General features: G+C 41.9%; 1 protein-coding gene across 1 annotated transcript; it reads right to left on the reverse strand.

The window, feature by feature from the left end:
- Positions 1-16674: 16674 nt before the first annotated feature.
- Positions 16675-35316, reverse strand: LOC148519965 (uncharacterized). Its single transcript, XM_088475934.1, has 7 exons — positions 35214-35316; positions 33385-33529; positions 31708-31821; positions 29630-29774; positions 24871-25019; positions 24144-24283; positions 16675-16865 (listed from the first exon to the last, which is right to left on the reverse strand). Exons 1-7 carry the CDS (start codon positions 35314-35316, stop codon positions 16675-16677), a joined length of 987 nt encoding a protein of 328 aa, XP_088332060.1.
- Between the last annotated feature and the right edge of the window lie 36773 nt (positions 35317-72089).

Consider the following 72089-nt stretch of genomic DNA (forward strand, 5'->3'; position numbering starts at 1 on the left):
TGTCGACATCCTTCCTAAATGTTTTGGTGAGAATATTACCATTCTGTATGTAGAGGGTGATATCGAGGAAAGAAATACTAGGAGGGTGATGAGTGCTAGTGAAAGTCAGATTAAAATTGTTTGATTTTAACTGCAATAAAAAGTAAAAGTGAGTTTGCATCACCATCCCATATAAAGAATAAATCATCTATATAATGCCTGTAGAGCACGAGGTTCACACCAAGATCCCCACCTCACACATGTGCCTCCTCAAAAGCACCCATGTAGATGTTGGCAAAACTCGGTGAGAGCCTCCCAAGTATCTGCAGATCCAAGTATCTGCATATAAAACACATTGAGAGGACTATATGGGTATAGGCGCCAGAATATTTTTCTTTTATTCTAATAATGGGGTTTGACTTTCTTGATTAGAAGACCCTCCCAGAATTACAGTGCCACTTGACTTATACATTATACTAGCCTTGTACCTTATACCATCACTGTTTTTTTCTCTGAGATTCAGCTTTCAAATGTCTCAGAGAGACAAGGAGGTAGGAGAAAGAATAGAAAATACAAGAAAGGAGAAAAGCGCTTTGTGGTAAAGGGATATATAGATGTAAGAATGTGTAAAGGATTTGGGGTCTGGGTATTGTGATCTTAATGGCTGTAGTGTTTGGTGTGAGTGGAGGATCTGAATATTATGGTGAATATATATAAATATATATATACACACACATGTGTATACACTTATATATGTATATATATATGATTCTCTTTGAAGATACATGTATGACGTCAGGTAGGCAATAACTTGAGGCTGGTAGTTGATAAATAATTTGGAATTTTGGCCATTGATTATTGTGAATGATGTTTTAATAATTAAAGCAATCAGTCTCTCTGCTTCTGGCAGGTGGACAACAACTGTAGGCTGGGTGTTGTGAATTGGAAGATGATATGATGTAATACAGGCCTTATAGATTGCCAGAGAATAGGACCAACTGTCCTTATGTAATTGGTATATAAAACACTGTCAATCTATCTGGCTATGCAGGTAGACAAAAACTGTAGGCTGGATGTTGCAATAAGAACTCTGTTTTATGATGAAAGCTGTATGCTGTGGATACCACCTCCTCTGTAGTCAACACCACCTCAAAGATAGGAAACGCAGTATCAGGATGTCTTGTGACACTATAATTGCAGTGTTAGGTAAGTGAGACCTACTTACCCTTGGTGGATGTCTGCTGGTCTGACTCCTCCTTGCGTCCAGGTGGGCTAGGTGCATGTGATCGAGGGATCCAACGCGTTTCATCCCTAATCTGGGACTTCTTCTTTGCCCTTGAAGAAGTCCCAGATTAGGGATGAAACGCGTTGGGACATTATCTGACATTTGATGACTTTTTATGATTGCAATACCATACGGTGTATGGTCAATTTGTTCAACTCTATTTTCAATAAATTAGTTTTAGTCAATTACTGGCTTATCTGTATGCTACCAAATTATGGATCCCTCGATCATATGCACCAAGCCCACCTGGACGCAAGGAGGAGTCAGACCAGCAGACATCCACGAAGGGTAAGTAGGTCTCACTTACTTAACACTGCAATTATAGTGTCACAAGACATCCTGATACTGCGTTTCCTATCTTTGAGGTGGTGTTGACTACAGAGGAGGTGGTATCCACAGCATACAGCTTTCATCATAAAACAGAGTTCTTATTGCAACATCCAGCCTACAGTTTTTGTCTACCTGCATAGCCAGATAGATTGACAGTGTTTTATATACCAATTACATAAGGACAGTTGGTCCTATTCTCTGGCAATCTATAAGGCCTGTATTACATCATATCATCTTCCAATTCACAACACCCAGCCTACAGTTGTTGCCCACCTGCCAGAGGCAGAGAGACTGATTGCTTTAATTATTAAAACATCATTCACAATAATCATTGGACAAAATTCCGAATTATTTATCAACTACCAGCCTCAAGTTATTGCCTACCTGACGTCATACATCTATCTTCAAAGAGAATCATATATATATATATATATATATACATATATAAGTGTATACACATGTGTGTGTGTATATATATATATATTTATATATATTCACCATAATATTCAGATCCTCCACTCACACCAAACACTACAGCCATTAAGATCACAATACCCAGACCCCAAATCCTTTACACATTCTTACATCTATATATCCCTTTACCACAGAGCGCTTTTCTCCTTTCTTGTATTTTCTGCTTTTGGGAGAGTTTAGGACACCTTCCGGAGAAGCAGCTAGTGGTAACAACTGTCCCTTGCATGTGAGCGCTGACTGCTTTTTCTCTGTGTTATTTAGGAGAAAGAATAGAGTCTTTCCCTCTGTATTAGAACAGTAAGCTACAGTCCTTTCACATCATACGATCAGGAACCTCCAGCTAATTACCCATAACACATCTAGCAATATAATAACAAAATGCCTATCATGAATAATACAAAGAGGAATATATATTAACAGGGAGACAGGTTACATCACACTATTTTCTCACTTTAAGAAAGGATTGGACACAAAGGGGACATTTAAGAATTCTTTGTTATAACAGTATTGGTTATAATAATAAAACCTAGCATATGTTGTACATACGATAAAGCTAAGCATAATTGATTATACCATAATACTGTAGTTCAACTCAACTGTCAAGACAGGTGGTAAAAAGTCCCTGATTTTGTGAAAAAGAGGTTCAGGCTGGTAAAGGTGAAATTAACCCCTTGTCAGGTAACTCCTCCTCTGTATTGACTATAGGGGACCAGAAATCAAGAATAAATATTAACTACTCATTATATTGGAACTTTCTAACTGTATCAGCTGTAATTTTTACTAGGTAGGACCCCAATGGAGCAAATAATACAACCTGTGGAAAACTAATTTACAAGAAACATTATATTTTACATAATTCCATATTTACATGTGCTTTATAATGAATACAGTTCATGAAATTCAATATGGCCTTTGCACAGCCATTTTGCTTTGTACACAGTTGTACAGATTACTTTAAGGACTGCTCCCTATGAAAATGTTTATCTGAAGAACGGTACAATAACTTGACCATTTATGTATCATTTTGGGCAAGAGAAATTCACGCAACCAAATATAGTGATGCAGAACGATGAGCATCTCATAAAGGAATCTTTTTCTATTTGACTGCTAAGCAAGGAAAGAGACCATAAAAACAAACTTTGTCTATCTGATGATGTCAGTGGGTGTACAGGGGGCGTATTACGTGAAGACTGTAATAAGGTATAAAACCTTGGTAATGTAATCAATCGTTGTTATTCTTGCATTATAACCCTGGGGGATATGTGCTCCCAGTTAAGGGCTAGATCTATTTATTTAATTAATTAATAAAATGACAAATTCCTAAGTATACTGGATTGGAATCTATTACTTTTATGCAACAATGAAACACCTGGTAAAAGTTATGATTAGACAAACCTTATACGTATTTAAGCCAGAAATGAATGGAAGAAAATCATTAATACATGGGATGGGCTGGGCATGATGAGACCATTGGGATACTGTTCAGGATGAGTAATGCTTCAGCAGTAGCTCATCTCTTTGGTTAAGTTTTCAGATACATCCTGTACAAATTTAAAATGATCTATATAGATGATATGTTTATCTTTTCACAGTCCCTTAATTGGAATTATTTCTAAGGCACCACAAGAGGAATCATATAAAAAAAAGTGCTTTCTAATTTTTGAGAGAATCATTGGTTTTGCAAGTTTGAAAAATATATGTTTCAACAGATTATTACAGGCCATTTATTATGGGTTAATTCACCTTAGTAGCAAACAATGACGTCTCTCACTTGCAGGTCTGGAGATCCTAAGTGGTTCCAGAGGCAAATGAGACATTTAATCATCTTAAAAAGGTATTTTTGTCAGTACCCATTCTCGACCAACCAAACTCTGTGCAAGCTTTTTTTATGGAAGTGTATACTTCATTGTTTGGTGTAGGGGCTATGTTATCTCAATCTCGTCTCTAGAATGTCTCCAAAAAGCTTTCCGCAGCAGAAAACGATGGTCTTGGAGAGGAGTTGTTGGAAATAAAACTTGCCTTGGAGAAATGGAGGCATCTCTGAGAAGGAGCATATTTCCCTAGTACTATATAGACCACAAAACTTTGCTTTACCTACAAACTACCCACTGTCTGAATTCACTCCAGATGAGGGCACCTTTTCTTCTCATTGTTCAATTTGATAATCACCTATTGCCATGAATTTTACAATATCAAATGCTCTTTCATATTTCTTCAAGTCTTCCGGTTTTGAAACTCCTTAGGAAACACAAAATAAGTATATATATATATATATATATATATATATATATATATATATACATTAAAATAAGTGGCACTCAGTGGTCTTAATCATAAAATAAAGACACTTCACAGGTCCTTCAGGCATCTGTAGACGGTTACTAATGACCTACTTTACCTCGCTAGGTATAATTTGTCAGCCTGCTCAGTGTGCATGGAAAACAAATCTTCAGTTGCAGGTCCGCTTTGGACATGTATATCAATGAGTTTTTATCCGAGATCTTCCACTCTAAAGGTAGAAACACCATCTGGGTTGTAGTTGACCACTTTACTAAAATGTTACATTCCATGCCCTTCAAGGATCTACCTGTAGCCTCTGTATTAGCTACAACTTCCAGTAAAGATATCTTCCATCTCCATGGTTGTCCTCAGGAAATCATGAACCAATCTTCTGAGGAAAATGGTTTGTGATCATGATGAAAAGCGTTAGGTTATTTTGCAAGTGAGATAGGGATCTTTCTGTACAGATGTTACTGCTCTTATTGTTTGTATTTGCACTATCCCTTTCATGTGGATTCAGATGGTGTTACAACATATCTAATTTTTTTATTGAGATTTGTTTTGCTGTGTTACCATTGCAATCTCACATGCGGTCATAATCATAGATCATTTTATGAAAGCTTATACAGTAGATGCTCAAAGAAATAAAATGTATTTATTGCATCATATGTTTTTATCTTTGCATTTATTAATAAAATGATCTGTAATAAGACTCTTTAGATTACACAAATTAAGTTAATGATTAGTTAGAATACAATGCTCTATTTGGTGTGCTTTTTTGCTACCTTTTATTGTTTGGTGAGTCTGGTATACAGAACCTGTAAGTGTATTTATTAAATATTGGTTATCCATCTGAATGTATGCTTATAGATGTCACCCTAGATATTAGCTGCACATAGGATCTCTGAATACATAAGTATTTGTTATTGCGTATCTCCTATTTTTGTACTCTTTCTGTATGGTTTTATATTTAGCTATATTACAGATTTACAATTGAAAGAAAATTAATAAAAGTTATGTTTAATCATTTAGGTGTTAATTAGTGCATCTTCTCCTTTTTTGTACCTTTAAAGCTATTTGATCCTCATGTAGTTTTTGTTGCACTTCCTCACTCTCTCTAAACCAGAGGTTCCCAAACGCGGTCCTCAAGGCTCCCCAACAGTTCACGTTTTAGAGATATCCATGGTTGAACACATGTGGTTAAATTAAATTGCCTGAGTTACCAATTACATCTATTATTGTTGGTAAAAATATTGGATAGTAGGCTGAGGTATGTTTTGCTATAATTAAGATACGTACTGTATAATGTTATCTATACACCAAGCTGGTCGTTTGTTTAGCAGTACAAACGAGATGTTTAGGCTAGAATTTTTATCATATGTTATCTATTACTTGCACATATGTTTTGTGCAGTATACAGGAAATGTTCCTTCCACCAGAATTAGAGGGTGTTTGATATGAAGGATTGCCCTGTAATAATATGTATTTTGAAATGATACCAGGAATAGGCATACCGGATCTGCAGGGAACATAAAAGGAAGGGGCAGTTTTCAAGTCAGCTGTGCCTTGACAAAGACCCGTGGAGGGTGGAAACACGTCGGCTGCAGCTGACTTGAACGGTGACTGTATACAATTTCTTTTTATACCGCATTACACCGCATGATTACCATCTGAGATAAGTGGAAGGAAGGGCAGAACTGACAGGTGGCACTGTCTGGGGAGAGTCGGAGCGCTAAGGACCTTCATATGAATTGTTGCACATGGAGCAGGAGCTCCAGAAAACGTCAACCGTGGGTGAGAGCTGAGTGCGCGTCTGGGTGAGTGCTAGCTGTGACAGGCAGGTCCCAGGTGAGAGCTGAGACCAATAGAACATCCACTGTCCAGGCGAAATACCATCCTGGTCACCACCGGGTATCATAGGATTTCTCTTGGAATAAGCACTTATATCACCAGACGAAATTGACTGTGCCATAAATGTCGGGTCCCCACAGGTCCGGTAAGCCTTTTCCTTTCACGCAAAGATTCTCATTCTTTTGGATATAATAGAAGAATTGTTTTTAAGAAGATTGCATTTTTTTGTTTGTTTTATTAAAGACTTTTCAATAAAAAATAATATCACTTTGAAGTTTTCTGGTTTTTGCTTATACAGTTATTGGATATTTAGACATATTGGTGCCATAATTCTCTACAGTTTTATCTGCTCAGGAGAAATATTATCCCGTATACATTTAATACTACTTAAGACTATTTTGGACATTATGATCTCAGCGCTGCATGACTGACACAGTGTACATACACTTTTTGTTTTTCCAATTTAAGCACCTGGCTGACTGGTGCAGGTGTCAGGAGCAGCAGCAGTGATTCAGGAGCGCTCTGTTGAAAGCCTTATAATATACTAATTAAAGTCACCTGTGCTCAGCCATGAAAAACTCTAAACCCTCAACTGTTGGGGAGCCTTGAGGACCGCATTTGGGAACCCCTGCTCTAAACTATTTTAGGGTACTTCGATTTATTGTAATATCTTGTTAAATGACCTTATGCTAGGTACACATTATATGATGTGGGTACCCAGCGACGATGCGATGTAACGATATATTACAAGCACCGTGCACAATGCATGATTTGGTGTGTGACGGAGCAATGTGTTGTTACATGCTGCATGTAACAGCACCTGGTCGTTCATTGCATCATCTCTGGATTCAATTACAGGACCATTAAAAGTAAAATATCCCTATTAAGGGGTATGTTTACTAAAGGTTGATTTTTAATCAATTTAGAATTGCTCAAAATCGATCAACATCGATGTTGTGTTTCTGGGGCTAAATCACACATTTACTAACAGACTATTATTTGTTTTTTTAAGAATTAGTAAATGTGTGATTTAGTCACAGAAACACATCGATGTTGATCAGTTTTTATCAATCTAAATCAATTAAATTCGACCTTAAGTAAATATACTTTTAAGACCACTCTGGAGCAAGATCTAATGCTTGTAATGTAGAGAAATTTAAACAACAGGTACTTTAGAAGATTTGCTAGCCATTTATTAAAGAAAATATTAATTAAAAATTTTGTCACAAAATGGTGCTGTTGCAACACAAATCACTTACCCCTTTTACACCAAAGTCCCGGGTCTGACCTGGGATTTGGAACATGTTTCCAACCCAGATCAGACCCACACACAGAGGCGCTGAGAGGGGGGGGAGCGGGTACAGATTACCCGGGCCCGGGCTTTCTGAGGGGCCCAGCGGGGGCCCGGGTCCGGCACCGCTCCCCCCTCACAGTAGCCCAGCACACAGCGTGTGCTGAGCTGCAGTTGGAGACTGCTCGTGGCTGCTGAGCAGCAGCCACAGCAGTCTCCTATGCCTGTGCGGGGGAGCGATCATACTGATCGTGCCCCCCCTGGCTTTGCGTCGGGCTGCGGGGGCTCAGAGCGCCCCCCCCTTCCCGGAACTGCAAATCTTTTATTTTTTTAATATCGGCAAGGGGGCATGGCCACACCTCCCGCTATTAGGCCACGCCCCCTATTACCGGGGCCCGCCACGGACCTTGGCGGGTCTGCCCACACAGACCCCTTTTACACCGCGGCACCGTTCACACCTGGGTCTGCAGTGACCCGGCTTTTCTGGCATAGGTAATCGGCACTCAGATCGCCCCCCTCCTGCTCCCTCTCACCTCACTCTGCAGTGTTGCCTCGGGCTGGTGCTGGTTGCAGTGGATGCTTGGAGATGATCTCCAATCGCCACTGAAGCCGGCCAATCGGGCAGCATGTGACGCAATCTGTGTCATTGTGACCCGGATTGCGCTGTTTACACTGCAGGGTGACACAGGAATGACCCATAGCCAACCCTGAAAGCTACCCGAGTTGGATCCCTGGTGTATCCATTTACACTGCAAAAATCCCGGGTTGGTGAGCGTTTACGTGCATCAACCCAGGATTTTCATGTTGATGTAGAAGAGGTATTAATTAGCATTATTTGTTCAATGTATCCTCCATTTTGGTCAACAACAGTTTCCATTCGAATAACAGAATACTCTATAGCAGAACATAACATGTCAAGTGGAATAGCCAGCACATTATGTCTAATGCTGTCTTTCAGATCTAACTCCTGATTTAAAAAAAAACAACTTACAACCAAAAGTCGTGCGGGGTGAGATGAGGTTATCTGCTTGTTCAAAATGTCTGAATGTATTGATTGTTTGATTTGTGTATGTATATGGTTTGGGTGATACTGTTTGAAGTCTAGCAGTACCGCAAATATAGCACATTTACTAACTTTATATATGCATTCTTTGCCCTTATGTCCACCCCCTGTTTTCTATAGATATACTTACTACCATCTCGTTTTTATTTTTCTGTACCCTTTCCTCATAAGTAGTGAGCATTCTCCATTTACTTCCGCATCCCTTTTGCCTATCACATAGCGACTGGGATACTGGTTTATGCACTGCACCAGTCACATGACCACATTGCTGATTACTCAGCTGAGTACTCCTTTGCAGGAATATTCCCCTTGGGTTCTGTGCAGAGGCGTATCTATAATGGGTGCAGGGTGTGCGGGGAACACCCTGCATCAATAATATTATTTACCTCTCCGCAGTCTCACGTCGGCGCAGGGGTCCGGCACTGTAAAATAACTGGAAAATGGCCGTGGGGGACATTTTCCCATCATATGCGCATACACTATAGACTCTGGGCACACTCTAGTGCCCAGAGTCTATAACTCCAGTGCTGGCCACGCACAGCTCAGTGCGCTCCCGGGAGGAGAGGAGGGGGCCCGTGTCGGAGACTGCACACGGGCCCCCTCCTCTCTAGAGACGCCCCTGGTTCTGTGAGTTTAAAAGAGGTATTACACAAATTTAGAAACAGACCTCTGTGCTTGAAAATATATAGAGAGAGAGGAGCGGCATGAAATGATTCATACACTTCACAAATTCTCTATAAACAGTTTTAATAACTAATAAAATAAAATATATTTCATTGACCGGTCAAATAAAATCACAATAACAACCTATAATACATACACAAATATATAGAGAAAGCAACGCTGCAAATTTTATATTAGTAAAAACAATTAGCTTAAATAGCAGCACTATATTAAAGAAGAATAGGTTCAAGGCGGTGGATCATAAACCATCAAAAAAGATTTTTCAAAGTCCAAAAAATGTAAGAAACAAAAAAAGGGGGGATAGTTTCAAATCATCCACATCTGCAGTAGTTGTGATAATAAGCAAAATACAAATGTATCCAAGTTACAGCTCACAGTCACACTTTTACTTATTAAAGATTGTAACAAGCTCCATAGAAATCCATACCAGCACTTGAATGTTACCAATTCCTTACAGAATCCCCCACAAAGAATCCATGGTTGGGCTAGGTAGCTGAGCCAGAGTGGCAGGGGGGAAAGGCACAATCTCTTTAGTAGAGATATAGTATATGGCGGCTAACCTTGCATGGGTATAATTCCTTCCAGCCTTATATCAATCCCAGTCTCAACCCCTGTGCCACAAATGTCCAGATAGTGTCCTTCTCACGTCTCTCAAGTATTCCAAATACTGCAGGTAGGTGTTAGAAGTATCCCAAATGGATCCAATGTTGTCCTCTAACCGGTTTTGCTCCACACCATGGGGGCTTTATCAATGTCTCATTTGGGATACTAGGCTAAAAAGTAATTAACTGTGGTTGAAATAAATAAAAATGTTTACCTTCATGTACAAGATAAAAAGAAAATTTAAACTACATATATACAGTATATAAATCATATCAATGAACTCCCTTTCTTTATATTTGTAGGCATCCATAAAATTGAGTTTTGTTGCAAATAATCTCTGCACATAAAAGCTTTGGTTCCCACTGACTGCGGACTTTGTAGCTGTAATATCATACTGTACTTCAACCAAAATGCTGTATCTTGGATTTTTGCTGTCCCAGCAAGGTTGCAGTTAATCAGAGTTTCTGGCAATCTGTTATCAACTGTGCTATTCTGATTTCTTGGCATCCTGTTATTAAGTGTGCAATCCTGACATCTAGAATTCTGTTACCAATTTGAAATTCTAAGTCTTTGACATCCTTTTACCAGTATGCAATTCAGAGTTCATGGAACCCTACTACCAGGATTAAATTTTGGGTTCCTGGCACCTTCTTGTCAGTGTGCAATCCTACATTCATGGCACCCTCCTGCCATCCTATTGCCAGCATGCAATTCTGAGTTCCTAGCACCTTGCTACCAGGTGTTAGCAAATTCTAAGGTTCTGGCATCCTGTTACCTGTAGAAATCCTGCATTTGTGTACTTACTAGTGTGCAATCTGGAGTTCCTGCTGTTGAAAGTTTCTGCCACCTTGCAACCAAGTGTGTATGATACTGAGTATCTGGCATCCTGTTCCAGAAAGCAATCCTAAGATTCTAGCATCCTATTATTAATTGTGCAGTAGTGAGTCTCTGGCATTATGGTGCCAGTGGGCAATCTGAAGTTCCTGGCATTCTATTAACAGTGTGCAATCCTGAGTTCCTGACACCCTGCTGCCATTGTACAATCCTAATATATCTCCCACCTCAAGACAATTTACAGGCTGCACATGTTTGGCCTTTAAGACTGTTTATTTTTACAATTAGAGCCAGAATATTGTTGAGGTAATGCTGTTCCACAGTTGCTACCAAGTTTGCAACCCTCACTTACTGGCACCCTGTTATCAGTATGTAATTCTGAGTTCCTGGCATCAAGTTACCCGCATGCAATTCTGGGTTAATGACAGTTTCTTACCAATGAGTGATCCTGCTATCATTGTATACTGCTACCAGTGTGCAATCCTGAGTCCATGCCATCTTCTTGCCAATAAGAAATCCTCAATTCCTTTCACACTGTTACGAGTATGGAATTGTGAGTTATTGGCATAATTTCACCAGTATACAGATCTGATTTCCTGCCATGCTATTACCAGTGTGTAATCCAGAGTTCCTTCTATCCTGCTTTCAGTGTGCAGTCATGAGTTCCTGAGTTCCTGTCATCCTGTTACAGACTGCAATGGTGAGTTCCTGGAATCATGTTGCCAGTATACAATTCCTATTCACCATCTTACCAGTATAGAATTAAGGGACAGTAGACTGCGCTACCCTGATAGGTACCCACAAAATGTGTATGGAGGTACAGCAGCTAATGGGAGTTGATGGGGAATCCTCCAACCCTAGTTTGCTAACAGAATACAATCGCAAGGTATCTCCCAGCACACAACCTTCACATACAATGTTCTCAATATTTGATAAAATAGCAATCGCAGTTTCTTATAAAAACTTGATTAACAAGATTGTTAGTATCATATAAAAGTCCACAGTTATTAAAATCTAAAAGCTCAAGATAGGTGGTAATAATCACCACAATATATGAACCTAATACCGGTATACAACATTAATATAGGTATAGAATGATAGAAGAAAGAAAAATGATAACAAATATAAGAAAAAAATGAAAAAACATTATCGCTGCTCAAATCCAAAGTTTTTAACCGTGGTGAAACAACCTAAATTGGTGTAGCAATTGTTATTGTTAATTGTTATTACTATGGATAAAAACTTTGGATTTAAGCAGCGATAATTGTGGTTTTTTTTAACAGGAATAAAGTTCCTATTTAAGTACTCTTTCACATAGTGGACCATACACTCAAGGGTATTTACGTTCGATTGCTTTTTTTGATGGTTAATTAGAAATATTTTTCTAGGGGATTCTTTCTTTGAAATTTTTTCATTTTTGCATTTTTTCTTATTTATTATTTTTCTTCCTTCTATTTTTCTATACCTATTTAAATGTTGTATACCGGTATTAGGTTCATATGTATACATTGTGGTGATTACTACCTATCTTGAACTTTTAGATTTTAATAAATGTGGACTTTTATATGATACTAAAAATCTTGTTACTCAAGTTATTATTAGAAACAACTGTGATTGCTACTTTATCAAATATTGAGAACATTGTATGAGAAGGTTGTGCCCTGGGAGATACCTCATAACCATCTTACCAGTGTTTAATCATGCATTCATGGTGATGGGGGGTGTTTTTCATTCTTTCTTTTTGTACACACAGGCCATTGCCAGCTTGTTTACTCCCAATATATCTGAAGCAAATATTCTATTCATTATTTAAATAATTAATATCAGGTTATATGCAATATATATATATTTATATGAACTAGCAAAAGTGTTTAACCAGATTTATATACCCTTTAAATCATTTGGATAATTTCCTTTTAATAAGGATAATGATGCACACAAAATGTTATTAGTAAAATGTTTTTATATTCATCAAATCAATCTTCATAAAATCAATGCTTGTTAAAATACAATACAGACGATACAAAGATGAGAGAGGGAGAGAGAGAGAGAAAGTTAAATGGTTGCTGAGTGAGAGTGTGTGTGGGGGTTGTTGGGGCCCTTGTCCTATTGTTCAAACCGCATGGTCTCTGAACACAAACTCCATTTTGAATGTCACAAAACTCACATAATATTGTAGCTTCTGTAAATCATATATCCATTAATGATCATAATTATAATAACTATAATAAACCTATCTGAACTATACAACACCAAAACTGGGTAGAGTTATAACTATGATCACAAGACTAGTAATTCACAATTTCCATTGAATCAAGCACATGATTCAATGGGGGAGGGGAGTATCACATGTAATTTCCTTTGTAACCTGAAATCTACACCATGTTACGAAACTGTAGCTTCCATTAAATAAGACAAGGAATACACTACAAATCTACTGTATTCAATGTATGCATTGATACATATTCTACATTACAGAGTCACCCATATAGCTTGTTGTTAGAATTAACACAGCCTCTACCAGACTACAATACAAACTTGTTACACATACAGTCTACTACAGATTGAGACAAACTTGCTATAAATACACTAACTATCCAAGGCATATTCAAAGCATTACAGCTTGGTAACCTTGCTCTTAATCACCATATTGATTACTACATAAATCACTACAAACTATCTATATAAGCTATAAACAGATTAATACAAACTTGTTACAAATACCCAAATAGGCTAACTAATGTACAGTTTACTTAGCCATTATGAGTAGATATCTCCAGGCCTCCTGGTGAATGAAGCTGCATTTTGGCCTCCTTCTTGGGGGGGGGGGGGGGGGGAGTCTGCTCTGCCTGTGTCTCTGGTGTCTCCTTGCAAGAATGTGTGTTTCTCCAAGTGTCTGCTAGCATCTGTGTCTGGTGTGTCCTTGCAAGCATGTGTCCACAGTGTGAATGCTATCCTGTGTCTCTGTGAAAAAGCTATTTTCCCATCATTCAACCTCACCTGTGGGATCTTGCCCATAAAAGGACATTTCAACCCTTATTGTGTAGGGTCTTAGGCAGGAAGTTGTCTATATGTGTGAACTGCTAAAGCTCCTAGCTAGGGTAAACAAATGCTAATTAGATTGTATTGTGAGCTGGTTTCTGTGTTACCTCTAAGCTCTGGGAAAATTTATATATATGGTTCTGGGATTACGTGATGAGTATTAATTTATATTGATTTTAATAATCATTCTACATTATAGTGATATTTTAATCTAAACACTGTAACACATGGCATACTGTTACCAGTGTGCAGTCATGAGTTCCTGTAATCTTGTTGCCAGTGTGCAATCCTGAACTCCTGTCATCCTGTTGTAAGTATGCAATCCTGAGTTCCTGGCATCCTGTTGCCAGTATGCAATTATGACTTCCAGGAATCTTGCCATCATGTGTGTGTCATCCTCAGTTTCTGGCATCCTGTTACATAATGCAATCTTGAATTCCTGGCATCCAGCTATCAGTGTGCAATCTGGAGTTACTGCCATCCTGTTTCCATTGTGCAATTCTAAGTTCACGGCATACTGTTAGCAGTGTACAATCCTGAGCTCCTGACATCCTGTTTCTAGTGTGGAATCTTGATTTCCTGGCACCCTGTTACCAGAATGCAATCTTGAGCTACTCATTTCCTGCTACCAGTATACACTTTCGAGTACCTGACAGCCTGTTACCAAGTATGCAGTCCTGAGATCCTGGCATCATGCTACAGGTGTGCAATCTATCTATTAGTATGCATTAGATATATCTTTCTCAAAATCTCTCTGCAATCCCCAAAAATATTTTCTTAAATCTATATACAACATATATACATATAGCATGGGTGGAGCAAGTGCTCCTGGTACCAGCAAATACAGACACCACCATCAGGGGTGGACTGCCCATGATTTTATTTTGTAGTGCTTGGACATAAATATCGTCTACTTGATCCCTAGAGGCTGGACAGTGCTTAACTGATAAGGGCACCAAATGAAGCGCTTATTACCAGTGGCAGCATGTAACCACTATATTTATATAAGGAGTGCAGACCTTCCTGTTCACATGCTGCACCATCTCCATGGGATATCATCTTGCTACAACTGTCAATCCCCATTGTGTGTACAATTTACTGGGTAATCTTATGACAATGTCACAATCTTAAGGGACTTTATTGTTACCAATAAACACAACTGGCAATAACAACTTTTGCAAGATATGCTTTTTTTTTTTGGTGCGAAATGAGTCATGATAAAGACCCACCATAAATGAGTTTGTCTGACTCTCAGTGGCTGCTAAAACAAACACAATGCCGCCGGATAGTACGAGTGTAGTACCCGGCAGCGGCGATGTGTTTGTTACTGTGTAGTGCGGACTGCCCTCACTGCAGTCCGCACTACACTTACTGAAGCCGCCACTGATCTGCGGGCAAGGGGGGTTTCTGGGTACTCAGAAACCCAACCCTGCATGCAAGCCTGGTCTCCAGATAAACCCAGGATTGAGATCTGCTACATCTAGCTGAAGGTGCTAGTTCTATATACTCCAACTCTGGTAGGAAGACTTACTTCTTCCCATGGGGGTCTGTTATATTGTTTTAGTCAGTACAGTGTGCTTTTAGTAAATTTGTTTATACAAATATGAGTTTTTTTTTAAAGAAGAAATCCAGGTAATGCCTGGTACTCACTGATTGTGACATTTCTCTGATGTTTTTCACAAGAGTGCAATTTGGGGATCACTTTTATTTGTTATTAATCAGACATATTACACTAGAAGAATTGACTAATAACTGCAAACTCAAATTTCAAAGGCTAAATGAAAATTTCCATATAAGTTATTAGGATGCCTACAGTTTATACAGTCTGAAATTGTTACATTATATATAAATATTTTTTTCTTTTTTCCTTTTTGAGAACACCTACAGTTTGTCCCGGTGGAAGAACCGAAATTACTGTAGTAAGAACCCAGTTTAATTATACCACTTTCACACAGAAAAACCTCAAAAACACGGCTTTTATACAACATTTGATGCAAAGGTTTTTTTTCCAGTTCCAGCCTGTACCCCATTCACACAAAAAAGCATTTGATCCTACAATTTGTGGAACAACCCGGGTATTACTTCTGTGTGAAAGGGTCAACCTGGATCGCAATTCCCGGGACATCGTCCCTGAAAAACTAGGGTTGAATTTTGATCGGGGTTGATCTTCACACAGGAAATGGACCTGTGTTGATCCGCAAATTACTAGATCCAAATGCTTGGCCCGGCAATTAGCTTTTCTGTGTGAAAGGAGTATTAGTGAGTGATTTAAATTCCACATGTTATGTTGGTGATCGGTAACTCTAGGCACAAGTGTTTAGTTGTTTTGTCACTTTGAGGTGGTCTTTTTCTGTTTCATTGTAATTTTTTGTTTCTTTAGTGACTCATTTTTTTGCAATGGTTAAAAACCAAGGAGGTCACATACACAGAAATGTAATTTTACTTTATTTGCTGCATTTGGAGAGTGCTGTATTTTCACCATTTTTTGTTTATTCATTATTGTATTGGGTTGATGAAAAGGCTGCACTGGGGGCAGTGAGAAACAAAAAGTAATTGTAGTTTTTTCTTATGCTGCTCGGATACCCCCTTTTATAAAATTGCTACTTAATTTGACTTTTATTGTCATTCAAAAAATGAATTTATAATCATGAAAACCAAGAAGAATTTGAGCATTTTGTTTCTTTGTTTTTTCTTAAAAATATGCAAAAAAAAACCCACATTGACACAACAATAAATCACAACTGGTTTCAACAGTATCAAGCAATTCAGAAGATTTACAGGTGGTTCAAATGTGCAGTAACCATAGCAATAAGGAATAATAACCAATCACACAGTGGTTACTGCACATTTGCAGTTTTGCATCGGGGACAATAGGTAACCTGCAATTGTTATCATAAAGTAAATATATTTCAAATAAATACATTCAGTCAACCTGTTACGGAGTACAGTAGAAAGAACTCAAGATTCATCTATTTCCATGACCATTAGGTTGGTGTGACCGTTGGTTTGTGGCATCGGTGGTATAGAAGCATGTATTTCTTTTGAGGTGTCAAGCTTATTTTCAAATAGCAGTAGTCTTAACTTATCACAGCAGAAGAGCAAAGTGAACCGCAACAGGCAAGCAACAGCGCTCACAACAATGATCACAACTGTAAGCAGAAAAATATAATTTGATATGTTACTGCATTAACATAACGCAAACATGTTTTAATCTTTACTTTTTGATAGAAACTGCTATTTTTGTATTAATTATAACCGTTATAATTAGCATTTGATAGTATTACTACAAACAAACATGATGTAAGTTAAGTCTATAAACTAGGTTTACATTGCAGTAATTCTTTAATACAGAAGTTCTTAAGGTCCAGTAACAAGAGTGTACAATAGGTCTCCATGACAAAAACCTCAGCAAACATATGTATGATCAACAATACAGTCATCAATGCTTTATCAATAGCAGCATGCTGTGTACATGTTCAGCAACTGACACGTGGTTTAGGGAAAGTAAGTTATGATTAAAAGAAAGTGAATTATTTGTCAAAATTGTGAGAGATTTCAAAACGGAATATATATAATATACTGTACATACACATGTATGTGTATATATATATATATATATATATATATATATATATATATCTATATATGTTTGTATTCTGAAATGTACCAAAGGCTGTTGTGATAGGAAATACCATAAAGTATCAACACACTTCGGCAAATCTTACAAATCATGGGGAAGTGGGAATAACTAATCCTGTCACCAAATGGATATACAGTAACACATAATGATTACTTCTCCAAATATGGACTTTTGTGGATATTTCTGTCAGACAATGGGCCTAATTCTAAGTTGGGAGCAAAGCAAACAGGAGTAAGTAACTTTGCACCTTGGTACAACTATGTTGCACTGCAGGTGGGGCAGATTTATTATACAATATTAACCCTATGCTCACATCAATTTACCATTATGGGGTAAACTTACTAACAATTGGTCTTGAGTCTATTTCAAAACCGACTGTCAATGACGTGCATCGACGTTGGACTGCAGTCTGAAAAAGCATAATTTAGTATACATCGATTTTGACTGCCATTCGAAATCCAACATCGTTACCTGTTGCATTTCAAACCCCTATACCTCAGCAGATCCAATGGCACACCCACCATGAATCTGTTTCGGAGGTGAAGGTCTGCACAGCTCACTATGATCTATGCAGACTTTTAAATGTAAAAAAAAGAAAAGGATTAAAATTGAAACAAAAAATGTGTGGGGTCCCTCCCAAATCAATAACCAGTTCCTAGAACTTTCAGCCTGGACTGGTATTGGAAAATACTGTAGGGTAAAAAAAAACAGCATGGAGCGCCCCCTATTTTCCAATAACCAGCAGCAACCTAAACCAACTGGGGGCATAATGCCATAGCAGGGCGACACACAGCCTGGGTCCCCCTGTCATAATTCTTCGCAAAGTGGGGACAAAATAACATATTGTGAAGGGGATGGTTCTAGGGGCGGGCTAACAGGGCTGTCACCCGGAGAGCTGACCCATGCAGGGCGCAGCTGTGTCCCCATATATATATATATATATATATATATATATATATTAAAAAAAGACATTCTCCCCGGGGCGGTTTGGGTCACCGGTCTTGTGTCCACCTATGCATAGCTCAGATTGGGCAGCTGTCAGAGATCTGGCTTCACAACACTAAAATGGGTGTGGAAGGGCTGCTGTGCTTGCCTAGCCGCTCCTTCTATAGGCCTTTGCTCTGCCCTCAGCCAAGACCGGACTCCAGCAACTCCAGGGCGGGTGTCCATGCTCAGCCACAGAGAAAAAGGAGGGGCGACTTCCAGTTGCACCTAAATGTGTCACTGTCACACAGCTTAGTTTTTATTATGGCAATGAGCTGCATACTGTTGTATTATAAATACTGCAGGGGTCCTATGTGTTAATGAATTATATAAAATAGCATTTATGTAAGTTGCACTTGAACATGTACTTATTTAGGTGACATGTACATATGCATGTCACCTAAACAATTACTATATTTTATATAAGTAACAAACACATAGGACACCTAGTATTATATATTGAAGGGGTCCTCCAATACTATATGTAATGATTTAGGTGATGGGATGATATATATTACAGGTGTCCAATGTGTTTGTTACTTATATATCATGTATATTGATATTTTTGTAGGTTGTACTTGCACATGTTTTTGTTTCTAGATATTCGTATATCTAAGTATTATGAATTGGGTGTGTTTCACAAAGACACGCCCCCTCACCAATCAGTCATGCCACCTTTAAAGAAGGAGGAACGACATCTATAAAAAAAATATCTTTTTTTGAGGAGTGGGTGCGGACGCAACTGGGAACATTTGCCTTGAGCTCCACAATGTCTAGAACTGGCTCTGTGTTAAGGACATAAGATATTTGGGACTTGATTAACATTTAGGAAATAGAGTAAGAAAGAACAAATAACTGGTGGAGCAGATTTGAAATGTGCAGAGATTTACTGTAGATTTGGGAGGGCTGCGTCCAAACTGAAAATCTAAACTGCAGTGTAAAAATAAGCCTGACCAGCATTTGTGGGCTATGGCCCTGATTCAGGGGTGCTCGCTATTAATCAGGGGGGGCGTTTTTTTTTTTCACTGGCCTCCAGGCCACTCGCTAAGCTGTGGGTTACCACCCACAGCTTTAGTGGGCGGCCTGGCGATGGTCGCAATTATCGCGACCATCGAGCTTGCGACGAGACCCTTGTGGTAGGGTCTCGTCCATCGCAAGCCCCAGTGAACTTCCTGATCTAATAGAGCAGGAAGTCACTACTGACATCACTGGTGATGTCAGTAGGGCCACCCACAAATGGCAGGCGTTCCTTCAGGAACGCCTCCATTTGTCCAGCCACCCCCCTACACGCCTACAAAACGGGGTGAGCTGTCAATCACAATCGACAGCCGCCCCGTCTCGTAGTGACTCCCGCAGCGAGTGAAAATTCACTCGCTACGGGGCTCACGCGCAGTGTGCATGCCGCGCATGCGCACTGCCCGGCCATCGACCCGCTTGCGAGCGCAATGCGCTCGCATGCGTGTTTGAATCAGGCCCTATATGCAAAAGAAGCCAGTATTTACCCCGCATGCAACACATTTCTGTATTTTCACCCCTTGCAACATGGTTGTCTAGATACAGCTACTTGCTCTAGCTTACTCTATTCCCAAATCTGAATCATGCCCTTAAGCCCCATACACACTGGGCGATGTGTGTACTGAGCAATGTTGGACCTGGCGGGTATGCCGGCATCGGTAAGTGCACACACACTTGCCGATGCCGGCAGCGATGAATGACAAGGGGGGGGCATGCTGCATTCGGCAGCATGGCATCGTTAACGATATCCCCAGATTGACGACCCGTGCTTACACATTGAAAGATTTGAGCGATATATCGATCAAACATGTCGTTATCGTTTATATTGTCAAACATATCATTCAGTGTATATGGGACTTTAGTTAGGTTTTAACAATGTGACAGAGATGGAGACTGAAACGGATAAGCTCTATAGTTGACACATTTATTTTTTTTGTCTTTGATATGTTTCTGTCCATATGATCGAAGTGAATACTTTCTAATCAAAATTCATCTCCTTATTATAATTATAAGTATTCCAGGGTGTTCTCAACCTATTTTGATAACTAGCAATCTTCGTTATTCCTATAAAACCTGATCAGTGTGAAGTGATGCATTTAAAAAGTTTTTTTTATTAAAATGTTAACTTTTGTGGCCTTATAAGAAACAAAAAAGTAAAATATGTGTTGTTTTTGTAATATTACGATTACAATGAACAGTTTTGGCGCATACTTCTCTAGCAGCACCAGGGGGAGCTTTTCTTGTCCCTATTCTATTTATATTTTCTACAGAAATCTACTTGGAAATACAACTGCTTACCATCAGAAACGAGTCCCTTTAATGCCAAGTAATCTATGGGCCAATGGAGTCTCAGAGAGGCACTTTTTATACTTTGCACAGGCTACATAATTTTTTTTTCCCTGACCATTCTCCTGCTCTTCTATTGCTTGCTGTTACTGGCTTTGTAAAAGGCTCCATTATTCACTACTAGCTGAAGTACCCGGCATTGCCCAGGTGTAAATCTTCATGTTATTAAGTTTTATTACGTGATGTCGTCCAAATCCATCCAGTGGAAGGCCCAGAACAGGCTCCTTGGGTCAAGGTTTTGCCTGGTGTACTCCACCGTGAGGTCAGACTGGATCCCAACCACTTCATTAGGCACCCCAGACCAATTACCACCCTTCTGTTGAAGTTTTCATCTAAATCCATCCAGTAGACTGCCCAGAAAAGGCTCCCCAGATTAAAGTTCTGCCCAGCGTACACCAACGGAAGGTCTGAATGGGACCTCTCAACCCCGCTAGTATGTCTTCTGGGATCTGATGTTACAACTCTGTGAAAATTTTGTCCAAATCCATCCAGTGGAAAGCTCGGAACAAGCTCCCTGGGTCAAACTGACTGGGATCCTAACCCCCTAAAACCTGGCCAGGATCCAATTGGACCACCTTGCTTTGGTTTCATCCCAAAAGGTGCAGGGGTGTCCAAATGCATAACCGGACAGACAAACAAACAGACTAATGAATTTTATATATAAGAAGAGGTGATTTAAAGATTTTTGCTTTTTTTGAGTACTCACTTCTTGGATCTCTCTCATTGAACTTTGCGAAGAGAAGCCCATAGGCTTTTATTGGGCAATGCCATCTGAAAATGGAATTGCCCACCGACCGAAAGATGCGGAATCCTATGCTTTCCGTAGCCTGGCGCTTATGAAAAATACGGTTAAACCCCCAAAAATGGCATTTTCAAGGGTTTGACTGAATAATTGATCACAGTGCTTCCCACAGAGAGAGAGAGAGAGAGAGAGAGAGAGAGAGAGAAAGAGAAACCTCCAGCCGTCAAACATTTGCAGCATTTCCAAGTCAGAGAACCAGCTATGCAAATGGGATTGCTCAATTGAAGCCAAGGTAGACCAAGGTTGATGATAGAAGGTTATGATAATGTAGGATTGCCTGCTAATGAAGATGATGGGTTAGGAGGACAGTGGTTAATGATGACTGTGTATAGTAGAGTTAATGATAGTGAGGGCGTTAAACTATTATGATTATAATGATAGGAGGTGATAGCACAAGGTGATGATGGGGAATGGGGGCAGCAGGATGGCTATAATGATAGGGCAAGTGGGTAAAGGGATTATGAGGACAGGATGATTTATTGAATTAATATTAATTTAAAGTTAGTGAAGTAAGGAGAAAGGAGGCTTAATTATTAAATGTTGATGCAATTTATTCAATGTGTGGACTGTTCAGGAGGAGGAATGATTTCCTCAGCGTACTATGTAAATAGTACTTCTCCCTTTTCCAAAGAGAGCCCTAACATTCAATAGTACAAAGAAGCAACAATTAACTTAATACAACATCAGCAGGTAGTGAAAATAAAAACAGGTGGGAGAGAGCAGCATTGTTTGCCAGCTGTTGTGATTTATGTGAATTTATGTCCCAAATTTGGAGGACTGTAGTGAAGGCTTTGTTCCAACTGAAGGGACAGTCAGGAGGTATGGTGCTTTTCACACTGTTCTGCTTGTCAAGGGGAAGTCGAGTGCACCTAACAATGGTTCATGCAGCAATACTGTTTCAAGTGAAAGTAGTTAAAAAAAACAGCCTACCACTATTTAAAGTGTGTATGCGGTCAATATTCCGACCACAGGGATTCCGGTGCTCAGGATGCCGGCACCGGAATCTCGACACTTGTCAGAATCCCGGTGCCAGCATCCCGACCGCCAGAATCCTGGGGTTGCGGGGAGGATTAGGCACGAAGGGGGGGAGTTAGGGTCAGGCACCAGGAAGTTAGGGTAGGAAAAGGGGGAGGGTTAGAATACTGACCGTATACTGTCGGTATTCTAAACCCGTCGGCATGCCGGCGTCGGGATTCTGACCACTGGGATCCTGATTGCCAGCATCCCGTACTCATCTCCTAAAGTGATAGCTATTGTGAACAAAGATTGGATAGGACACTGGAAAGATGCTCAAAAAGCAATGTATACAACAAGAATAAGGGAAAAATAGCATGAAGGAATTAAATAAGGAATTATTAGAATAGCAAAAGAATCTGGATAAAAAAAAAAATGTATTAAAATGATTGTGAGTAATTAGTTTACAATAGGTTTAAACTGTATAGTAACATATACATACTACATATAAAATAAAACAATAATAAGCCTAAATCAATGGAACCATAAAATAAATTAGATGGGTTTTTCAAAATAGTCTCAGATGGAATTAATTTGCGATATTTATCAATCTTCATTCAGTTAGACCATAAGAGCATCATTCATCCAAAAAGGAAATGGATATGTCAGAATCTATGCGCAGACAGTAATCCATACATATTACCACCCAAATGCAACAACCATTTCTGCATGGTATGTAGAAATGACCAGAAAGGAGAGAATATCGCCATCGTGGCTTTAGCAATGGAGTGGACGTCGTGAAGTTTGCCTGATCCTCCAACTGCCTTGAAACAAATGTCAATCGCGACTGTATACTGTATATACTGCATCATATATTGATGGAGCTGATGTAATAACCACAAGGCCTGGAGATACAGGTCCCATAAAGTGCACTTGTGGTTATTAGATTGACTCCATCTCTATACATTTTGCTAAGATCATTACGGCGATATCCTCTTCTCGCTGGTCATTTTGGAAAGTCTGAACTAAATGATTTTATGATTCTACTGATTTACGATTATTTTTGTATTTTACAGTATATGTGGTATTTGTATGTTACTATGCAGCTTAAACCTATAATGATTATAGAAATTGTTTATTTTAGTGCAGATCCACATGATATTTTAATAGTTTTAATAGTTTTTAATAGTTCTTTATTTAATTAATTTTCGCCATTCCCCCTTCTTCCTAAAGTGAAAGCTATGCCCTTTGCAGTATCTGGTTGTGTCTTTTATTGTTAGCTCCATGGATACATGCTATCTTATTGTGGCACAATTATGTGCATTACTCAGCAAGATGAGAGTTGTACATTTTAAACAACTGTAACTACAATGCATCAGGTTTAAAAAAAACCCAAACAAGTGTCCACCAATATCTTAAAAGTTATATATATATATTTTCATATTACATTAATTTTAAAAAAAAAGTCATGAACAAATTTACTGTATGCGGTTAGAAATCGAAACAAATATTTAAGTATTTCTAATTACATTTTAATTTCTTGTACAGTAACATTAATGACTGAGTTGGTCTCTTTTCTTTCCTTTGAGCAATACAGTATAACTTTGGGCTTAGTCATTAAGAAGGGCCTGACAGCATAGCAAAATGTTGAGATCAATACAAAAAGTACTTTCATTAGAAACTCACCATTTATTATATCATTTTTAGAAAGTTCTGGGGATGCCTCCCGCCCAACAAAGATTCCAACTGAAGCAATAATCGCTACAGGGTAAATTGTAACTGTATAGCGCACATACTTTTCAACAACAAATGTTTCCATCAAGAACCTATGACACAAAGACAATTGTAAACTTTAAAGTCAACAAAGTTATAGTCTATACAAGTAAAATAGTCTGCTTAACTATTTTAGAAACCCCGCATGGTAGTTGGCTTCTTTTAAAAAAAATTAAAAAATCATATAACTCAAATTATAGCATTGCCTGTAAGATTGCATTAAACTTCTATCTCAAGCTGCATGTTTAGCTTGATACCACAAGAGGTCGCTGTTGTGCCTTTTTGTCTATGTCTTTAACACTGCAGTGAATTTTTTCTTCACTTATCTAGCATGACACTTCCTGAAATAGCACTTCGATAACACACACTGAGTGTGTGACACACACAAATGCAAAACATTAAAATAATAATTTCACAGCTCTTGGATAGACTGATGGATCACATACTAGCCACATGTTTAAAAAACAGTGACATTACATTTTAGGGCATAAGTTAAGGTGGATACACATGTGGCCGACGGGTTGGCCGTTCGTCTGACCCGCCAACCTATCTAATGATTGGTAAGTGCATACAAACAATCGTTCGGCTGACGTGTCTGTGCAGACATCACAACTGGGTAAGTGAAATCACAGAATCTTACCAGAATAACACAGCAAAGAAAATAAGGCAAAGAACCATATTGCTGACTTTGGGTTCTTCTATTTTAACTTCATACTTCAATATTATGCCAAAATTGATGATCGTAGCAATGGATGTCCATGTGGCATAAGTTGCTAATCCATTATGTACCTATAAAAAAGAAACAGTCCCACTGAACATTCAATTATAACTCTAGCCACAGTCTATATTTTTAAAATAATTTTCCTAGTTCTTTGAACTATATATAGTTTGATTTTCTTTCCTGTAATTGCCAAAGTACTTCCTGTATTTAGCATTGGTATTGGTCAATCTCTGTTCACTGGAAACTGCATCCATAATATATTAGTACAAGTAGTAATATATTACATTCTTATAGCACATGTACACTCAGTGGCCATTTTATTAGGAACACCTCCTAGCACTGGGTTGCTTTGGTGCCAGATTAGCCTTTGTGGCATAGATATAACAAGGTGGTGGAAACATTCCTTAGAAGTTCTGGTCCATGTTGGCATGATACTGTAACATTGTTGCAGATTTGCCAATTGCGCATTCATGTTGCAAATCTCTACTGGATTGAGATCTGGTGACTGTGAGGCCATTGTAGAGCACTGAACTCATTGTCATGTTCTTAAAACCTGTTTAAGATGATATATATGCTTTGTGACATGACACATTATCCTGCAGGAAGTAGCCAGTACAAGAGAGATAGACTGTGGCCATAAAGAGATGCACATAGCAACTATTTTCATGTATTTTATGTCGTTTAAACTAGGGATGGCCACACCTTCAAAGACCCTCTAACAGTTCATGTTTTCCAAACTACCTGTAGATCTGTCGAATGTGTCTGTTAGGAATGAATGCCCGAGTTTTTTTTAAATTGTGACAGTTAGCAAGGACTTGTGCACCAGTTAGGATGTCCTGAAAACATGAACTGTTAGGAGTTCCAAGTACCAGATACACCAACTGTGATTTAAACAATGCTCAGTTGATATTAAGGGCCTAATGCAGGGGTGGCCAAACCGGTCCTCAAGGACCTTAACAGTTCATGTTTTCCAGGCCACAATGTGTAGAATGTGTCAATTAGAAATGAATGCACCATTTGTTTTAAAATGTGACAGTAATGACTACACCTGTGCACCAGCTAGGTGGTCTGCAAAACGTGTAATGCCGCGTACTCACTAGACGTTATGCTCCATGAGCCATATTGTCTAGTGTTTCCCTTGCAGTGCCGAGCTCAATGTCGTTAACGACATTCAGCACACACACTGAGAGATATCATTAACGATATTGTTCAGTGTGGGCACCCTCCCTCATCCCTGAACATGCACAACCTGACATCGTCAGGTTGGCCTGCATGTTCAGGAGATGAAACACATCTTCAACGATCCGCGAAGAGTGCGCAATGTTGGTCATTCACCATGTACACACTGGACAATATTGGACGTGATGAACGATAACGATATAGTTATCATTCAAATTGTCCAACTTATCATCTAGTGTGTACACGGCTTAATGTCAGGGGCCCTTGAGGACTGGGTTGGCCACCCTTGGCCTAATATGTGCCAAGAAAACCTTCCCCTCACCATTATGCCACCACCAGCAGCCTGAATCATTGACACACGGAAGGGGTTCAGTATGGCCGGCGGTTCAAATCCTGACAGCGGCATCCCGGCAGCAGTGAAAATCCCGATCATCCTAGGTAAGTATTTCCTAACCCTATTCTACCCCCTTACCCTAAACCTCCCTTTGGGATGCCTAACCCTAACCTCCCCCCAAGTGCCTAACCCTAATCCCCCCTCTAAGTGCCTAAACCTAACCCCCCTTCCCCACCTCCTACACCTAAGTCCCCCGGGGGGTGCCTAACCCTAACCGCCTCCCCGGGGGTGCATAACCCTAACCCTCCCTTCCCCTAGCCTAACCCTTGTGGTACTCCAAATAACAGCATGTGGGGGAGGCTTGCTGGGACCTGCAGTTCTATTGTTAAAGACAATATTATCATTTCTATTTTTACACCACACTTTACATAATCAACCGGCACCCACCGCCTGGGGTGCTGGGGATAGCCTTGGGCTATCAGCCCAGGCCTGGGGTGCCCTAGAGAGGGGGACCTCTTTATTGGGGTGGGTCCCCACCTCCCCAGGGATCCCGTCCTGGGCTGATTAGTGACCAAGTGTAACGCTTTGGCCGGGGGACCCGGTGAAAGGGTTCCTCTGGCTGTGGCATTACACCCCCACTAGAAAGAGTCCGGAGCTGATTATGGCAAATACAGGGGACCACTACTCATTTCGTCCCCTGTATTTCCAAAACCAGGGCCAGCTCGCTGAGCCCAGTGCTGGTTGTGCAAAATACAGGGAACCTCTACGTCTTTTGTCCTCTGTATTTTCACAACCAGGACTGGCTCTGAAAAGTCTGGGGCTGGTTGTGCTGTTAGGGGGGGACCCTATGCCATTGAAAAAAAAAATTTAAATTAACACTTTACAAGCATTTTACACACAGATGCATGAATGGATCTTAGTGATCTATGCATGCATCTGTGTTAATCAGACCTGCTCATGCTAACATTGAAAGCATGAAGCAGGTTTATTAATTTGAGGATTTGAAGTTCGACTTTAGAAGGTGCCAGTAAGAGCTATGCCTACATCATGGGTGAAAGGTGTGCAGTGCACATGGGCCCCTGGGCAATATACCCTGCACCCAAGATTAATATTTACCTCATTGACAATACACCAGCAGCACAAATTACCAGCAAAATAGCCCAGTGCCCATTTTCGCGGAGATTTGCGCATTTGCAGCAGCGAGGTCATCGGGACCATATTGCGGGCACCATGTTCCAGAGACCTGTACATGCACAGTAGAACCTGGTACAATGCTAGAATCTATTGCACCAAAGAGAAGAGGGGGCTCATACAGAGTTTACACACGGACCCCCTCCTCTGTTATACCGCCCTTGGTCTACATATTGTACCTAGATGTGTATATTTTTAGAGATGTGCGCCGACCCCTGTGTTTTGGATTTGGATCCGGATTCATCTTGGTGTTTTGGTTTGGTTTGGGTTTTAGTCTTGAATCTGTATTTAAAAAAAAAAAAAAATACAAAAACCAGCTAAACTGATGTCATTTTGACCGGTTTATATGTAATACAAAACCTTTGTTCCAAACCACGGGAAGCTCCGAACCAGGACTCTGTTCAAATTGGTACCCCAAAGTAATTTTGAACTCAGTTCAACTCTGAACCCCTAAATTCAGTTGTTGTCGGTTCTCTGGGAACCGAACCCTCACATCACTAACATTTTTAACTATTTTTGGAACTACACATGCCAGGATGTCCTATCACAGGTTTAGCATGCCCTAACAGCAAATCTGTGGCAGCTGCAGGGCACACTGGCATGTGTAGTTCCATGGCAGCTGAAGTGCCACAGGTTGCCTATTGAGGGAAGAGCACTGTGCATGTGCAAACACCGAACCTATTATTATAATTATCAGCTACTTATAAAGCACAAGAATATTCTGTTGCACTTTATAATTGGGAACAAACAGTAATAAAACAAGACTTGCTAATAACAGACAGAGAAAGGTAAGAGGGCCCTGCTCACCTATACAGTTAGATTTCCCTAAATGTCCCATCATAAATCATTGTCACCCCCCTTCCCTGTGAGAATAGGGACACAGTCAATAATCCAGTGGATGCGATGCCGGCACTGATATTAATGGCGCAAAGGTAAGTAGCGGGGTGGGGGGAGGGTTAGGGTGCGGGGTTAATGTTAGGCACTAGAGAAATGGTTAGGTTTAGGGTGCGGGGACGGGGAGGGAAGGGTAGGGAGAGGGTTATCATAACGAACATCAAGTGTCGGTATGCTAGCCCTATCGGGATCCGACTGTCGGCATCCCATACCGATTCCCGAGAATACTTTACACAGGTTAACTGCACACCCGTTATGTGCCGCACCATACAGTAATTGCTTCGATCAATGTGCTAAACCCCATCACAGTAGTACCCCATCATTAAGTACCATCACAATAGCGCTAATCCCCTTCATAGCTGCAATAAAAAATTGACAAGCAAAGCATATACACCTGCCCATAGTTGACCATTGACTGTTCTGCACAAATCCTGATATGGCAATTAGGCACATCAGACAATGCGACTAACATGACAGAATCAGTGCTCTTCTCTCTATGGGACACTATTTTGCTGACCTTACGTTTGTCTAGATTTTCATAGTCGATATCTTGACTACATCCCCTCTCTAAGGTGTATATACATCTTTGTGTTGGCCTGCATCTGTTTGCAATTGCGTGAACATGCCCTTACATTAGAAAGCCCCTTCTCTCATCTGTCTCACCTCTCTAGAAGCAAGTGGGCATAAACAGTGCCATAGCAGGACACTAATGTGTCCTGGGCTGGAACCTTCAACCTCCACATCATGAAGAGAGGGCTGGAACCAGGAAGCTGAGTGCCGGTCGTGACCTAAATATATCCTGGTACCCTGCAAGGCAAATACAAGTGCCACCAATGCAGCGATGGTGCCACTCCTCAACATTGCACCCTGGGTATCAGCACAGCTCACACAGCACTAGTTGCAGCCCTGGGGTAGGTGTGAGCCTTCTGCAAATCTTCTCTTTGGTTTGCACAGTGATTTATTAATTTTTTTGTAAATTCCTAAATGACACTACGCAAACTGGACCGGGTCTCAGTGTGCATCAACCTCATTGTATGTAATGATTTTGTGTAAAAAAAAAAAAGACCTCTCAATCCTTACCAGTATTCTTATGCACCATAGATCAAAACGCTGATTTTGTGACATCCAGGCTGCATTGCGGTAACAATTCTTGTATGACATATGCAGCATTATGATACAGGTAATTGGAATTAAAGCTAAAAAGACATTTGCATATATAAGGATCCTGTTGAAAAAATTGAAAGTAGATTATTCAACTGAGAAGTTAATTTTTTTCTTCAAATCAGACAAATAGAAAAATAAAACCACTAAATTGAAAAGATGACATTTGTCATATGACTGCTATATACTAATCCTTATTTTGTATTTTTATCTGAATGCTATTACCAGCAGTTTTCTAAGCCTTTCTCTTTTTCCAAAAAGGTTCTCTTGAGTGTAATGTCATAAGAGAGCTTAATCAAATAATTAAAAAAAACCCTTCAATTCTATATTCAATATATCTGATTATGAACCATAAATCTCCCTATAAAGTAGATACTACTTCTGGATGGCACGCGGGATGCCTACGGTCTGAATACCGGCGTCGAAATCCCAACAGGTCGGGATCCTGGCACCAGTATCCCAACCGCTGGCATCCCGAAGGTAAGTATCGAGGTGTTAGGGGGAGGTTAGGGTTAGGTAGCGGGGTTAGGGTTAGGCACCAGGGAGGGAGGTTAGGTTTAGGCACCCGGGATGGGGTCTTAGGTTTAGGGTACGGGGAGGGGGAGGTTAGGGTAGGGATTAGGAAAATATTTACGTGCGTTCCTATGGGTATCAGGATTCTGGCTGTCGGGATGCCGTTGTAGGTATTCTGACCAGTGGCATCCCGACAGCCGGGGTTTCATACCCAACCCCTGCTGGACAGACTATTACTGCTACTTGGTGTAGTACTATGGTCACAATCCATCCAGCAGTCACTATGTGTGCAGGGATTAATTTCATAGCCAGCACAGGGCGCAGTGCCAGTTAGTTATGGCACTGTATCTCCCCCTTAGTATTGTATATCGCATTAAGGGCCTGATTCAAAGGTGGACGCAGAAGTGGCTGCATCTATTGACGGTCTCCCATCTACGACTTTATGCAAATGGCACTACAAAGCCCATCCCTGGAGTACCTCTGTGTATGAATGTGTAAGCTCTAAGAGACCCACTCTTAGCATTTATAGACACCAGTGCCGGCCCCTTTGCACATAACGCCATGCCGTTGTGTATAGGGGACTGGACCTCTGGCACCCGGAAGTGCAGCAGTGCCCAGAGCATCTTCAAAATGCTCCAGGCAGCTGTACACATGGCAGGGTGTCTGTGTGTAGCATTCAAAATACACTACGGGTGGCTCTGCTGCAGCAATACTGGCTGCAGAGTGCCGTTCCAGGCACCCTGCTAGCCAAAAGCAAGGATAGTGGGCAGCGACCTCTAGTTACGACCTTAGCTCTGCATTAGTTCATGATGTCACAATGTCCGCTTGCTTCACAAAGATCTGGTAAATGTAAATGTAGCAGCTCCTTCATTAATCACTCAGTCTACTGCTGGATACACCATAAGCAACCACTACTGGGCCTAAACCTGCATGACATTTCTAAATAGGTTAATCAGAATGGTAAAACACCTTGCACCAGAGGTGAAGCTACAGTAGGTTTTCTGTTCCCCGTGACAAAGATTCAGCTTGGTTCCCTCCCCTAGTAAATAGTACTCACCCTCTACGTATATGAAGACCATATAATGCAAAAAAAATCATAATAACTGCCATATAATTCAGAGAACATTGCAGTGATCACCATATAATGCAGAGAACATTAGAGGTTATATAATGCAGATAACATCACAGTGACACCGATAAAATACATAGAGCATCATAGTGACTGCCATATAATACAGAGAACATCACAGTGACCATCATATAATGCAGAGAACATTACAGATGTTATCATATAATGTAGAGAGCATTAGTATCTATCATATAATGAAAAGAACATTACAGTTACACCCATAAAATACATAGAGCATGACAGTGAGTACCACAGTGACCACCATATAATGCAGAGAGCATCAATGACTGCCATATAATATAGAAAGCATCATTGACCGCCATATAATAGAACAATAAAACATTGAAATACTTACTCTCTGTCCCACATGAACAACCAGCCAATATTTATGATATTGTTTAGTATCCACAAAGCAAAGAAATCAGGTGGGTGAATTTCTGGGTTTGTGTATATGTGACCCTGCTTATTTCTGAAACAGAAAGAAGTTATGGTAATATTTGTTGGTCTGTATGTATGACATGCATCTAATTTGTTATTCTTTCTATTGATATACAGTGAAAGACTATGCAAAAAGACTGAACATAATAGATTAGTCTACCGTCTTCTAAAGCAAACTAACAACTTTGTCATGTTTTATTTTTTCTACCCAAAAGTGCTGCCACCCAGTACCCAGACCTGTGACGATCCCTCCAAATAGGTTCCCTCATTCATAACTGCAAAATACTGGATCATTTGGTGGAATTTCAACGACGAATTACATGTTTTTGTCAGGTTGTGGCCTAGGATCGTCCGTTACTCACCTCAGCATCGGCTTCCCCTGACCTCCCGAGTGCTCAGACGCCAGGAGCGGTGGTGGGTGACTTGATGAGGATTATACCTGGGGTCTGCTAGGATATCCATGTGCTCACTCCGTGATGTGGTTTCTGCGGTTACCGTCATGGACGCAGCCATGACAGTCTATAGCCTGATTAGCCCTTTACCCAATGGTAGCATTGGTTGCTGTCAGCTGACACTATCCTCCAATGGACTGCTACCTTAGGGTATTTAACCGGGCTCTGGAGAACAGGAAGTTGCCTGTACAACGTCATTACTTCCAGTGACGACTTGCTATTGTAGCGTTCCAGTTCTAGAGATCCGTTGCTTCTAGTGACTTGTTCCTAGTGTTTATCCACATTGTGTGTACTCAGTACATCTTCTGAGTACAATCTCCTTGAGTCATCTCCTGTGCCAGTTCTGTGTCTGAAGCCACTACTGCGTGTGTGCAACAATCCCTAAAAACTACTATGGCGCATGTGTTGCACAGTGTGTATGCACAAAGGTGCTGTTGTGAGTGAGACGCACAATATCAGAAATATCTTGAAAAAGGTCTGGGCGTTCCTGGGTGGTTACTGGTAGGTGACATAAGGCACACTTGGAGATGGGCGTGTTTTGGGAGTGTCATGGTTGTGTCGGTAAAAATGCATGCATACACAGACGCTCAAAAACTGACATAAGAGGCCATACACGGTCAGAAAAACCACACCTGCCGTAGGGGTGGTGAAAGTCTCGATGGTGCGACCGATGGTACATCTAAACATGCACCAATCGATATTTCAGCGTCTATGATCACTGACAATCGGCGTCTCAGTCCTTGCACATTTGGATGCGCTGATGTACACAAGGGAAAGACTTTTTGTAGCAGCATTTGTATAAAAGTTTTGGACGGGCGATTGCCAATAAACACTTTTGCAGCACCTTCTGCGTCCACCTCTGAATCAGATCCACTATCTGAAGTTCATCCTGGCCTGAATCAGCAATTGGCCATATCTCACAGACAGAAGAGACCCTGTAAGCTAATAATAAGGGGAAACCCACCTGAATGCTTTACATGGGGACATCACTTACTGTACTGTGGGTAAATTCTCTATGCAGATATAGTTAGTAGATACTGTACCATTAATTACTAAAAAGTTTAACTTCATAAATTCATGTTTCATCCTCACTAGATATTTATACTTTAATTTGCCATATGTTCATCTTAAAAAAAACATACCTTCTGAAGAGAGTAGAGATCACATAGACAAGCCATAGACCATTCCAGATATAAATTACAGACCAAATGGAAAATGTCCAGCCTGCAGGGGTGACGTCCAGCTGGTATATGCTGGAAATGTTTCTGGCGGTTGTGAGGAATAATCCTAAAATGTTAATTAGATAGATGCACTGAGTATGCATTACCCATACAATGCTCACAAAAAAATCAAAGAACTACAAACAAAATATATATTGAACACTGGGCCTGATTCAGAGCCGGACGCTATTTGCGCTCGCTCGTTCAGAAAAAGGGGCCGGCTATTTAAATTGAGCGCTCGCTCTTTGCGGCCTGTTGACGCCTCTATGTCTGAGCGAGCGAACGAAACATGCGCTCGCTATTTTGTAAAGACGCCCCCTGGCCGCTCGCATCCTACGTCATCTCCGCTATTTATTTGATTAATCGAGTACATCGAAAGGCATCTGAACTGCTCGCAGTGCTTGTGGTTGGATTCTCCTACCGCAATCATGCGAACAGTTCAGGCTAAGAAACAACCAAGTGACATGGACGATGACGCTGCTTTGTTAATTATGCACACCCTTAAAACGCCCGTTTTGACCGTTTGGCACGCCTGCGTTCGGATCTCCACTCCCCGTTTTCAAGCACCTTTCCCTGTTATCACCCACAAACGCCTCATCCTGTCACTCAAATTAGCAGGCACTCGCTATTTTGCGAGCGCTCGATCTCTGACCGCAATGACTGGTTGGCGCATGCGCATTACGACCCATACGCATGCGCAGTTGTGCGAACATCGCTCGGAGCGAACGAGCGGCTGCTTACGAGCGTCTCTGAATCAGGCCCACTGTCTGTTTATCCACAAAGAGACAGAGGGCCTGATTCAGACCCGCTCTCGGGTCGATGGTGGAGTACTGTGCACGTGCGGCACACGTCGCATGCATGTGCAAGCCCCGGAGCGAGAGAGAAATTCTCTCACTCCGGGACTCAGTACAAAAGGGGCGGCTGTCTATGTTGATCGACATCTCGCCCCGTTTTGTAGGCGGGGAGGGGGGGTGGCTACACAAATGAAGGCGTTCCCGAAGGAACGCCTGCCGTTTGTGGGAGGCACTACTGACATCACCAGTGGGAGGGAGGCACCACCGTTTGTGGGAGGCACCACTGACATCACCAGTGATGTCAGTGGAGAGCTTCCTGCTCTGTTAGAGCAGGAAGCTCTCTGGGGCTTGCGACGGACGAGACCCTACCACAAGGGTCTCTTCACAAGCCCTGATGGTCGCGACCATCGTGACCATCACCTGGATGCTCGCAAAGGCTATGGGTGGTCACCCAGAGCTTAGCGAGCGGCCAGGAGGCCGCAACCAAAAATAAAAACCACCCTGAATCAGAGCGAGCGCTCTTAAAGAGCGTCCGGCTTTGAATCAGGCCCAGAGTCAAGTTCTAAACATCTTAGAGCAGCCAGTGCTATTGATAACCACAGACTTTCATTGCTTGGACAAGCAGTGACAATTTAGTTGTGGAGAATTACAAGTGCCAGCATATACAGGCAGCCTCTGATTTCCAGCTGGCTGATATTGATGAGACATGTAGTTCCTTAATAGATGGAAAGCCACAGGATGCCTACTTCTACCCTAAAGTTTATTATATTCTAAACGTGTAAAATGTCACATGACCTTATGTTACTATTTTACTTCCTGGTTTCTGTAATTGCTTGTTGTATTGTTGTTTGTGTATAATTCAGTAGATAAACAGACAATAATTAAGTATTTTCCCTGTACAGCTCAGTAAATTACTGAAATTATGTATATGACTGGCAAATTTCCTATTGTACTTACCACCTTGTGCCACAGCTGAAAGGGCATTGAAAATCACTGTACAGATATATGACACAACAGACAGACAGATTAGGGATATCAGTAACACGTTAGATGCCTTCATTGTGCCGGGTCTGTATAAGCCGGAGATGAGATGACTTTATATTTTCCAAGTTCTTAATTCCTTGGTGGGCTCTAGACGCAGGACTTTTATACATGAGCTTGAACATGTCCGCTGCACGAATATGGAGCTTATCTATAGGACTTTGTACTTAGTTAGTAATGAGCCTTATAAAACATCCACAATACATGTTGGTTTTTAATTTTATTGCAGGCAATGACACTTGTGTAACATAAGAGTATTTGAAAAACATGTAATCTTAGGTAAGATGGTCTCAGAATCTGCAATTTACATGAACTTGTGTCATTTGTTTATATAAGTGTATTTCTCTGGAAAAAACAGCAAATAGCATTTTTTTAAAAATGACACTTTATTCTAAGTTTTGTAGTTCTCTTCCTGCATATTTAAGGTGCTCACACATGACTTAGACTTTTTTTTTTATTTGCGAATAAATAATTGTATTTCTGTGTGATCAAATCAATATTAGAAATTACCAAACCACCCATACTTTAGTTTTGGTTTGGTTTCTAAAACCATTATCATGTTTTGGTGTTACTGTAGTTTTGATTATATTTTTTTTTTATTAAAAAATTCAAATTCAATATAAAAAATTGTAAAGACTCATCAAATCATATAAATGTGAGCTATTTTTGTTCCTACATTAGTATTTATATAGTTTGCATTATATTTTTAGAATGACACTGAAATCAATATGCTGCGATATTCCTTTTTTTAATTTTTTATTGCAGCAATCGAAATTCACCAATTGCCACAATCTATCATTACGTTTTGTTGTGGTATATGTTATGGTAGATGAGTTATGGTATTAAATAAAAGTAAAGGAAACAGATTGGTAGTTGGATGGCAATTTCATTAAAGATACATAGCCAATGGGTACTACTCTAGGTGACATTGTATATTAATGAAGCAGCCTGGCAGAGCAGGCCCACATAGGTAGTGGCATAGGCATTCACACATAGGGTCGAGGATTTGCCCAGGCACACCCTAATGTTGGATGTTATCCCATGCTTGTCACCAGAATTAGTGCAAGTGCAGACATTTTGTTGACCATGTCAGTGACTGAGTCACACAAGGACTCACAAAAAGTAGCAGCTCATTGGTGCACTCTCCTTCACTTCGTGCCTAATTATTCAATCCACAGAGTTGAGGAGGGAGCAGTGCAGTGAGTCGTACATATATTATCTAATTACACCATTCAATTCTTTTTGGCATATTATAAATTGGGAGCACTACCGTGTAGAATAACAAGGTCATAGGTAAATTCAGTGACAGAGTTGGGCATTATGATGATATCTGGTAGATTGGGGAGTAATGATTATAAGAAGGGAGCAGTATCTAGTGCCAGGCTTTGAAATATCACACATAGAACTCATGAGGTCCTTACAATCTCCTCAGGATTATACAAAGGATCTTCTTCAGCCTCCTTCTGATTCTTTGATATACCTGTTTCAGAGGTGATAGACCTTTTCTTAGCTCTAGAAGGTGATGCAGGAGATGTGTGACCTTGGTGGCTCACTTTGCACCGGGCATTCTGGTAAGTACTATTACAAAACAATTGGCCATGGTCTGACCATTCCTTGCCACTGCAGCTGTCATATGGGATGGTGGCTACTTTACTTTATACAACCAACTAGCTGTTGCTTGTGGCTTCGTCCATGATGAAATTGCTTCTGACAACCTGTTATAGTTGTATTGCTTTGCTTAGGGGCCCTGCGCGGGAGTGGCCCACATGACCAGCAGCACTATACAAACGGGTGTGATACAAAAGGTCGACAATAAATCGGTCAGCAATAATTTGGTTGACATGAAAATGTTAACATGATAAAAGTTAGACAGTACAGACGGTCGACAGGTACAAAAAGCAACAGGTTCAAAGGTCGACATGGAAATGGTCGACACAGAAATAACTAGCCCAGGAGTTCTGTTTGAACTGTCTGAATGTATCCCCACCCTGGAAATTGCCAACAGGAGTGAGCAGATTAAATCACAATGGATGACCTAAAAATGGATGACATCCCAAATGACATCATAATAGATGACATCACAGATTAAATAACAAAGAATGAAATCATATTGGATGATGCAGATGACATCACAAAGGTTGACATACAGATAACATCACAGTGGATGATACCACAATTAATTACATAACAGATGACCATTCAAACAATGACATCACAGACAACAATAATGGTTGTCAAAACAGTCAAAAATATTACAAGAAATGATATCACAATGCAAAACTTCACATATGACTTAGCAATGTGTTACATCAAATTGGTTAAAATGCATGTGAGTGACATCACAGATGACATCACAGTGGACAGCATATAATTTGATGACATCACAAAATGTAATATTATAGTAGATGCATCCAAATGATGACTTCACAGATGTCATCACAATGGATGACATAAGGATGATATCACAATGCATGACATCACAAGGAATTACAAAACAGATGATCATACTACATCAAACTAGATTTAATAACATGGTATAACATCACTTGAGTTAACAATCTGTAAGATTATATCACAATGGAAGATATCCATACTCTATGTACAACTTCCAAATATCCTGATTTTGGTGGGACAGTCCCGCTTTTTCTGCACTGTCCTGCCATTCTACTTGTGAACCACATTGTCTCATGTGGTGGGGGGAAATGTTGAGACGATACGGCTTCCAAGCACTGTAGAGGAGAGAGAAGATGGGGCAGCCCAGCTACTTGGGAAGCCCTAGACCAGTGGTCTCCAAGCTTAATTGGGGTGGAAGCTACTTGAGAAAAATTAGACGTCTTGAAGACCCACATTTTATTTTTGAAAGCTTAAATCTGGCTAATAACCACATTTTCCATAGAAAAACAACAATGCATTTATTAATACAGTAATAAAGGGGTCTATTTACTAAGCTTGGTCCCACACCCCCTTCAAAGTGCCCGAACTCTACTGTGATGCTCGTGGAGAGTAGTCAGTGGGGAGCAGGGTGCTGCTGGAGGGTTTGTGCAGGCAGAACACAGTGAATGAACAAGTCCCACAACCCCTTTCAAAGTGCCCGATCTGTACAGTACCTCTGATGCCTGTTGAAAGCTGTCAGGGGTGGCAGGGTGCTGCTGGATATATTATGCATGTGGGACAGTGGATGGCCTGGTCCCACATCCCCTTTTCAAAGTGCCTAATCTGTACCTCTGATTCCTCTTGAGAGCTGTCAGCGGGAAACAGGGTGCTACTGGATGTATTATGCTGGTGGGACAGTGGATGGCCTGGTCCCACACTCCCACCAAACAGTGCCCATCAGCGGCGAGCCTGCTGGCAGTGACAGCCACCGCATCGTGTGCCATGCACATCCTAGTGCGGTTTGTGCACCCTGAGGTTAGTGTCGTAAGGTAAGCTACCCTGCCGTGCTACCTACGAGCTACCCGAGAGCGTTGCGTTGGCGACCGCTGCCATAGCCACCCCCCAGTGTGAGGAGTAACAGGGGCATGATACATAGGCACACCCCCATTGTGACACATACAGTAATGTGATCATGACACGCATCACCCGCCACCTTTTCATGGGTGCATTGGAAAACTTTATATTGGATAAGATTACAATGGATGACATCACATCTTACATATGAATGGATGATATTATAGATTACATCAAAATTAAATCATAGATAACATCACAAAGATTACATCACAATAATATGACCATGGATAACATCACAATGGATGGCATATCGCTTTGAGGGCCTGATTCAGCTTGGGTTGCAGGACTGCGTTTGCATGCACCCGGTCAATGGTTGCATTCTGTGCATGGGTATGCACCGCAGTGCGCATGTGCGAACCATTTGCTGCGATCGCGAATGCAGCGGATAGGCAGAGACACAAGGAAATGAGTGACAGCAAGTGCCATTTGGGGGTGGAGGGAGGATGGTCAAAGTAACGCAGGCGTGCCTGTGAGCTTGAACGCCGTTTCAGGGGCGTGCATAATTAAGCCCCAGCAACGGCATACGCAGCCAGAGCTCTACATGGCGTCAGGAAGCTTCGCAGGCTGTGAGGCATGTCAAGCTCAACCACAACTCTGCATATGGGTCCGATATTACCGATGTTTTAGCTGACTTGCGGATGTATGTATTGGGAAGTGGGTGGCTTTATAAGCTGGGGCCGTCTTGGTATAGTGCTGCAATCGCATCGCGATCGCATCCATTTGCACATTTTTGCAGCGGGCGGGTGCGTGCGATTGTAGACTTGCACTTTGTACTGAATTAGGCCCTGAGTCTAAGATTTCCCATGATACAGATTTATTTTAATTGTATTACATGCACTATATACCAGCCATATTTTGTTAAAAAAAATGAAGGCTTCTATTTACTAAACAGTGTTAGGATACAGAGTGAAAAGTAATAAGGTGCCAGCCAATCAGCTCCTAACTGCCATCTCATACTTGTCGTGTGTTTGAAAAATGACAGTTGGGAGCTGATTGGCTGGCACCTTATCACTTTTCACTCTGTCTCCTAACACTGCTTAGTAAATAGACCCCTAAGTCATGTAAATTTACAGTTTATAATTGTAGCTGTCAAGAATGTCTTGTGAATTCTGTTATTATTGTAGAAATGCCAACCTTTGATATTATGTAGCAAAAAATTATGTATCTATGCCTAATGAACAATATCTGGCACCCAAATATTTGCAATAGCTGTCTCAAAACAAACAATAAAGCAGTACGGAGAGCGTGTTAATGTTGCAAGAAAACAGCAAGTGTAAAGTGGAATTTGTACTACTAAAATAATGTCGTTTTGTTTGTTTGTTAGATTACAAAGACTATGGGGTAAATTTACTAAGATGGGAGTTCTATTAAGAAGTGATGTTGCCCATAGCAACCAATCAGATTCCAGGTAGTATCTTCTAGAACAGGGGTGGCCAAACTCGGTCCTCGAGATCTACCAACAGTTCACGTTTTCCAGGTCACCCAGCAGGTGCACAGGTGTAGTCATTACTCACTCACACATTTTGAAAGATCCACAGGGGGAGCTAATTATTTCACTTATGATTCTGTGAGGAGACCTGGAAAATGTGAACTGTTGGTAAATCTCGAGTACCGAGTTTGACCACCCCTGTTCTAGAAGGTGCTACATAAATGAGAAGTAGAATCTGATTGGTTGCTATGGGCAACATTACTTCTTAAGTAGAACTCCCATCTTAGTAAATTTACCCCCATGAGTTGTTATAAAATAGAAATTATTATTTTAGAAGGACTAAATAGACTTAAAGGGAATTTTGACTATAGAACAAAACAACCAGATTTGTTCCTCCCTCAGGTCAGTAGTGGTCTAGGTAAGGTCTACATAAATATTTGTCCCTGAACCCATAGATGTGTGCAGATGTCACCAGTGAATTCTTTATTGTCCCTCATGAGGTAATATAACTTTCTTCAGATAAATTAGATTTTAGGTTCATATACAGCTTAATGATGTACAGTAGACCTACAGATTTGTCTGCTGAGCTTCAAATTTATATTGCATTTTATCATACAGTACATACAAAAAAATAGTAATTTCAACTTGTATAAACTGAAAATATATAAATAACTTGTATACATATTTGTTGTAATTTTGTAATATGTACAGTTTTTATCACATCGGGTTCAGATAAAAATCAATCAATCAATAAAGCAAATTAGCAATCCAATCAAAGCAAAGTTAAATAAATAAAAACACCTTAATATCAAAATTCAGTATTGGGGTAATATTCTTTATTTCCTTACCTTTAATGTGTCTTTTCTGTACCATAGCCTCCATTTCCTGAGCTGTGGTACTGTGCACTTCTTCTGTGGTGGGTTCCAGCTTCCTTGCTGCCGCGCAGTATCTTCAGTGGTGACCCAGACTATATTAAGGAAGCCTTGGTGAGGAACAGTGGCACATTAGGCTCTGCACTTTTCTTCTTGTTGATTATCCACGCTGACTATAAGGTTTACAACTTTTTCCCAGCATGAGACTGACAAGAAGTGAGCGTGGCTCAGAGTGGAGATTGGGACAGTTGTGAGGGTACATTACTATGGGTGGTACACAGGTGGGAGTAGAGTAAGCCCTAACAAAGATATGGGTTTTCAGAGAGCATTTAAAGATTTGAAGACTGCCAGACAGTGTAATTGGGCATTGTAGGAAATACCAAAATTGGGTTGAGGCAAGAAAGAGTTCTTATAGGCGTAGTGAGAGGTGGTTAACAGAGATGAGGTGATGTGTGAGTCATAATAACTGGACCTAAGAGTGCACAAGATAGAGTATTTTAAGATGAAATTTGAGATACATCATGGCCTGAATATTCCATCTAGATGTCTGAGCATAAGAACATGCATTATACCTATATAATAACATGCAGATACCCAGTCGCCAGTTTGTGTGTATAATGACACATAAGTACCTACTTCTCTGTGTATGGAGTACCTATTTCTCTGAGCACCTACTACTCTGTGTATGGAGCACCTACTTCTCTGTGTATGGAGCACCTACTTCTCTGTGTATGGAGCACCTACTACTCTGTGTATGGAAACACATGGGCACATTCAGGAACCAGTCTATAATAATTGTCTACATGCTGATATGTTCCTTAATGTGACTGCAAATAACCTGATACAGTTACTGACTTGTGATAATATCATTGAGAACTTTTTTTTAATAATATTAAAGTTTCAGTATTTAGAATGAAGTCTTCTAGAGAAACCCCTGACTGAATAATAGATGCCTGTTTTTGTCTGTGCCACATGTGAACTCTATATAAGTCATGTCAATGTAGAGATTTAATTTAGACTTGCTGAGGAAAGTGAAGTCCCATCAAGTTCTGAATCCATGGTTTGATTGATTGGAACCATGTATAGAAACAATGTTGTAAAACAGCACAAAATGAAGAGAGAAGAAAGAGATGCTGTAGTTAAGAAGCAAGAAAAAGAAAAACTGACCCTTTAGACTTAGTGGTGAGAAGGTCATTTGTGATCTTGGTGAAGGCAGTTTCTGTGGAATTAAGTGAGCAAAAGCCAGATTGAAGTGGGTTGAGGAAGGAGTGTGAGGTAAAGGAAGGCGGAGAGACAATGAAAGACTAATTGCTATAAGAGTTAGAATTTAGAGGCAAATTGAAGAAGATAGATGAGGTGGTAATTTGAGGGGCAGTCAGGATCTAGAGAAGGTATATTTAGAATAGGAGGGAAAAGGGCATGTTTAAAAGAGGTCAGTACATTACCAATGGAAAGAGGTGGGTGAGGTGGGAGCAGGTATCTAGAGTGATAGGGAAAGTGGAGGTGGCAGACAGGAATGGGGTCAAGAACCACTGGTCCTAGAGTGCCAGAGTTGGGTTATGAATCATCTAGGACTTAGAGTAATGACTTCAGCCACAAATCCTAGAGTAGAATTATAGAGAATGCACCCCAGACAAATGCAGCCATCCTGCTCCACAGATCTATTCACTTGGGAAACATGGGAGAGAACATATATTAATACTTTGCTTGGTTGCAGTTCATACAGTAAATTACCTTTTAGTGTCTGCTATAGTATTATGTATTTTCATATCCACACCAATCTGCATATTCTGTATATCTAGCTGATTAAATAATTCTGCAAACTAACCAACTACTAATCTGTAATCAGAATAGTTGATTTAGAAAATCAAGTAATTGTGCTCTAAGGGATAAGAGATGTTCTTTTGTTGTCAGACAAAATGAAGATAAGACGTACAGCAGCAGTTCTGCAGTATAATTTAACATATAATTTGACTTTAGAGTGAGAAGATGATTCTAGCTAGGAGATTTTTGTTAGGACCATATAATGAATCTAATAGATTTATTTGGCTCCAAGAAAAATTCCTGATGTTCAAATAAAGTACCCATTAAAAAAATATAATATTATAAAGTGTCTGCGCTAATGAATGAAATTGATTATAAAAAGATCACACTATCCCAGAAGCTGCAAATACCACCAAATAAATACACACTTACTGAATAATCATTGTATAAAAATTACCTACTTGAGGGCCTGATTCAACAAGGAATGCAGTTGCTAATACGCACGCAATTGGCCGATTGTTGCGTACTGCGCTTGCATCGCAGAGCATGTACGTGAACCGGCTACTGCGATCACAGTGACTACGTTGACCCATCACAGAGTGATCGACAGGAAGTGCCGTTTGTGGGTGGTGATGGGGGTGGTCGACCGAACGCAGGCGTGCCAATGCGCTTCAATACCGTTGCAGGGGCATGCATAAATTAGCCACTGCGATGCCATACACAGCCTGAGGACACATAGCGTGAGTGGTTGTTAGCACTTTCTGAGTAAGGTCAGACCTTGTGCAAGTGTGCATGAGGCTGCCATGGTACTCGTCTGTACTGATGTTTTCGCAGTCTTGCTAAATATTACGGATGTGTGTAAGGTAAAGTGGACGTCCTTATGTAGTGCAGAGGCAGCACAATGAATTAACATACTATCGCAATTGAACTGCATGCGGAATCGCTATTGCATTCGCAGTTGCATTCCGTAGTGAATCAGGCCCACACTGCAGTCATAAATTGGTTACTAGACATACACAAAATGGATACATTGAATTCCAAAAGGATAAATAGTAACAATGAGCCTGGTTCACTACCGATTGCAACTGCGATTGCGCACGCAATTGGCCGACTGTTGCGTTCTGCGCATACGTATGCATCTCAGTGTGCGAAAACTCCACAGTGATCGGGACTGCGATCACAGTGACTACGCAGACCCATCGCAGAGTGATTGACAAGAAGTATAATTTGGGGGTGGTGACCGGGGGTGGTCAGCGAAATGCAGACGTGCCAGTGCGTATGAATGCCGTTACAGGGGTGTGCATAAATTAGCCACTGCAATACCATACGCAGCTTGGGATTTCACTGCGTGCGATTGCGATGAGGTTAGCAATTTCTGAGCAAGGTCAGATCTTGTGCAAGTGTGCGTGAGGCTGCGATTGTACTCGATGTTACCAATGGTTTTGCAGTCTTTACGGATGTGTATAAGGTAAAGGGGGTGTCCTTATGTTAGGCTGCGTGTGGCATTGCAATTTCTATCTTTAGCATATCTTCGCAGTGAGACTGCACACGTAATCGCTACTGCGATCGCAATAGCGATCCTTACTGAATCAGACCCATTAAAAGGTAACAAGTATAAATGACTAGCAAAACTGGACAATAACATACTGTATGAATGAATAGACACATTAATGTCCAACTGTTAAATTTTGGTGATACTAAATAGAGTCGGAATCCCGACACTTAGAATACAGGCGCTGGAATCCCGAAGATTAGCACTAGGGTTAGGGGGAAGGTTAGGCTGTGGGGGGAAGTTAGTTATATGCACCAGGGGGGTAGGGTTAGGGGTTAGGTTAGCAGTACTTATCTTTAGGCATCGGCATTGTATCCTGGTCGGGATGCCGGTGTTGGGATTCTGACCATCGGTATCCTGAGCTCCGGAATTCCGTATCCCACCCCGTAAAAAGATCTATGTGGAAAGTACTGATATATGAATCCTCTGTTAGATCTATAACAGATTGTAATATACTACTTGGTATTCATGCTTGTATGTAAAGAGCACACGATAACCTCCACAGAGACCAATTACCAGAACATTAAAATCAGCTCCTGGACTTTCAATCCAACATGCTGTTGTGTACGATGTTTTATACAGCAACACACTGTCAGCATACTAAAAACAGCTCCTTGAATTCCAGTTTGATCCAACTGCTAAAAACAAAGTTTCTCACATCAAATCGCTGCCTGGTACAGAAGGGACAATATAATTCTGTACCTCCTTAGGAATTACGTCTCAGAATCCCAACCGCTCATGATGATGGCAGCGCTAAAGACACCACAGCCGCAAATAGATCCACTATGCCAGTGAATGGAAATAAGCAGTCGTGATGGTATAAATAACCAGTGCAGGTGCTCAATTGTCCCAGTCAAGCGATATAAGAAGCCGATAGTAGAAATTGTAGTGAGCCCACCATGCACATACAAAGAAACACAGAATAAACCTTGACGCGTTTCTCCTCTTTTCACAGAGGTTTCTTCAAAAGGAAATGTTCAATCAAATGGTCAAGGTGTTCCTTAAATACTGTTCTTTTATTGAGGCTATTTGCAGGATACCTCATCATTGTCAGCTACTGTAAATTACTTACTATCTGCATGCAAGCGCAATCATTTTTTTCCATTTTGTTGTAAAAAAAATTATACGTTTATAAATATACTGGCAGAAGTTGATCGGTCTTTGTCTCATGTAAATTTTTTCAGAACTTTTAGAATTAGCCAGTTGTGATGAAGTTAAGCAGTGCTAATTATTTCAGTTGGGATAATATAAATTGTTACATTGGAGCTTGTTGGAAGAGCTGTGCCCAATTTAGTGCATTCTTAGTAAGCTGTGAGACAGTTGATCACCACTATGTCAGATGTACAAATAATTAACCTAAAGCTGCATACACACGTAAAGATTTTTTGTCCAACCATCCAACTATCTGTCCAACCATCCCAATTGCCAGAAAATTGACAAAAACTGTTGTTTGAACAAATTGTTTAGATCAAACATTTAACAAACTTGTCTGACGACCATTTTCATCTGTTTTCTGGCATTTAGGAGCAAATTGCTGATCATCAGTTACTCCTATACGTTACCAGATTTTCATTCCAACCAATCAACTAGTTGGATGGTTGGACAGAAAATCTTTACGTGTGTCCCCAGCTTAACTGAGATGCAATATCTTTGTATTAGGAGCTGACATTGCTTTGAATCATGTAGAGCAGGGATGGGGAATCTCAGGCCGTATAAGGGCCCCCGGAATCATCTGGTCTGGCCATCTGAGCTTTTTTCTGCTAGCCTCTAGGATGGAACCCTGCAGCCAGAATCTATGCAGCAGTGCCGCCTGGACCGTCCTTATGGCACTTCAGAAAGTCACACCGCTTCCTGAGGATACTCCGGTCATTGCTGTAATCACCGGCAATTGTGGCCCAGCCCCTGTGTGACATCACATGGAGGGGGCATGGCCAGCACAGGGCTCGTAAATAATGTTATATATATCAAAATGGTGCTCGGCAGAAAAAAGGTTCTCCACCCCTGATGTAGAGGTTATTACTGTTCTCTGATGTTGATGATGATTATTATTATTATTATTATCCTTTATTTAGTGTTCTGCAGCTCCTTACAAAGTACATAAACAAATAATTTGACAAGCGACTTGCAGTACAATATATACGACTAGGACATGGATAATATACATTGTTACATAAGTAACCATAACACCTAGATATGCAACAGAGCGTAAGCAACCAAGTGTTAGGTGCCCTGGTGGGGGGGTAAGACGTAGATGAAGTAAAGTAAGGAGAAGCACAAGAGGGGAGAGGACCCTGCTCGTAAGAGCTTACATTCTAAAGGGGAGGGGCAGACAAACAGGTGTGACACAGATGGGGTAAACAGGGAGGAAGGAACATGTTGCAGCAAGTTAGAATGGGGGCTTATACCCCTGCTTACTAAAGCTGGGTACACACCTGTACAATCAGCGGCTGATCGATCCAGTGTGACCCCCGTCAGCTACCTGTGAGTCGCGTACACGTTGTGGTCGGCCTGATAAATAGTTAACAGCACATGAGATTCGACCACCTGATCCCGGCCGTTGCAGGAGCGTTATAAGCTGTTTATCGGCTAATGCTCCTGCATTGGGACAGCGTACACACCTATACAATCCAATGGCCGTTCTCTCAATATTAAAAGAACGGCCCGACAATTGTATAGGTGTGTACCCAGCTTAAGGAGTGGTGCCCAGCAAAGATAACCACTGCTGATACAATGCAGGAAAACGTACCACTACATTATGGGTGTTTTTCAGTGCAACTTTACTAACATTACACAGTTTACTTTAATTATAAAGGGGACCATGTACCAGGACTAGATTGGGGATCATTTATTTTTGCAAACTTCAAAGCCATGGTCCACAGCAGTTGTTGTATTGCAGCATACTTGGTTGCAGGTTGTAGAACCCTTATCATCATAATTAAACCTTTTTATTTTCAACTGCATGCCATCTTTATAGGGGGAGGTTCGGTGACCTTTTGTATGTCGTGCATGCACTTGGTACCAGTGGGTATCATTAGGCTGAGGGCTACTAGTTTATACCCACTACCATTCTCCTCCATGGCATAAGGGTTTAGAGTCACCAGAACTATGCAACGATCATTTAATGTTAATTTCCTGCCCAGAATCTTGGAATAGATTAATGATCCAGGTAGTAACTGCTGGGGGACTAATAATTTCCATCTACCTTTTTACTCCAGAGGTTGTGGTCAGTGCCCCAAAAATCTTGGGCAGGCAAAACTGAAGGCATCAGCTGTGATTGGAGCCCTAATTCTAGCTGAGCAGCTTTATCATTCTTCCAGTGTCCACTTTTTTATCATAAACCAAGTTGTCAGCTTTTAAATATAATTCTCTCGCTTGTGCTTATATTAGATGCATATATTATATAATATCCTTGTGTGCTAAAAATGAATAATCACCTGAGCGAGTGCATGCACATCAGCCAGTGGGGGAGTTCGCTGACATCACACACCTGAAAAGTGCAGCGTCAGACCTCTCTCCCCCCACCCACTTGATGAAGCTGTTCACTAACCACTGCTCAGCCCCTGCTGTAGCTCTGTTATGTTAATGGCTGCTTTCCTCTATTAGCAGAGTGCTCCTGGACACGTGACCTATTGGCAGACTGACAAGTGAAGGATACTGGAGTCCATAACATGATAGATGATATGATGTAAATACATGTATATATCTAAAAACATTACCTTGGTGTACACTGGGTTCTGGGTGTACAGGGTGTTAGGTGAGTGGTGGTTTTTACAGCTTAACCAGGTTTCAAGTTTATTTAATCAGGTAGAAAGGTGGCAAAGAAACACAGGGATGAACAGGTACAATCACAATGTCTTCCGCTTGAGGCTGGGCAGAGCGGGGACACACGGGAATAAGGAGCGGACACACACGGGAAGGGAACCAGACAGCATTTATTGCCGTGAAGATTGGAAGATAAGCAGAGCTAGGGATAGTTAGTCACGTATGCTACCTTCCACTGCACGGACATTTCTACGGCAAAGATCGGAACCCCTCACACAACCTTGTACTGGTTGTCCCACTATTTGCAAAAGCGGCTATAAACATTATTTAATTTGTTTTTATGTTGCAGGTATTGTGCAACACATATTTTTTATATTACTGATTTACAAGCGCTTTATTTATCTGTTCATTTACTATTATTTAAGAATAAGCAGCTTTTTCTATATAACATTCATTAGCGTGGTAACTATAACATAATTATTAGCAGCACATGCATATCCACATTTAAATCTGTGATGTTTCCAGGCAGAGGTCCTCATTCAGACCCGGTCGCAAGCACTGAGCGTTCGCAACTGGGTCAATGTTTAGGCCCTGCGCACGCGCAGCGGCCACACTGCGCGTGCGCAAGCCCCGGAGCGAGAGAGAAACTCTCTCGCTCCGGAGCTCACTACAAAAGGGCCGGCTGTCGATGGTGATAGACAGCTCGGCCCGTTTTGTAGGCGGGGCGGGAGGGTGGTTTCACAAACGGAGGTGTTCCTTAAGGAACGCCTGCCGTTTTGTGGGCGGCCGCACTGACATCAGCAATGTGATGTCAATGGGGAGCTTCCTGCTTGATCAGAGCAGGAAGCTCCCTGGAGATTGCGGCTGCCGAGACCCAACCTTAGGGTCTCGTCGCAATCCCCGATGGTCGCGATGGTCTTGACCACTATGGATCTTTGGCAGCACAGAGAGCTTCTCATCTATCATTCTCCACCTCATATAAGCTATTACAGCTGCTAATGCAGTGTGGCTGTTGCAGTCCGTTACCAAACCAAAGGTACTGTGTATATATGAGGTAGGGAGTGGGTGTGTGCATGTCGGACAGCCTCAGCTTAGGATGTGCATGAAGACAGGGCTGTAACTAGGGTAGTGCGGCCGGTGTCATGGCACAGGGCAGTTCAGGTCAGGGGGCGCTGTTTGGGCCTGTCAATTTTCTGTTTAGAATCATTCTCACTTGTAGCTTCCTCTTATTTTATCCCTAGCATCTCCTGGCCTCTCCGATCTCTTCCCTGGCCCTTCCCCATGAGGCCATGCCCCTTTTTCGGGTGCGTTATGTCCCTATTTGAAAAATAGGGGAGGTACCAATGATCTTTCTGGCACAGGGCACCAAAAAGTCTAGTCATGGCTCTGCTTGAAGAAACATAATACAGCTTCCAGGAATCCTTAAGCATTGTGATCATGCTCTCACTGGTGGATGGCCTTCTGTGCAGAGCCTCCTTCCTTTTCACAAAGTGTAATTTATGTGGTTGGGAAAACAGATTCAGTATCACCTGCTGCACAATTCAAAAAAGGGAATCAATTACAAATGACCCCAGCAATGCTGAGCCAGGGGTAGAACTGGCAGTGGTGCAGCTGGTGCATTGCACTGGGGCAGCCGCAAGAAGGATTATGCAGATGGTGGCATTATGAGTCAGACTGACTCATTTTAGGCCACTGTGGTGAGCGTCCTAACAAAGAATGAGGATGCCATTATTTAGTGACGGAGGGAGGGGGGCTCCAGCTTGGGGAGCCTTGGCGGCATCAGTGCCGGATTAACAACAGGGAAGGCGGGGCTGTTGTCATGGGGCCCCCACACATAGCTACATCACCAGCATAGGGGGCATTTTGACATATGTGAACAAGGGTTTCCATATTGAATAATGTGAACTGGAGGTACTACAGTGTGTTTAACACACTTGTGGAGCTGGGAGTATTTACACCAGTGGCATATCTATAATGGGTGCAGTGTGTGCGGTGCACATGAGACCCGGGTCCAGGGGGGCCCCACACCGCACACTCTGCACCCATATTATTTTAAACTTACCTGTCCGTGGTCCCGCGGCGGGTGTCAGCGCTGCTCAGAACACCGGAAAATGGCCACCGCACCCATTTTCCCAGCGTTCTGAGCATGCGCAGTAGACTCCGGGCACACGCTAGTGCCCGGAGTCTACTAATGCTCCAGTGGCTGGCCAGCCGCATCAGTCAGCTGCCGGCCACCGGGAAGAGAGGAGAGTACCCTGCACGGGAAGTGCACACGGGCCCCCTCTTGTCTTAAGACGCCCCTGATTTACACATTATACTTTTTAATAACATCACCTAACATTGGTAGGGGCCCCTATAACTTAGTTGCCCTGGAGCGCCTACAAACCTTAATCTGGCCCCGGATGTCATCGGCTCAAATTAAGGGTGATGAGGTCAATCTTCACCCTCCAAGTCGGTGCCGCTGCAGCTGTCTCTCTCTGCTGGCTAAGCACTGAATACTAGGATGAGGGATAGGAGCTCTCTATGGTGTGTGGATGCACTGTAGGTGTGAGTAGCTGCAGTGTCTGCCAAGGGCCAGTGGGAGCAGGACAGGCCAGGCCAGCCTTAGCAAAGTATGTTGTGTATGTAACTCCCTGTGTTAAATAATTAACCTTTTCGTTGCAAATACAGGACACACACAATGTATATACAGTATATCTAGTGTAAAGGGTGGGTAATAAAAAACTCAGGTATGCTGAATTGAAATGTACAGTTATGGAGGGCTATTTATTGGTATTAATATAAAGGGAATGTACATGAAGCTGTTGTATCTGTGACTAGTGAAGGCAATTCTCCTATATGGTTACTCATGACATCACACGGCCATATAAGTAATTATGGTGCCAAAGTTAGTAAGGATCCTGGAAGGTTCTAAAAATGGCATGCACTAGGTACAGCGGGGAGGGGCTTGTGGCAGGCTGAGGGGAAGGCTATAAATAGGAGAGAGCTAGTGTCAGTTGGCAGACTGGAGTTCCCCCTTGTGAGCCCTCTGATCTAATGCTGGAGCGCTGTGCTGAGGTAACCTAAGTAGGGTGGCAGTAGCGGCTGTGAGGCTGGATTAGAGGAGCCAGTGAGGGCTAAGGAAGGCAGGAAACCCCTGGTGAGGAGGGTACCTGCGGAGGAGTAAAGTAGCTGCGTGTGGTCCCGGCAACGGTCCGGACGGCAGTCGGGAAGCGTGGCTGTGCCTGATAAGCAGTGGAAGTCCTCAGTCGGCTGAGAGGGACAGGCTGCTGTGACACACCCCAGAGACTGCGAGGATCAGCTGGGGAAGGAGGCGGGCTGTGTCACAGGATTCGCTCCACAGCAATCGGAGGAGTGGCACTAGCTGCAGGAGGTGGTGAGCTGGCTTGAAGCACTGTGTCCCTGTCAAAGCTGTTAGTGCAATCATACACACCACCTATCTTATGGCCCTAACTAAATAACACTTCAGCTACTTGAAGGAGGGACTGCTGATTCTGCATAGTTAAGACTATACTAATACTGCAAGTACTTTCAAGCAGGGGAGCACCATAAGAGACCCAAAGTCTGGTCTACTATAGTACATGCTGCAGTAAAGCAATAAAGTCACTTGTATTAGTTTAAACTGAAATAACAAGCAACTGACATCCAGGATAATCCCCATATTTGTAAACTGAGTCAGTACACACCCATATGCAGTATCTTCATGTATGAATGCTATATGTCCCTCAGACTTACAGGGTCAAATGTAATCTACAGGGTCAGATGTAATTTACAAAGGGAAACAAAAACTATAGTTTAAGTGAAGAAAACACAGAGCAGTCAACATATGGGAGGATTGCCTTCATGTAAGTGATCTTTAAGAAAAAACAGTTTATTTAAAAGCACTGGAGGTGGTTCTTATAACTGAGGAGAATACCTATCTGGTAGTCTATTGACTACAACTAACTGTCATACCGCTCAGGAGCATTGGCGCATCAGGAACAGGAATCCTAAAACATCCAGAAAACCATAACCCAGCGAGTGAAATCAGTTCAAGATTACCAGTTGTAGCTACCAAGGGAAAGTACAAACTTTTAGCACAGTTCCCAACTCAGGGATCCAGTTCAGGTTAAAGGATTTTGACTTCTAAAATAACATTGGTTAGTAAGATATTTGCATACCACCGTAATTTCACCTGTAAAGACTGTCAATATTGGAGCACTGCTCAGACACTATTATACTGTGATAATAAACATTATATTCAGATCATAAAAGAGTACATTACCAATTAGATATATTTAAGTACAGAATATTAGGTTGTATAGTACCACAGTATACAGGAGTAAGAGGATTGTTGATGTTAATACTGTATTCCTTGTGATATCTCTGTCTTCATATGTTATTATTATATAGTACATGTAAATAACTACCATTAAGAGTATAAAAAAGTAAAGAGAAAAAAAAAACCTATGATTTGTATGTTATTACTTACCTGTTATTTCTGAAGCCTAGCTGTATCCAAAACGGGTCCTGAAAGAAAAGAAATCGAAAAGAACGTAAGTTGATTACATTGAGAAAAGATAACAAAGACATCTATTGTTTCAATACACTGCAGTAGCAATTGGGTTTTCCCAGGTAGGCCCATACATGTTATAAATACTTGGGTGGAGGCACTGACTAAAAGAGAAGTTACATGTATTAAATAAACGTTGGAAGGGTTGGTAACTTAGTATCCCCTCAATAGAGAGAAAAGGGGGGGTTACATGTAAATAAAAATGTAACACATGGCACTCCTTGTTTACATAATCTGATTGTTCCAGTAACTTCTCTTTAACAGCAGTCGCTGAAATACAAATATATAAAGCAGTGGGGCAGCACTCACGACACTATTAAACACGCAGAGACTCCAAGATAAATCCACTGTTTGAGGACATTTTAATACAATGAATTTCTCTTTCAGTCTCTGCAAGTTTAATAGTGATGTTAGTGCCATCTCGCTGCTCTTTATATATGAGGGTGGTTCAATTAATCAGGTAACAACACCTCTCATTGCGTAAATTTATTCATCTCTTACATATAAGTATAATAATAGTATGGCCTTGATACAGATTATTTTTCTGCATCGTCCCCATACTTGTCTAAGCATTTGTTCCCACGGTACACCAAGGCATCTATCCCAGCATAGAAGAAGTCAGTGTCAAGCGCCTGATGCCAGGACATGATGGCTTGCTGAACTTCACCGTCGGTTGCATATCGCCTTCCATCCAGGTGCTTCTTCAATGGTCCAAAGAGATGGAAATCACTCGGTGTCAGGTCAGAGTTATAGGGAAGATGGTCCAGTACCTCCCAATGGTAGCGCCGTAACTACTCACGCATGCAGTAGGCTGAGGGTGTCCTGGCGTTATTGTTCAGCAGTACCACGCGTGTTCGCAGCAACCCAGATTGTTTTCGATTAATTGCCCTCTGCAGCCGGCTCAATGTGTCACAATAGAAGACAGTATTCACAGTATCTCCCTTGGTAAGGGAATAAGCATGCCCTTGTGGTTCCAAAACATGGTCACCATGACCTACTTTGCTGATGGAGTTGTTTTGCATTTCTTTGAAGGTGGAGACAACGCCTGTTTCGTGGACAGATGCTTGCTTCATCTCCAGTGTCACATGATGCACCCACGTTCATCGCCTGTAACAATACACTGCAGGAGCTGCATTCCCTCCTCATTGTACCGCATCAAGTGCATGAGAGACAATCTCACCCCATTGGTTTTGTGAACGTCTGTGAGTTGCTTCAGTACCCAGCGTGATCACTTTTTCCTGTACCCCAGTTGCTCATGAACAATGTTGTGCACAGTACCCACTGAGATGTTCAGTTCATCAGCAAAATCAATAACTTGAATATGTATGTCCTCCTGAATCAGACCTTTAATGCGGCTCAAATTGTCATCTGTGGTGGATGTGCTTGGCCGTCTGGATCACTGCTCACCTGGAACGTCTGTCCTGCAGTTATCAAAGGAGATGCACCAAACCCAAACCTGTTTCCATTACATGACGTTATCACTGTACACTTTGACAAGTTGGTGATGAATTTCAGCTGCTGATGTTCCCTATATACGCAGAAATCTGATCACACTATGCACTTCAATATTTGACCGAGTTTCTGTCAGCCCTGCCGTTCTCACAACTGATATTGGGATAGTATGACTGATCTGAGGTGCAGTATAATGGCTGTGAGCGGAAACAGTGGACTACTTGCTCTGGCGCCTGATGGAAAATTATAATGAAATAGAAAACATTACACACATTATATCTGTGCAAGTTTTTCATGTAGCTATTCAGAATATCCGAAGAGACCAACGTCACCAATGGTTTCGTCAATGAAGACTTCGTCAGAGTACTTATTGAGACATGCTTTAAACCAAGAATTGATCTGGTACACCTGGTAATTGCCGAATGTTAGAATAAAATAAGTTTATCTTTTAATGTACTATGTGGCATCCCCTATTCTGATTTTACTTTGCAGAATTTGTGTGGACATTGGCAACTACCGGGAAGGACGCAGCACAGAGGATATCTAGTGTAAGACAACTGACATAATCTATAGCCTACAGCAAATACTTTATTCCTGGGACTTGTTATTCTCATGAATGTAAAACACTGGTAAAGCGCAGCAACATCTTTCTCTCTGTCTCTGCATTGTGGATCATTTACTGCAGGCAGCGAGCACTGCATCTCTAGTTGGAATATATATGAAATCCCATGTGCTCTGTGCATCCCCTTCTTTAGCTTCCACAAGCCATTACTAATTCCCTTCCTCCAAACACACACACACATTACACCATCCCCATATAATTTAACTATACCTCAATACAAAATAAGCCGATAATGGTAATACACCCCACACAATATACAATACACAATACAACCCACACCCCCTTAAGATAAAATTAATCCCCATATGATAATACTAAGTACCCATCCCTCCAGATACTTGCCTTTTAATTGCAGGAGGTTCTGTGGTTTCCTTCTTCATATTCCCATGTTCATCAACGGAGCTGGACTGGCTGGTTACCAGAGCCTTAGGAGGGAAGGGGCAGAGCCTCAGGAGGGGAGAGATAAGGGACTCACTGAACACAGTGCATTGGTGGCTGCTGGTTCTGGGGGAGGGAGTAACCACCATGCAGTGAGGGAAAGGGGCAAGGCTGGTCACTGCCGCTGCTGGCTCTGCTGCACAGACATGTCAGACTGTGACATGTCTGCACTGCAGACTCAGCCAGACAGCAGCTGTTAACTGCAGGGGTGGCGGCCATGGCTTACAGGATCCACGGCCGCTGCCATAGTTGAGTAAATAAGGATGTCTCTTTCAGAGACATCCTTATTAATGTGCTGGCAGCCTCAGTGCTGCCCCCTCAGGTGCCGGCACTCTAAGCAGCTGCCTAAAGCTGCCTAATGGAAGCAGCGGCCCTACACACCAGCAGACTATGCTGATTAATTTAATATGCGACGCTTGTATATATGTATGCGACTGAGTCTATGAATCTGTATACGAAGTTCTACAATGTAGCTGCCAAGCTGCCAATGCATTTTTCATTCCAGGTTCCATTGTGCTTCATATACAGACTCAGGTGCACACAATCCAAGTGTCGCATAGCAAATTAATCAGCTAAGTCTGCCGGTGCATTTACGGCAAAAAAAAAAAGAAGATGCCTGACGCTAGCAGAATTGCAAAGGACCTGGCAACTCACTCACATCAGGCAAGTCATCGTGCTGAGTGGTGTATTGAGGCTAGATATATGAGGACACATCTGTGTATATTAGGGGTGAGCGGGTTCGGATTTCTGAAATCCGAACCCCCCCGAGCCCCCCCGATCCGAGTCCGATCCGAGTCAGACTCGACTTTTCCCGCCTGACTCGGATTCTGAAATCGAGGCAAAACGTCATCATCCCGCCTTCCGAGTCTCGCGGGTTTTGGATCCTATATAGTACCCGCGTCGGCGCCATTTTCTCACTCGGCTGTGGACAGTGAAGAGGGAGGGTGGGAGTTAGGGCTGGCTGGGCTGTGTAGTGTAGTGTAGTGTAGTGCAGAGTAGTGTTGTGCTGTGCTGTGCTGTGCTGCGCTGTGCTGCTGTTGTCCATAGGGGCTGTGTCCACTACTTCAAAGTCCATAGGGGCTGGCTGTGTTGTGCTGTGCTGCTGTTGTTAATAGGGGCTGTGTCCACTACTTCAAAGTCCATAGGGGCTGGCTGGACTGTGTTGTGCAGTCAGTTGTCCATAGGGGCTGTGTCCACTAAAAAAAGCCTGTGCAGTGTCCCAGTCCTAAAGGGGTGCTGTAGTGTTGTCCAGGGGGTGCTCTGTTCGTCAGGGGTGCTCCCCCCAAGTGCTAAAAAAAAAATATTTTTTCTGTGTTTGTGAATTGTGTGTGCAGTAGCCGCACGTGCATCAACAAAGTAGTGCCAAGCGTGCGCCTGTGTCATAAGTAAAGGGCCGGCTGGCTTGACCGTTAAAGGGTGCTGTAACCCCCAAAGTACACTCCAAACCAAATAAAAAAATTTTCTCTGTGTTTGTGAATTGTGTGCGCAGTAGCCGCACGTGCATCAACAAAGTAGTGCCAAGCGTGCGCCTGTGTCATAAGTAAAGGGCCGGCTGGCTTGACCGTTAAAGGGTGCTGTAACCCCCAAAGTACACTCCAAACCAAATAAAAATTTTTTTTCTGTGTTTGTGAATTGTGTGCGCAGTAGCCGCACGTGCATCATCAAAGTAGTGCCAAGCGTGTGCCTGTGTCATAAGTAAAGGGCCGGCTGGCTTGACCGTTAAAGGGTGCTGTAACCTCCAAAGTACACTCCAAACCAAATAAAAAATTTTTTTCTGTGTTTGTAAATTGTGTGCGCAGTAGCCGCACGTGCATCATCAAAGTAGTGCCAAGCGTGCGCCTGTGTCATAAGTAAATGGCCGGCTGGCTTGACCGTTAAAGGGTGCTGTAACCCCCAAAGTACACTCCAAACCAAATAAATTTTTTTTTTCTGTGTTTGTGAATTGTGTACGCAGTAGCCGCACGTGCATCAACAAAGTAGTGCCAAGCGTGCGCCTGTGTCATAAGTAAAGGGCCGGCTGGCTTGACCGTTAAAGGGTGCTGTAACCCCCAAAGTACACTCCAAACCAAATAAAAAATTTTTTTCTGTGTTTGTGAATTGTGTGCGCAGTAGCCGCACGTGCATCAACAAAGTAGTGCCAAGCGTGCGCCTGTGTCATAAGTAAAGGGCCGGCTGGCTTGACCGTTAAAGGGTGCTGTAACCCCCAAAGTACACTCCAGTCCAAACCAAATAAAAATTTTTTTTCTGTGTTTGTGAATTGTGTGCGCAGTAGCCGCACGTGCATCAACAAAGTAGTGCCAAGTGTGCGCCTGTGTCCCATAAGTAAAGGGCCGGCTGGCTCATTTCTTAAAGGGTGGTGTAACCCACAAAGTGCACTAGTCTCCAACAAAAATAAAAAAATATTTTCTGTGTTTGTGTGCGCCTTAGCCGCACGTATATATCAATATAACATAAATGGAGGACCAAACTTTCTCCGATAAAAATAAAATAGGGAAAGATCAAGAACCACTTCCTCCTAGTGCTGAAGCTGCTGCCACTAGTCATGACATAGACGATAACATGCCATCAACGTCGTCTGCCAAGGCCGATGCCCAATGTCATAGTAGAGGGCACATACAATCCCAAATGACAAAGTTCAGGAAAATGACCTTGAAAAAAACATTTAAATCATCTGAAGAGAAACGTAAACTTGCCAATAAGCCATTTACGACACGGAGTGGCAAGGAACGGAAAAGGTCTTTCCCTATGTTCATGACTAGTGGTTCAGCTTCACATGACGATGGAAGCCCTCCTCCCGCTAAAAAAATCAAACGAGTTAAGCTGGCAAAAGCACAGCGAAGAACTGTGCGTTCTAAGAAGATATCACAAATCCCCAAGGAGAGTCCAAGTGTGGTGGCGGTTGCGATGCCTGACCTTCCCAGCACTGGACGGGAAGAGGTGGCTCTTTCCACCATTTGCATGCCCCCTGCAAGTGCTGAAAGGAGCACCCACAGTCCACTTGCTGATATGCAAATTGAAGATGTCACTGTTGAAGTACAACAGGATGAGGATACTGGTGTAGCTGGCACTGAGGAGGAAGTTGGTGAGGAGGATTCTGATGGTGATGTGGTTTGTTTAAATCAGGCTCCGGGGGAGACAGTTGTTGTCCGTGGGATGAAAAAGCCCATCACGGTCATGCCTGGGCAGAAGACCAAACATTGCACCTCTTTGGTCTGGCAATATTTCTATCCAAATCCGGACAACAACTGTCTTGCCATATGTACCATATGTAAAGGTGAAATAAGTAGGGGTAGGGATGTTAACCACCTAGGAACATCCTCCCTTATACAGCACCTGCAGCGCGTTCATAAAAAGTTACTGTCAAGTTCAGAAACTTTGGCTCAGACCGTAAGCAGTCCAGGGTCACCTAAATCCCTTTTTCCTGTTTTATCCAAGGAATCGGTGGATGAGGAGGATGAGGACGACATCTTGCCTCCGTAGAACCAGTTTGTGCAGGGACACATTAATTGCCAGCTTGTTTTGTGGGGGCCCAAATGAACCAATCATTTCAGCCACAGTCATGTGGCAGACCCTGGCGCTGAAATGATTGGTTTGTTAAGTGTGCATGTCCTATTTATACAACATAAGGGTGGGTGGGAGGGCCCAAGGACAATTCCATCTTGCACCTCTTTTTTTTCTTTGCAGTATGTACTGTTTGGGGCCTAGTTTTTCAAACTGCCATCCTGTCTGCCACTGCAGTGTCACTCCTAGATGGGCCACGTGTTTGTGCCGCCCACTCGTGTCGCTTAGCATAGTCATCCAGCTACCTCGGTGCAACCTTTTGGCCATAAAAACAATATTGTGAGGTGTGAGGTGTTCAGAATAGACTGGAAATGAGTGGAAATGAAGGTTATTGAGGTTAATAATAGCATAGGAGCATAAAAACCCACAAATTCTGTGATTTTAGCTGTTTTTATGCTTTTTAAAAAAAAATACTGATCCAAAACACAAAACCCAGAACCCAAAACACAGAAGGGTGGTTTTGGCAAAACCAATCCAGATCCAAAACACGAAGAAAGATCCAGATCCAAAACCAAAACACAAAACACGAAAAGTGGCCGGTGCACACCCCTAGTGTATATATATTTTGTTCCTGATGACGAGTTGAAATAAACTCGAAACGTTGAAGATGCAGTGTTTGTTTTACTGGTTAAAAACTGTGTCCGACGCACTAGCACCTATAAATACGTTATTTGGAGGTGCCTTCCCAGTATTAAATATCCAGATACGCAGCAGCAGCGGGCGGCACTCAGTTAATAAATCAAAAATGACACGGACACACCGTGAATCCAGTCAACGTTTCAATTCTTTTTAATGAAATTTCATCAGGACATAAAGTACAAAATACAAGTACACTTACCTAAATACCCTCCACCAAAGACACCAGACGTGAAGTGCTGAATGGACCTCGCTCACTGACGCTCGGCAGCGCCGTCCGGCATGCAGTCGCGGCGGGGCTGACATCATCAGTGAGAGTCCCGTTGCTAGGTGACAAAAAAAATAACAAAATTTACACCAACACCACGCAGTGGCTCTCGCAAACTACATGCTAAAGGATAACCAAACCATAAAGAAAATCAGAATAAAGTAATCAGGCAGGAGGACCCAGTACCGAGCACATTAAGAAACATAGTAATGGTAAAATTAGAATAAACGAAAAAAATGATAAGAGGCACATAATGTAACAGCGCAAAATAGGACATATAACATGAATGTAGTCAATCAGAATCAGGATCGCAAAAAGATAATATAGAAATCACTCTGTGTTCTTACTGCTAAATGAAACAATTCAACAAGAATTGCTCATTAAGTCCAATAGGACTCAGCGTTTCCAACCTGTGGATCCAGCGTGCTTCTCTCTGCAGAAGCAATCTAGATCTATCACCTCCTCTATGATGCTCAGGGATATGATCAATCATTTTATACCTAAGAGAGCTAAGACTGTGCCTAGCATCCCTAAAGTGTTTGGCAACCGGTTGGTCTGATGCCCTACCCTCAATTGCTAGTCGGATGGCACTCCTATGAAGCGCCACTCGCTGCTTGAATTGACGAGTCGTCTTACCAATTTAGAGGAGCCCACAGGGACAACGTATAAAATATATCACAAAACTAGTTGTACAAGTAAGTATGTGTTTTATACGTATCTTTTTTCCAGTCAATGGATGTTGGAACGTGTCTCTAGTTTCCAAGAAACTACACGTTGTGCAGTTAAGGCACCGATAATTACCCATTTTTTTTGTAAAAAAATGGGCTTGTTTCTTAGATTTAGACTCCCAACCTGTAATATCGGTCCTAACTACTCTGAGCAGAGCGCACGCTCTGAATGAGGGCCGGCCTCCATGAAAATGGAGCGTCCTCCTGGACGCTCATATAGCTGTGGGTCACCACCCACAGGCTATACGAGCGTGCATTTTGATGGCCGCGATGGTCGTGACCATCGCGACCATCGAAACTGCGAGTCGAAGCCTGTGGTTGAGGTTTTCAACCGCAAGCTCCGGAGTGATTTTGGCTCTATCAGAGCCAAAATCACTCCCACTGACATCACTAGTGATGTCAGTGGGCCGGCTTCTGACGGGAGGCGTTCCCGTGGGAACGCCCCCGTCAGGGAGGCATGCCCCCGGCACGCCTACCAAAGGGGTCATGCTGTCAATCAACATCGACAGCACGACCCCTTTGATCAGACACAACGAGCGAAGGACTTTCCTTCGCTCGTCGCGTCTGGCGCATGCGCACGACGGAGCTCCCACCGTCGTGCGCATGCTCAGTCCAGAACATCAACCCACTTGCGAGCGGACAGCCGCTCGCGAGTGGGTCTGAATCAGGCCCATAGTCCCTAATATTTTTAGCTCTCTTATAACAGGGAACCAGCATAGTATTTTTGAGTAGAGGTAGTTCATCTTCCTGATTAATTAACGGCCAATGGCCCTGATTCAGACCCACTCACAAGTGGGCGTACGCACGTTCGGCGTACGTGAAAAATTATTTAAATTCAAGCACTCGCTTGTATTTTCGTACGCAGCTAAAAATCCGCCCCAAACTCAGGCGACCCCTCCTCTGACTAACGAGCGTGCCAAATAGCGAGCGTACATCCCCGAAATGGCTTGAAGGGAACGCACGCACAAGTACAAACCGGAAGTGGGACTGTCAGATTCCGATTACCTGCTCGTTTTTTCTGCCTACCTCCCTCAATCGTATCATGCCAATCAATGTATCAATTAGCTTAATTGTTTATTGTTTTTCAACACAATGCAATAAACTTTAATCTTGTCCGTGTTTGTATTTGCTCGCAGAATACGTACGGCTGAAACCTTCGATTTTATTGTTCAAAAGACATGTTAGCCCCAATTAAACAATTGTTCTATTTGTTTGTCTCCCCACAATTTTTCTGTGGTTCATTTCTTTATTTAAATTTGCTTACGCATGTCACTGCATCAAGCCTATCATAACTCTCAAGAGATTTGTGGCCCTGTCGAACACATGACTCATACACTAACCAATAGAATTTGTCCTGTTAATTTCCCAAATACATTAGCCAATCAAATTTTTTTGTGGTGCTTTATTAAAAATATTTTGTCAAAAAAACACCATTGCCATCATGAGATCCGCCGCATTCACCAGGCGCGAACTGCTGGTGCTGACGGAGGTGATGGACAGGAGGATCACCAGTCAGCCTCTACCCATCTCCAATAGGTGCCTGCGCTCCTTCGGCTCACGCCGACATATTGGCCAGCTGGAGCGCAGGTGGAGCGCAGGTGGTCGGACCTGCACCGGCGGACGCCCCGCTTGCTGGCATGCTTTCGCATGCAGATTGCGGAAAGTAAGTGTTCTGGACTGTGGTTTTCAAGTTTAACTTGTGGGCCCTAACTGCATGTGCATGTTTTCATGTCTGTCCTATTGAGTCATTGTAGTCATATCTGCATGTGCATGTTTTCATGCCTGTCCTATTGAGTCATTGTAGTCATATCTGCATGTGCATGTTTTCATGTCTGTCCTATTGAGTCATTGTAGTCATATCTGCATGTGCATGTTTTCATGTCTGTCCTATTGAGTCATTGTAGTCATATCTGCATGTGCATGTTTTCATGTCTGTCCTATTGAGTCATTGTAGTCATATCTGCATGTGCATGTTTTCATGTCTGTCCTATTGAGTCATTGTAGTCATATCTGCCTGTGCATGTTTTCATGTCTGTCCTATTGCGTTTTTTTTTCTTTTTTCTTTTGGTTTCCTGTTGAAACTAACCACAATATTTTTGTCATTTTTTAGGGGCACAGCAAACACTACGGCGGCATTGCCACACAAGACGCCGGTCCCGGCCCCTCTCTCCAACCCCCAATTCCTCTATTACCCCCTCCTCCCCAGACCCTGTGGCCGAAATTTCAGGCCTACTTCCCCTCCAGCCCAATTCCCCCTCTCCTCCATCCGTCCCTCCTCCAAATACCCCCTCCCAGGATCCAGAAAACACCTTGCCCTCGGGTTGGGGAATGTAGCCACCTCCGAGGTGGTCCAGGGAGTGGCTTCTGGCTCTGTCGTTTTGGAGAACGGTATGTTTTTAAAGTTTATTTTGGACACCACAAACTGTTTGTATGTAATCATGTGTCGTCCCCATTTTTTTAGACTTTTTGTCGCCTTAGGGTATTTTTGGGGGTTGTCTTTACCTGTTCCTGCTGATGTCACCATACACATATCACACCTGTGTGCCTTTTTTTAGGGCCCTTGTATTTTTGCCCTTAGACATTTTGGGGTGCTGGGTTTTATCCGTGTAATGTTTTTTTGGCCCACAAGCTTGTAAGTTTTGGTTTGCTTGTTTTGTGTTTTTTTACAATGTTGCTTCATTATCGATTTATTAATCCCCAAACTTTTGTCACCCACAGAGGAACAGAGGCGTCGGGAAGAGATCGTGAATTGTGTGGGCCGTATGCGGGAGCAGGTCACCGGGCTGATGCAGGCCCTTGACCATCTGTTGGTCCTCCTTAGGAATTAGTTTTTTTTTTAATTTTTTTTAAAATTGTTTCTTAATAAATCAGTTTTAAATCAAGCTCTGTCTCATGCGTTTGGAGTAAATCCAAGATTCTTTACACTGACATAAGTAGACTCTTCAAGCAAGGTTTGCCACAGAATCTCACTACAGATTGTGTGTTGTATTTTGAATGCAAACAGGCACAAGAAACACCTCCCAGTACCAATGTCATTTTCCTTTTTTGTGGTGGTCAACATGATAGTTTACACCATTTTTCAGGTTCCTATTTGGTGGCCAAACTGCTTCGGACAATCTTACGAAGACAACTGATTGTACACGATTCCTTGTTGTGTTGGTTAGTACCCCGAAAACATATTACATTTTAGCTCCACTTGCTTCATTACTGGGTTACCCCTTAGGTAAAATGAACGTTTGGGAGTTTGTTTACACTTGCTTCTAACGTGCCCAAAAAGGAAACAAATTACACTCTCCAAATATTTATTCACAACAGAAATCAAAATACAAAGTGGTCACTCACAAACAAAACACACAGTGATAATCAGAAAAACACCACATACCAAAAACACTAAACAAACACACAACAAATCAAGAACTGGTTGACGAAGGTCCATGCCCACATGATTTCAAAAATATGGCGTTGCAATATTGGTGTCAGAATATATTCCCAAAGTTTCAACAGCAAGGTTTTTGAAGGGTAGCAGGAAGTAGTCATCGTGGGAGTGCCAAAGATTATGCAAACAAACAGAAGATGGTGCAAGAATTAATATCAAAAAAGATGAACGTTAAAAAACCGTAACACATTGGGTATACACACTGTTGTTTGATCAATAATTACCTAAAATATCGGGCCACCACATCATCGCGTATGGCCCCCCCACATACTGACCTCCGACCAACCTCGGGGGGGCCATCCTCAGGTAAGGCATCCTCTGGCTGCATTGGAACACCACTCCTTATGGCGATGTTGTGAAAGATCCCACACAGGACCACAATTTTCGAAACCATATCCGGCAAATACATGAGCTCGCCACCAGAGCGGTGGAGGCATCTGAATCGGCCTTTTAAAAGGCCGATACAGCGCTCCACCACTTGCCTGGTGGCTGTAAGTGCGGTATTAAACTCACTTTGTGGACCTGGTGTGGGAGCCAAATAAGGAGTGAGCAGCCAGGGCATGGAAGGGTATCCACTGACTCCTGTGAAAAAGAATAGACAACATCAGGATCACTGTGTATCAAGCTTAACATTGTTATGTACTAAAGGTCTCCACTTACCCAGAAGCCACGCATCACCAGCTTGTAGGTTTGTTAATTTGTGCCATATCCCTGATTTCCGGATGACGAAGGAGTCATGTGCACTTCCAGGTAATTTTGCATTCAGGGACAGGATCTGGAGGGAGGCATCACATACCACCATTACATTCAGGGAGTGATAGTGTTTCCTGTTTCGAAATATGGCCTCCAGCCATGCTGGAGGCTGAAGTGGTATGTGAGTACCATCCACAACCCCTATGATGTGTGGGAAGCCAGCTATTTGGTAAAAATTGGCCTTGGCCACACTAAGGGCACCCATATCCAAAGGCATTTGAATAAAATGATGGAGGTGCTTGAAAAGTGCCTCCATCACTGCCCTCAGGATCCGGGAAAAGGAGGATTGTGAGATGCCCGCCACTATTCCCACCGTTGTTTGAAACGATCCTGAGGCACAGAAATGTAACACCGCCATAAATTACGTAAGTGGTGGTATTGCTGTAGGACTGTCAATTTGCCGCTCAAGATCACTCTCTATTAATGAGAGAGTGTCTATGATGATTTTGGGAGGAAGACGGTAGCGTCTTAAAACCTCATCATCGGGCATTCCAAAAAGGGTGACACGTGTTCGAAATATCTGGGGCCTTGCACGTCTATGATGCCTACACCTGGGACGAGATTGAGGTTGGTCGGCTTCCGGGAGCATGGCCAGAACAATCCGCCCAAGATCAACCTGAAATGGCAAGATTGGAATGTAAGGCTTTGGACCCACCACAAAAGAAAATTAAAAACAACTTAGCTTGATGATACCATCCATTGCTGCTTACATGCCGGGGTATTGTCATGATACGTCCAAACTGAAATTAATCACAAAAATAATTTGACAAATTTCACTCTGTGCATTTTTGTTTCTAAATTTTGTGCTAGACAAAACTTAAAATATGCGAAACACACATTTGGCAAAAGAGCAAAACGACATTGCACACAGTACATCAAAATGGGTTGAAATGTTTGCCAAAAAAGCGAAAGGGCAACCACAAAAAATTTTACAGGATTAATAAGCATTTAAAAATGCGCTAATTAGTTCACAAATACAAGTCACAATAGTAAGTAGTAAAAATGTGCTAATTAGTTCGCAAATACAAGTCAAAATAGTAAGTAGTAAAAATGCGCTAATTAGGTCGCAAATACAAGTCAAAATAGTAAGTAGTAAAAATGCGCTAATTAGTTCGCAAATACAAGTCACAATAGTAAGTAGTAAAAATGCACGAATTCGTTCGCAAATACAAGTCACTATACAAACTGAGAAAAATGCGCTAATTAGTTCACAAATACAAGATAAAAAATGGACTTACTAAGAGCAAATATATAAGAGTCCAAATCAAAAGGTCTTTGGGTCCGAAATTAATAAAAAGCTAAAATATATGAAATTATGGATCCAAAAATTAAAAACAAGAAGAAACACAATGAGACAACAATTGATCAAAAGTTTGACTTCACAAAACTTACCAAATCAAGAAACGAGGTCAAAAAAATAAAAACCAAAAAAGAGAACGGAAAATAAAAACGCAAATCTAGCAAACAAAATAAACTCCAAACGCCAACTCCTTTATCCGCAAACAAGAAACTCCAGCCAAGGTAACCTCCAACAATCCAAAAACGCCACCTCGACTCGAGACACACCAAGCCATAAATAGTGTTTCGTTTCCCGCACAAATTAAGGAGGGATCATAGGAACGCACAATCAATGATGCGGCCGCAAAATAAGAACGCATGTATAAATACGTCACGAAAACACATTAAAATTCTGGTGTATTTCTTGTTTGGACCTCAGACATGGCGACAGACCAGGGAAACAATGCCCAAGAGTCAGGCGGTAAGTCTTTGATGCATTTTGTATCAATGATTAATTTGAAACATAAGATTGGGCAAGTTGTGAATTTGTGAAATCTGAATATTTACACAAATAGGTGAGGAGGATGACATGGAAGAGGCTGCTGGGCCCAGTATTCCGGCCAAAGCTGCCAAAAAAAAAAGGCAGCCACATTTCACAAGAAAGGAGATGGAGGTTTTAATACAGAAGTGTGTGGACATCCTGCCACAGGCAGACAGGAATATGAGTCTAAGCCAGAAGGGGAGAATGTGGGAAGAGGTAGCCATTGCTGTCAATAGGGTGGGTGATTATGTCCGTCTAGCCCGGGATGTCAAACGGCGGTAAGTAAACACTTGCCCCCCCTAAAAACAAACACCATTTTAAACAAAAGGATAATGGCTTCCATTTTTTCCCACAGATGGGGCGACTTCAAATATTGCCTAAAGCAAAAACTCGCGGACAGGGCTAGGCATGCAAGGGGGACAGGTGGGGGTCCCACCCCTGTGTCATTGGAGTTGACGGATTTAGAAGAGCTGGCACAGGGGTGTGTGCAGCCTGTGGAGGTGTTTGGCGTGTCCAACATGCATACGGACATGCCAGACTTTGCGGCTCCTCATGTTGTCCCAGGTAAATCTTTTGATGTCGCCAACTCTGAAATGTTATTGTGCCAATATGTAGATTATAATGTGAGTCTTTTCTCTTTTTTCCTAACAGAGACACAGGCGGATGAGTCTGCTCCAGAGGGGAGCCTTGGCCGCCAAATTTCTGCTGGCTCGGCAGGGGAGGAACCAGTACATCTGGCTGAGGACCCTGCAGAAGCCAGTCCAGGGCAATCCCCCTCGCAGGCAGTGTCCCTCCTCACAGAACTCAATTTCAAATCGGATTTCCATACGGAGATTCTGCAGAGGATGGACGCCAGTCTGCTACGGGTGGCTGAGGCCCTGGAGCAAAATGCTGCGGCCAACGTGACCATTGGTCAGGCCCTGGCGGAAAATACCAGGGCCAACATCCGCATCGCCAATGCCCTGGAGCAGCTCGTTCGCCAGCACATGGTGGAGCCGACCTCCCTTCCTGCCGGAACATCAGGATCCTCCACCTCTGGCACAACATCAGCCAATCCTCCAAATGTGCCTAGCCCTGTGCCTAGTCCAGAGGCCACAACATCTGCCTCTGGACAGGCCAGCCCGGTGACATCCCGGACCCGGTCTGGCGCCCTCCCTCCCCCATCCAAACGGGTGAAAAAACGGTGACAGCAATGGCGACTTTTCCCACAATCCTTCTGTGCTTGGCTCATATTCCTTTCTGGTCAAAACTTCCCTCTCCTTTCTTGTGAAATGTTTTTAATTTTTTGTTGTATGTTTATGTCAACAGTTATGTTGGGCCAATTTGTTTGATTTTGGGACAGATCTTTGCCAAAAAAAGATGTCCCCCAATTTTTTATTAATTTATTTTTTGTTTGACCAATAAATTGACACCAAAAATCTGACATTGGATTGTGAAATTATTGTACAAATGGGTTACATTTAATCCTGGACCAAAAGGCAAAAACTTGCCAAAAAAAAAAAAATTTTTTTTTAAAAAACGGGCTCTTTAAGGAACGTTTAAACATTCATATAACGAGGCAAATTCAAGAGGCAAAAATAAAATGGTGAGAAAATTAAAACATGATGACATTATTGTTACAATAGGCCCTAACCACCAAATTGAGGCCAAAATAAACCCCCACAAATGTACGCAAATTGATTGTGTCATCCTGACATTAGCAGCTCTGATTTCCACCTGCGTACGGTTTTGTGCTATCCCAAAAAACTGATTTCAAAACACATACCAAGCCGTTTTCAATCCAACACTAATTGCTTTTCAGCCCTCCCGCGATTAATCGCAACAACATCGTGGAGTCCTGGGACGGAGGAGAAGGCCATCGCCAATGTGGTCGAGTAATCCAGACCCTAAGCTGTGCGAGCATTTTGAAGGGAAAGAGGATCATCCAGTGACGTATGAGTCGGTCCGAACACATTTTACGCTCGCATCTGCTAATGTGTGTACGCCCCAAAAACGCCTCGCCACGCCTGCGTTTTTCCATCTCCACCCCCGTCAACACCCAAAAATGCCCTGTTCTGTCAATCACATTTGACATGTCACTTCCTGTACGCTATTTGACGAACGAGACCAAAAAAGCTCGCAATCTGCCGTACGCACATGCGCAGTGTTACACCGACGCATGCGCGGTTATTCAACATCGGAACGCAACGAGCGTACTGCTGTTTGCGAGTGGCTCTGAATGAGGGCCAATGTCTCTTAGCTTTTCTGATGATCTCTGTGCTTGCAATTGAGAATTGATTGATAAACAACATTGGTTTCTTATCCAATTGTCCATTTGATTTTTGTAATAATTTTGATCTTGGAATGTTCAAGGCTTTAGTTTTAGCTACTAAAAGCATCGATGCTGAGTAACCCCTCTGTAAAAATCGATTATACATGAGTCCCATCTGCTTCCTCTCCTCTTCATCACTATCACAAATTCGTCTTACCCTCACAAATTGAGAAAAGGGCAGACCTCTCTTTAAAGCACCTGGGTGAAAACTGGATGCTGACAACAAAGAGTTACAGTCAGTGGGTTTGTTATACATGGTGGTATGAAGCTTATTCTCCTTCCGTGTTACCAGTACATCCAAAAAATGCACTAATTCATTACTAACATCATAAGTAAATTTGATATTAGGATCTTTCTGACTGATTTGGGACATCAAATCCCTAAAATCTTTTTCAGTACCAGTCCATAAAAGAAACATGTCGTCTATGTATCGTTTAAAATAGACGATATTACCTGCAGTCCCAGAGTCACAGAAAAACATCTCTTTTTCTAAAGAGAACATAAAGGCATTTGCGTAAGCCGGTGCCACGCAAGATCCCATTGCACATCCTTGTTGTTGAATGAAGAATTCTCCATTAAAAATAAAGAAGTTGTGTGTCAACACTAACCGCAACAGATCCAAAAATAAATTTATATCTGGACCACTGTATTTGTTGTTGTTCGTAATTAGCCACTTCATAGCTTCAATTCCTCTTTCATGGGGGATGCTGGTGTACAGACTAATTACATCAATAGTCGCCATAAAGAACATAGGAGGTAAACATGTCAGATCGTTTAAATCATTCAAAAACATTGTGGTATCCTTCAAAAATGTTTTTTCATTTTGAATCACCGGCTGAAGATACAAATCCAAATATTTTGAAACATTATAATATAAAGAGTCTCTTGCCGATATTATAGGTCTACCTGGGGGCCGAATACTGTTTTTATGCAATTTAGGGAGTAGATAAAAAATAGGAGCCCTAGGGGATTCCTGCAGTAATGCCACTGCCGTTTTATCAGATATTAAGCTCTCCGCTACTGCTTTTGTTAAAAGCTCTTCTAGCTCTTTATACAAAGTATTCATTGGATCCTTGCCCAATCATTTATATACTTCAGTGTCATTCAACTGGCGATAAGCCTCATTTTTAAATTCCTCAATGCCCCACACGACAATACCCCCACCCTTATCGGCTGGGCATATGACAACATCATCATAACCAGACAAATTCTTAAGAGCAACACGCTCCTTATGGGACAGATTATCTATAGAGGTAGTTTTATCAGCCTTCTCAATTGTTTCAATCATGGTTTTTGTATAAGCCTTGATGTTAATATTGCTAGAAGGAGGATCAAAAAGGGATTTAGTTTTAAATGAGTTAATATTTTTATCAAGAGGAATCTGACGTTTTGGCAATTCAAGATTGCCAAAGTATTCTTTCAATCTCAGTTGGCGATTAACCTTACACAGATCAATCTTGCTTTGGAATGAGTCATGCTCATTAGTAGGCACAAAGCTAAGCCCTCTTCTTAGTAACCTTAGTTCATCCTCTGTTAATATACGTGAGGAGAGGTTGTAAATCACCTTCTCCTTCTTAAATTCTGTCTTCCTTTGCCTCGCACACTGTCCACCCCTTTGAGTAGCGGATCCCTGACAGGGTCTCTTGAAGCTCTCGTAGCTACCCCTAAAGGGGGGCGCGAGGTAGCAGACATATCCCTTACTCAGCACATTCTGTGTCACTTTGTGAGGTTAATGATTCACCTGAGTTTTCCGTGTCAAATGGATATCGATGTTGCCTTCCAAATTTTGTAAAAACTCTAGGTCTTTTATATGTGTTAGTAGCCCAGCTGTATACTTGCTTCTCCTCGTAATCATGATTCACTGTAGCTAATTTATTTCTTTTAAATTGAATCAGTTCTTTCTTATATTTATTAACTTGGACCTGAAGTTTCTCCAGCCAATCACAGGTCTGATCTTCCACAAGAATGCTTAGGTGCTGATCCTCATATACTGTACTTTAATTTTTTCTTTAATGATATTCAATTCTCTTGTAGATTCCTCTATTACCAAGAGGATTAGATCAAAGGACGCTCTATTGAGAATAGCAGCCCACTTCCTACAAAACTCGGAGTTATGTCTCCCAATAGTCGGTATATTGCGAATCCTGAAGCCACGTGGTATCTTTTTCTCTTTGAAATAATCTGATAGCGTTACGCCATGTAGATAATAATCCAATTCATGTTTTTTTTATTTAAATAACGTGAAATAATGTTGCTGGGCTGTTTCATCACCCGCAGTGGCCTCAAAATTTTCAGAAAATAGGATCCTACTGGTTTCCTCATCCGTAAAAGTGTGGGTATCTCCCAACGGCAAATCAACCTCTTGTAATCCTGAATTACTAGTTTGTGCAATGCTCTGCGACATAACCACTTGAAGATAACACCATGTGTAACAACAAAAAAAAAAAATCACTGAAATGGTCCTTGGGGATGAGTAAGCTAACTTCAGCTTTGGTGTGTGTCTTAGAAAAATGCAAACCTACAGGTCCACATATATAACAAACCAAAATACTCGGCACTAGCACCAATAAATACGTTACTTGGAGGTGCCTTCCCAGTATTAAATATCCAGATACGCAGCAGCAGCGGGAGGCACTCAGTTAATAAATCAAAAACGACACGGACACACCGTGAATCCAGTCAATGTTTCAATTCTTTTTAAAGAATTTTCAGCAGGACATAAAGTACAAAATACAAGTACACTTACCTAAATACCCTCCACCAAAGACACCAGACGTGTATTTGTGTATTTGACTGTCACTAATGCTGTTTGTAAAACATGGCAGCAACTAATGCAGTTAGTATGTGGTGGACACTAATGCTGTCTAAAGTACATAGCAGTCACTAATGCTGTGTGTAGTATATGGCAGTCACTAATGTGGTATGTAGCATATTTCGGTCACTAATGCTGTCTGTGTTACACGGCAGTCACTAATGCTGTCTGTAGTATATGGTGGTCACCAATGTAGTCTGTAGACATGGCAGTCACTAATGCTATCTGTATTATAATGCGGTAACTAATGCTGTCTAGTATATGGCAGTCACTAATGCTGTCTGTAGTATATGACTGTCACTAATGCTGTCTGAAGGTCACTAATGCAGTCAGTAGTATATGGTGGTCACTAATGCTGTCTGTATTATATAGCAGGTAAAGGTAGCAGGTAAAGGTAGCAGGTAGCAGGTAAAGGATTACTACTGTCCACTGGGTCTCTTTGATGAGTCTTTGCCATAGGTGACAAAAAGGCTAACTTCACCCCTGATCTTTTCCCCTGAAGGTAGTTGGTTGCA

This window comes from Taudactylus pleione, unplaced genomic scaffold (genome assembly GCF_031769625.1).
Source record: "Taudactylus pleione unplaced genomic scaffold, aTauple2 ptg000179l, whole genome shotgun sequence".
In the NCBI taxonomy this organism is placed as follows: Eukaryota; Metazoa; Chordata; class Amphibia; order Anura; family Myobatrachidae; genus Taudactylus; species Taudactylus pleione.

Bases quoted from the DNA above. Each gene is read 5' to 3' on its own strand.
- LOC148519965 (XM_088475934.1), bottom strand. From the start codon at position 35,316: ATGAAGGCATCTAACGTGTTACTGATATCCCTAATCTGTCTGTCTGTT. The intron at 24,284-24,870 runs GTAAGATTCTGT...TTTGTGTCATAG, and splicing joins TTCTTTGCTGTGTTATTCTG to GTTCTTGATGGAAACATTTG. The intron at 16,866-24,143 runs GTGAGTTTCTAA...TTCTGCTTACAG, and splicing joins TAAAAATGATATAATAAATG to TTGTGATCATTGTTGTGAGC.